Raw genomic sequence first — 72,089 nt, 5'->3', positions numbered from 1 at the left:
CCATGAACACAGGTGGCATCTCTCAACTCTAAGTTAAAGATTTATATTTTAATTCATTTGTTTGCGTGTCCCCACGACTCTGTGAAGCAGAGAGCATGCCAGTGCTCATTAGATAACAATATATTTAGAAATAAATCTTATACTATTAAATAGCCAGTGGGGTGGGAGTGTGTGAATGTGATACCACAATGAAATCCAGAAAATTCCAAGCAAATTTAATTTGGAGCTTTCCAAACCTTAAATTATATAAATGTAAATAAATGATCTGAATTATTTAGACTCCTAATTGAATTTGTTAACCTATTTTAAAAAGTCCTTTTCCAAAGTAGCCCTGATTTCAGATGCAACCTGGGGCTGATATTCCAATTTGAGTTTTTGGTTTTCTCTCTCCAATGGCCACAAATTTTTTGAAGCCCATTTTGTAGTAGTCAGATTTAACCATGGGACCTTTCTGTCCTGTGAAAGCATGATTTAATTTGAATAATGGCTGACATCACATCTACACTATTTCAATATAGTAAAATTGCAGTATAGATCAGACTGTACCAATAACAACCCTGATGGGCATTATGCATATCATGTCCAAAGAATAATGAACTGAACAAACCTAATTTCAGATACAAACATAATATAATTTAGAGATACCTTAAGAATGTTATCTGCAACCAAATCGCTTCTGAATATAACACTGAATGACTTTCCACAATTATTCTTTTTTGGCCAAATAGACACCATATTTAAAAAGTAAATTTTTTTGAGAATGACATGATTCAATTATCATTCATTTTCATCATTGTAGGAATGATGAAATTTGAGAGAATTTCTTCCTAGAAGTTTGATGAGAACAATGTATTGAAATATGTGAGGGAATGAACTTGTTACTTAGAACTGCTTTTGTTGTCTCCAATAAGCATAAGTATATTGCGTGTTTATTTTCATTCAGTTCTCCAAAGTCTTTAATTTCTTTCTTTATTTCTGTCTTAATCCATTTCATTCAGTGGAAACTTGCTCACTTTCCATGGGTTTGTAGGCTTTCTGTCATTGTTGATATCTAGCTTTAATCTGTGGTATTCTGATAGGATGCAGGGATGTATTTCAATTTATTGTATCTGTCAAGGCTTGCTTTGGGAAAGAGTAGATGGACAATTTTGGAGAAAGTTCTATAAGTTACAGAGATAAATGTATATTATTTTGTGTTTATGTAAAATGTTCTATAAATACCTTCTAGGTACATTTGGTTTATAGTTTTTAGCTTTAGCATTTCTCTGTCTAATTTTTATCTAGATGGCCTGTCTATTGGTGAGAGTAGGGTATTTTAGTATACCACAGTCAGTGTGTGGAGGTTAATATGTGATTTAAGCTGTAGTGATGTTTCTTTTGAAAACTTGAGTGCCATTGTTTTCGGGGGCATAGATGTTATATGTGGGTATTAGCCATTAAGTAAATGATAACCAAGCTACAATCCATCAACCCAGAGAGGTTAGATGTAGAAGGAGTACTAGGGTGGGAAACATGGGTATCCATTACACATGAAAATAGAATAGATTTTATGGGTGGATTTGGAGTGAGGGTGTGAACAGGAGGATAGGGTAGAGTGGGGAGGGATTATAGGGGAGACAGCTAGAACTGAGGGGCATTTGAGGGATGGTGGGATACCTAGTGCAGGAACAACTTCCTAAAATATATGGTGGCAATCATAACAAAGTCCTCAAATGATAGGGGAGAGAGAGTCCCAGCGGGCCATCTCTTGTCACTAAACGAAGCTTCCAGTACTGGAGCTGGATTGCATCCAATTGAGCTGTTGGCCAAAGGAGTCTCATGGAAATCTCTGAATAACCCAAATTGTTGCCAAGACAATAGGTTGCTCTCCATATACTGAAAGCAAGGCTCCATTAGTGAAGACAACACCCATACAACTCACTGAACATGGAGAGGTCAAGCTGGTGCTTACATAGAGCCTTCACTCCTGTGTTGTAGTGTCTTTGATGTCAAAAGGTACCAAAAACAGGCTACCAAAAGAGAAACATTTACACCAACTCAGCCACAAAACCTTTGATCTATGGTGCTGTCCTGCCTGCAAAATTGACTAAAGCAATGGAAACACAAACTAGTGGGAGTAAACAATCAATGTCTGATTTGACTAAAGGCCTGTTCTATGAGATGGAGCTCATGCCTGATGTGGCTTGGGTGACCAAGAACCAGAGACTAGATAGCCCAGAAACCTGGGGTAAACCCAAATACTACTCTATTTGTTTGTAAAGTAGTCATAAGGTGACTCCTAATGATAGTCTGCTATACTCATAGATCAGAGACGGAGGGTATAGAGGACACCAGTAGAACAAGGCCCTCTAAGTCAACCGAGCAAAGCTCATATGAACTCACAGAGACTAAAAGCAATAAGCACAGGGTCTTTGCGGGTCTGCACCAGGTCCTCCACACATATGTATTATGGCTTTCTATGGGAGTTTAGTGTTTCTATGGGACTCCTGAATGTGTGAAGGAATGGGTCTCTGATTCTTATGCCTTCTCTTGGGAGCTCTTTTCCTCCTGTTGGTTTGCCTGGTCCAGCCTCAATGTGATAGTTTCTATCTTATCTTATTATAGTTTGCTTTGTTATCATTTGTTGTTATCTCTTAGAACCTGTTTTATTCTCATGAGAGACAGACCTGGAGTAGGTCCAGATGGGAGAGCAGGGAGAGAAGAAACGGGAGGAGAAGAAGGAGAGGAAATTATAATAAGACATATTATATGAGAAAAGCATCGATTTTCAGTAAAAGATAAAATCAATAAAAAGGAAAAAAAGAAGTCAGGGAGCTTTGGGCTCTACACCATAAATTCCCAGAAGTTAATACTGTATATGTTTCAGAATGGTTAAAACTCATAATTAGTAAAAAAAATAAAAATAGTCTGACTACTCATAAAATTTGAAAAAAAAAGGTTACAAAACAGTAAGAGTTGAAGAGTTGTCATGGAAGGAATTTACATAATTGAGACACCAAAATTTTTGTGTCATTGAAGATGAACATTAACTTGTCTTTCTAAATCCTCTCTTGGTGTTCCTCAAAGGGAATGCACACACATTCGAGGTTCGGAATGAATCTAAGAATTTGTCTCCTATGGTGGATAACACTTAAGATGGTTAGAAATATGTAATAGGGTTCTTTTTACTGAAAGATGGAATTCTTGATACAGTATACTTTTCAATTAATAAAACCACTTGTGTTTAATTCCCACTCTTTTAGTTCTTTGTCTCCTGGAGTGCACTGTGGAAGAGCTCAGTAAAATACAAATATCTACTTGGGTAAAATCTTGAATTCTACTTCAAAGTATATTATAGCTTAGGAGTATTGTGAAAATAAAGTATTTACTTATATTAAAAAGAAAAAAGTGAAATATGTAGATGAAGAGAAGTGAATGAAGAAAAAATGTTACCAATGTCAAGAACATGCCTGGAGAAAACACCTCAAAAACTCTTAGCAATGTATGGATTCATGAAAGAAGACACAATTGTTACTGGCATTATGAAATGCCAGTGTTGCTGATATTTTTTTATAAAGATGACTTCTCATTTACATGAGAGAAATGAATTCCAGTCACCAGAGTTTAGTGACTTCTCTCTGGCCGCCTACCTTGTGAGTGGTGATCTTCTCTTTGTCTCTTCAACAATCATACTGTCCCAAGCCTCATCAAGCTATGTGGATATGAGCATGCAGAGCAGGTAAAATGAACCTTGTGGAATTGATGTCCCATAGGAAGCTTTTAAATGTTTATCTTTATATCAATCACTAAACAATTCTGTAATCTGTCCTTATTCATTATGTCAGGATGTGACAGAGTTCAAATGAAACAATAAATATAAAGGCCTGCATCTACAATGAATCTGCCATTGTTTTATTGGCTTCATTGTCTCTATGGATAGACAGAAATGTAATGTAGTATTGCCTATAGACACAGAGACAGATCATATGTTCCTATGGCAAAAGACCCTGAAAAATGTATCACATTTCTTTTATTTTGAAATCACAGAGATCCGCAGTAGAAAACTTCCTGCTTGGATATCAATGAGGACATTTCTCTGAGATTTTCTCATGGTAGCCTTTTCTGGAGTTTCCTGGGGTTTGGGTTATTCATTCTAAGCAGGCCACAGTGGGCACAATAGAGGAACCAAAAACCAGAGCAAGATTCAGAAGTTTCAGAACATTGGATACATCACAGATTTTATCCATGGGCTGTAGATGTAACCAACGGTCTTATAAAATAAGAAACACAGAGCCAATTCAGAGAAGAAAGCCAAGAGGTCAGAGCTAAGAGCCTCACCCTTCCTGATTCAGGGATCCTCTCCAGCCAAGAGAGCTCTCCGAAAGGGACCTACTTCCTGTGTGTCTGTCTTTAAAGTCTTCCTGTTCTGCCTTCTCATTGGTTGTAAACCCAAACATGTGACTGCCTCGTCACTGCCTGAATGTACCGCCCTCCAGGTCCTTAAAGGCGTGCGCCACCGCCGCCATGCACTTGCTATGACTCTAATAGCTCTGACCTCTTGGCTTTCTTCTCTGAATTGGCTCTGTGTTTCTTATTTTATAAGACCGTTGGTTACATCTACATTTGGCGCCCAACGTGGGGCAAGAGTTTCCACCTAAAAACTGAGAAAAAAGATTCTAAAACGGAGTTAAAAACAGCTTCCTAATTGTTTCTCTCAAATGAGTGGCAGCTGCCGGTTTGAGCTACTGGTGGGTTCCTAGCGTGCGTGCTCGACCTGCGGTATGGCGGGAATGAGGCCTCTGCAAGTGGCACATTAAGCTGTGTGGTGGATTTAGCCTTTGCTAGTACAAAACAAAACAAAACCAAAAAAAGAGGTTTCTGGGCTACACGCTGCTTGGATAAAAGCATAGACCCACGATAGCTCCCAGAGCTGGCAGTAAACATACAGTACCGCCGCCATGTTGGGAAGCTGAGGTGGGCGGAGCCAGCAGCCACAGCTGCTGCAGTTTAAGGTAATAGACAGATTCAGATGTAATAGTTTACAATGTGTGTAAAAGATACGTAGGCTTGAAAGAGACAAAAGTGATATATAGAGTTATAGAAACAAATACATAGTTTTAAAAAATAAAGTCTTTAAAGAGACAGTAAAATTAATATAAAAAATAAGCCACGTGAAGATGAATATTACACAGAGAATCTGGATTGTGTTGTCTTTGGGATTTTTAACTGCAGAAAAACATTTGATTACAAAAGCTGTTAAGTTATGCCAAAATGTATATTTTAAAGGTACCTTGACTTCAAAATTTGGATGTAAGGATATGTTGCTTTGGAAAGGAGGCTCTGCTTTTGTTTCCACAGAAAGCCAGAGGCTATGGATTTATTCCAGATTAAGATACATCAGGTTTGACCAGCCAAGACCCCCTGAAAGGTGACACCAAGGTCCAGATGATCCAACATCCACAACCGTTTCAAGTCAACTGGCTCAGATGATATAGCCTCACGGACTACTCCATGATCCTAAAATTTTCTTTGTTTCCCCATAAGATACATCGCCCCCCTCCAGCAGGAAGTAGTAAAAGAAACTACGCCCAAATTCCCAAATATACCAAGCTGACTTTGGAGATGTGTAAAGGTTAAAACCTTCCTTTTTAAGAAAAGAAAAGGGGAGGTGCTGTGGGATGGTCTGTATGTCAAATGTGTTGCTGATTGGTCAATGAATAAATCACTGATTGGTCAATGGCCAGGCAGGAAGTATAGGCGGGACTAACAGAGAGGAGAATTGAGAGAACAGGAAGCTGGGTGAGGGAGACACTGCCAGCCGCCATCAGGACAAGGAAGATGTAAAGTACCAGTAAGCCACAAGCCACGTGGCAAGGTATAGATTAATAGAAATGGATTGATTTAAGCTGTAAGAACAGTTAGCAAGAAGCCTGCCACGGCCATACAGTTTGAAACCAATATAAGTGTCTGTGTTTACTTGATCGGGTTTGAGCGGCTTGGGACTGGCGGGTGAGAGAGATTTGTCCTGACTGTGGGCCAGGCAGGAAAACTCTAGCTACAATGGGCTTCAAATTTAAGTTTAACTAATTTCTACATGAAGTTTGGTCAATTGCTTAAGCGATCTGTCAGTCAGGATTTAACTGGGATTCAGACAACACATGATTTTTAAGCCCAAATAATTTAATTCCAAATTATCACAGATTATGGGTAACTTAGGAGTCTACTAGTGGATAATCAGCAATGCTGGAAATAGTAAGAAGGAGTCACTCTTAGAATAGAGGGAACAGAAGGAGAGGCAGTAGCAGCACAGCTGAAAAGACCAGGTCACCTTCCAAAAGTGGGTGCTCGAGATTGTATTTTACTTAGTTGATGAGACCAAAGATAAGATTCAACCACTGCTGGAAAACAGGAGTAGAAACAAGAAGACAGGAATATCCTGGTCTCTCTTCCACTGGCCACTTGCTAGCCTCTTGTTAGTACCTTGCAAATAACCATGCCTAGCCAAGAGTCCACAATCACGCAAACTAAGAAAACAGGCCAAGGATTCAGCTGTTTCTCAGTATAAAGTTTGGCCCACTGCAGAAAACCTACTATATGGCTGAATTATTAAAACACCCACTGTCAACAGATAAAGTGCAATCAATGCCATGCTAATAATTTTTTAATAATTGATTCTCTAGGATAAAGGTCTTGATTGTAGCTAGTTTCTGCATGAATAATGTCTCCAGGACTAACTCTATAAGACTAACTCAAAGTCACTGAATGTAGCTAGCGAAGACATACATAAGTATGGCTAAACACTGAAATCAGGCATTTGAAGAGAATAATAAACAAGCATGTACAGTCTTAGGAAACTGAACATAAGTGCTAGCAAATACAAATTGCTGAAAAAGAGGGCTCTGTTTAAAGAGAAGCTTTGATTATTGGAATATACCCTGCCTTTTAACATATAAGGGTCTCATCACTTAGGGCAATGCTAGACATCTAACTGTTCTGAGGCAATCTGTGTTACACAGATGCTGAAGCACGATGTCCAATGTGTCCATTCTTCCATAAACATGAATATCAAACTGTCCTTTAGAGATAAATTGTCATCGCTCAGCCTCGTGATGCCCTATTGCTGTCAGTGGGCAGATATGAGTACTGAAAAGCTGAACGCTCTCCGTAGGAATTACTCTATGCAAATGGGATCTTGATGCTACTCATATGCTTCCTCTTCCCTGCCTTTCTGCAGGCTCCCCCTCCCTCTTCCCTTTGTCATCTTGTCATTGAAAATCCAAGAGCAACCTGGCAGGCTTCCTCGAGCCACTGATATGGAACATGCTTGGGGTTCTGACTTGCTGATTTCTGTGATTATACAAAAGCATTGTAGTCATCACTAGGCCATTCTTCTCGGGAGCTCTCCACAGCTTCTATAGTCACTATTGCTTTCAACAATCTAAGAGATAATCTCTTTAGCACATACTGATCCTCATGCTTGCTGTGGCACTGGCAAGTCCAAGGACAGGCCAGAGACTGTTTTTACATCTGTAGATTAAACCAATCCCAGAGTGTTCATATGTCTTTGTTGGCCACCATATCCTGACACCATACAGTATCACAAGTATTTAAATAGCATTTGGACATAATTTAAAGTGCACATGGGGAGGCACTCAGGTTAGATGCAAATATGCTATTTTTTTTTCTGTAAGGGACTTGAGCATCTTCAGATTTTGCTGTCTACTGGAAAGGCTCTAAATCATTCCTCAATGGATATCAAGGGACAGCTCTATAATATGGTAACCAAGAACACAAAAACTCTCATCATTGTCCTAATTTGAATGGATAACGTATCTCTGGCAAATGTTTTTCTATTTATTTTTTCCATCTGTTTACCTACTTGATAGAAAATTGCTAAGAGTTATTCACACTTTCTAAAATATTGAATCATTTACATGAACCTTACTTAGACCAAAGGCTAGGGAATATAATAGTGAAAGTAAATTTGTTATCATGATGCCTTTACAATGCCTGGAGTGTAATGAAATAGAAAATGATAAGAACTTACTATTGTCTTCAATGCTATCAGTATTAAAGAAAGTTAAGTTTGGGGTGCTCTAAAAGCAGTAAGGGAAGTTGGTTTGTGAAATTTCCCACAAAAGCAAATGACAACATAATAATTTTTTAAAATGTGCACAAAAGATTTCAATCAGACATAATAGTGTAGACAAAGCTAATCAAAAGTGAAAATACCTGGAAAAGAAAAGAATGAGGAAAAATTCACTTCTTGTCAGCTGCTGGGGTTACTTGACTGCCTGAAACAACGAAGCAAACATAGAAATGTGTACATGAGACCGTGGTTTTCAAATTGTTGTCCGTCAAGGGATGAAGAGGAATCACTCAGCATAACAGCTATTTATCTAGTATTTATGTTATTTCAGGTATGATTAGAAATGTAAAGATGGTTTGAAGTTCACAGAAGAATGTGCAGATGTTTTTAGATTATATGCAAATGCTATGTCATCTTATTTAAAGGTCTTGAGCAGGAATGGGTCTAAGTAACCACTAACAGGTGGATCAACGTCCTGGAATCGCAGTCCAGTGGCTACTGAATAATGACTGTGATGGTAGGATTAGTACCCTGTGCTCACCCAAGGACAGAACAGCCACCAACAAAAAAGTCCCATATTTCCTGAAGTATTAGAACACTGAGAAGAATATTTCTTCAATGGAGAGAAATATTTTACTCTGCAGTAAAGCTTTTTCTGGACCTACCCATTGAATTTTAAGAAGAAGATCTAGAATGGTAGAACTATGCCTCAGAAACTTACCTGAATCCCAAGAAAAGCTTACATGATTTTACAGGAAGCACGATAGTACTCAGCCTGAAGTAAGTCTAAATTCATACCATCTTTCACTCAGTCAAACATTAACTAAGAATCTCCAAGAAAAATGTAAATCAAATTGGTGAAAGTCAACAACAGCTGACACAGAGCAGTGCAAACACCTGTATGAACCTGTTCCTTTCCAAGTAATCTAAGATTTAAGATTAAACTATAGAGTATGTTTTAAGACTTTCACCCCGAGGTTACAGAAGCTAAAATAGACACATTAGAAGGTACACTGGGCAGGTGTAGTGGAAGTTGATTAGACCTGTAAATATACAACTCAAAGGGAGAGTAGTCAAAGGCTAAGTCACCATGGAACAGTTTGCGGAACTGTGGGACACCTATAAATAGGCAAAGTATATGGAACTGGAGTCTCTAAGACACACATCTGGGGAGAATAAAGGGATGTAAGAAAACAAGTTTTGAAAACTCAGACTTAGAGAAACTATTAGCCATCCTAACCAAAGGAAGTCAACAACTGGAAATGTGAGGGGAGGGGAAAAAAAGGACAAGTGTGCATGCACCAGAGACAAATGCCTCAGGAACAGTGACATAGGAAAAAATAAAGACAAAGATGGCAGCCAATGTCTCATCAAAAACAACAACAAAAGGATTGGGGCTGGAAAGGTGGTTCAGTGGTTTAGAGCACTGGCTGCTAGTCCAGAGGACTGAGATTTGAACCTAGGAACCACATAGTGGCTAGTGGATCACAACAGTAACTCCAGTTGCACTGGATCCAGTGCCTTCTTCTGGCCTCCATGGGTGCCAGGCACACATATGGTGCACATACATACATTCAGGCAAAACACGCAAACACATACGATAAAATTAAATTAAATTTAAAAAATAAAAAAGTAAAGTGACAATTAAAGTTACAAAGAAAATTACCTGCTAGCTCCAAATTTTATGCCCAATAAAATATTTTCCAAAATAAAGAATTATTCAAGTATGCAAAGCTGAAAGAATTTGACACCAGTAGGCTTGTAACCTGAGAAATTCTGAAGGGAGGCAGAGAATAAATAATGTCATAAGACATAAGAGACTATTTGAGTGCAAAGTACTGGAAATGTATAATGATTTTTTTAAATGTTTATAAGAAAATTGGCTGTTTAAATAAAAATGCATCGTCAGACTTCTTGTTTGTACGTACTTTCTAATAACGCCCAAGGCCAGGAAGGAAGAATTAAAAGTGTACTATTAAAGCTGCTTTAGTATAGATTAAGTAGTAAATATCATTTAAAGGCAGCTAATTATGCATTAAAGCTCTACACCACCTTAAAGCAATCACCGAGACGGCAGAGCTGAGCTAAAACAAGCGATGAACAGAAGAAATGCAACATAATCGTGAAGCCAGTCATTGAAAATAAAGCCAAAACAGAACAAAAACAGATGCCACAGAGGGAATGAAAAGAGTAAGATGATAAAACTAAAGGAATAAAAATAGCAGATTAATAAATAATAAATAATTAAAGGAATCTAGCAATCTTGACAGTCAATTTTTTGGATGGAGAAATACCTAGAAGAATAAGGAAGCAAAACTCTGGGTATTTCTTGAGAGAGTGGTTTAAAAGAGGATGGATTCAAGGGTAGGAACCTGCCCTGAGTGTGGACCACACCGTCCCGCAGGATGGGGCCCCACACAGAAGACAAGAGATAATGGAGGAAGCCAGCTCATTTCTCTCTGCTTCCTGGCTACCTTTAGGTGAACTGCCCCCAAACACCTTCTACCACAGTGATGGATGAAACTTCTGACACCGTGAACCATATGAAATGACTTCCCTTAAGTTATTAATCTCAGGTCGAGAAGAAGTGACTAATACAATATACATGAGCACTCCAATTAAAAATTGGGTTACTGGGATTTATTTTTTTAATGAATGAGCCCGTGTGTCCTAGTTTGCTTCACTGATGCTGTGATGAAACCAAGACGACAAGCAAGCTGAGGGAGGAAAGCCCGCATCCGACTTACACTTTCATGTCACCGCCCACCATTTAGGGAAGTCAGGGCAGGCAGGCACTCAAGAAAGTGTCAGAGACAGGAAGTGGAGTGGAGATCCTGGAGGAGCAGTTGGCTGGCCTGCTTCCAGGGTTGACTTCAGCTACAACCAAATCGCAAAAGGAATCAGTGGGACAATAAATGGAGCTCACACAGTATGCTGTCCATTTTCAAAAAAGAAACAAACAAACCATAAAACGTACTTCAATGCCAATCTTAAATTAGATTTAAAATCTAAATCAAAATAGATCACAGGCCTAAATGTGAAACCCAAAATGAGGGAAGGTAGAAGAAAGCCTTAGTGACTTTGGTTTACACAATGATTTCTTAAATAAGTCATTAAAGGCACAATTTATAGAACTGAAAAGAAAACACTGGTTTTATAAACTAAAGATCTGAGTCTTCACCCCCAAAAGCCGAGTTAAATCCTTTAACCCTGTGTTTGGAGACATAGCTCTAAGAAAGTCATTAAGGTATGAGTCTGGGATGGTGAGATTCTGACTCAATAAAACATGTGTCCTTGTAGGAGAAGACACTTAAGATCACTCTCCTTCTTTCTCCTCATCAAATGTATCTACCACAACTCACCAGCCCACCTTAACAAAGAGGAAGAGGACAGATGAAGACAGAGAGTCCTCACAAGATTCCTAACCCACTGAAAACTAGATCTCAAACTTCGAGTCTCCAGAACTCTGAGAAAATAAATCTTTGCAGACCATTCAATCTGTGTTTTTTGTTACAGCACTGGATGTCCACTAAGATAAGAGGTAAACCAAAGTTCATCAAAATTAACAGTTTCTATTCATAACAAACCAGTGCTGACAAAATTAATAAGCCAAAGAAGGAGGAAAATTATTTTCAATCACAGACAGTAGTATCTGAGAACATAAATAATTTCAGAGTAAATGAATTGTATCTAAAGCATATAAATAACCATGTTATTAAGAAATAATGTAACAAGAATAGAAAATTTGAAAAATTACTGACCAAAAAGTACTGACCGTTATCAGTGGCAAATAAGTACATGAAAATTTCCCAATATAATTAAACTTTAAAGAATTGCAAATGGAATCCACAGTGTGGTCTCAATACATTGCTATTAGGTGAGATAAAGGTTTAAAAAAATCTACCGTAGTAAATGTTAACTTGACAAGTATGTGGGGGACTGAAAATATCACTGTGGGTAGAAAGCAAAATAGCACAGTCACTTTGTGAAAGATTTTGGCAGTTTCTGGAAAATTGACCATATAAATTGAGGTTGTATTACTTAGGGAAGGGCTTCCAGTCTGCCACCACTAGCGCCCTTAGAGAATGACACAAACATGTATGTGGAAATATAATGTGAAAATTACAGCAAGGATAGCACTGATCCTTCTGGATTGATTGGCAGCAAACCACCAAAAGACAGAGATGGACTTGGGATGGATTGTCCTTACGGTCCTTAGAAGGAATCAATCATCCTGACATCTGATCTTCAGAATTATAGACCCTAGCAATACATTTACATTAAACAATGAAAAATATTACTGAGAATCTACAAGTATCTACCACTGACAAGTCTATTCAACCATAAGCAACTAAGAGATATGGGACCCTTGGTCTGAAGATTCATAATCAAATGTTCACAATAGTCATGATCGCTTCACCTATAGTACCAAAAAAAAAAAAAAAAACTGTAAGAAACCTAGGAAAAGAGTAAAATATCTTCAATAATAAGAGCAAGATCCAGGACAGGCACCAAAACTACACAGAGAGACCCTGTCTCAGGAAAAAAGAAATAGAGAAAGAAAGAAAAGAAAAAAATAAAAAATAAATAAAAGCAATTAGACCATAGATATAACTCAGTGGGGGAGTACTTATTTAGCATATCTAAAGCCTCAAGGTTTTGATCCATAGCACTAGAAGAAAATAATATTCATACCCCAACCATATAGACGAATTAAAAAATAATTTTGCTCATTGGAAAAAGCCAAGATGAAAAGCGGATGCTGTCATTTCTGTGAGACTCTAAAAATTGTAATCGTTCTATAGAAATAGGAGCAGATAGATAAGTGGCTACTCAGTGTGCAAAGGAAGTGTAGGTAGGAGAGGATAGCATAAAGCTCAAGAAAATGGCTGAGGATAACTTGTATGGTCACTTTTGTGGTGGTCTCACAGGGATATACTTAAGTGAAATTTTATCATACACTGATGTAAAGAGAAAGAGCTCCAAACAGGATACAAGCCCCATTTTTATCCTCCACCATGTGTATATTGTACATAGCGGTAAGAGTTAATGGGGATTGAGGCCAGGGAATGAAAATTCTGTCTAGACTATGGGAGAAGGGTGGGTACTTATCCATAAGCAATGTTTTTTTTAAAAAAATATGTTTATTTTAGGTCATGTCATGCTTGCCACTTCAGTGAAATTTTACATATTTCTTACCAATCCAGAGCAAACCAATCAATCAATCAATAAATAAATAAAGCAATAAACTATCTTAAAAAGAAATTACTTCTTGCACACAATGACCTAATGACTTGCTGGAGTCTTTCTTCTTCATTTTAGAATATCCTCAGGATGTCTGATCTCATTGCATACTGATGGAGAACAACAGGCTTGGGCTTGGTTTTGTTTTCAGATAATGAGGTGCACTTCTAGGGATAGTCATGGATAATGTCCTCCGACTAATTCTTTCTCTGAGAAGACAGCTAGTCAGTGGGATTTACCCCTTCTTGCTCATCTTCAGTTCCTCGTGGGAAAAACACCTTTCACTTTAAGAATTTTGCAGAGATCCTAAATCTTGAGCTTTGCGATCTTTGCATAATCTGGAACTGATCCAAACCCCCTTTTAAAATACAGCTTTTACATATGCAGAGTGGTTAATAACAGAGACCTTCCCGTGTGGTCATAGGATGTCAAGCTCTAGCATATATAAAGACCCCTGCAGAGATATGTGAGTGGAATAGAGGTTAGTTCTTTGCAACTGATTTTCATCTCTTTCTACCACCCCCTTCTCCCCAGAAGCTTTTCTACTAGATAATGAGATCAGAATAAGATATTTTATTCCTTAGGTACAAATTTAGATGCATGTAAATCCTCGATTCATTCATATAAAACATTATTTAAATTAAGGAAAAAAGTCTACAAGACCAAATCTGCTGTTATGAGAAACACAGATTTGAACTTGGCCTGGGGAGGAGTCCTGGCCTGGATTTTAATCAACATAACCAGTGTTCTTAAGTCAGGGCCAAATTCTTATGACACATGATGCAAAATTTATGAACTTACTGAAACTGATTTATAAACTGATAAAAAAAAGTTACTATAAGCATATAGAACCACTGCAGAATAAGCAGAGGATAAAATTGAAGCTTTATTAAAATGATCTCAGTCATTTTATCTCATACCTGTACGGGGTAAATAGTCACTTTTGCAGGTTCGGTAAGCACCAAGGAGCTCCCATCCCATCTTTCTAATGCATGGTGAACCTGAGATAGAAGAAAGTTGTTTCATAAAATGAGACACATCACAATAAATTCCACGAACATTTATTACGTGTCTCCTCCTTGTTAGGCTTGGATGTTTGGAATCAAAATGCCTTCCCTTAAAGAGATGTTTAGTACAAAGCAGAAGAAAATTATGTCAGCCCACAGAGAGTCTACGCAATGGGCAACTGGGAAAGTCAACAGAGAGGTGGAGAGGGAAAGAGTATAGGAAGAAAACTGGCTGAATCCTAATTCAATCATTAAATCACTTATTCATCCAGGAAATATTACAGTAATGCCAAACATCAGGGGAAAGAAGCCATTTCCCACAAAGATGTCTCATTATATGATTATATTCTTTCTCCCTGGCAAAACTAAGTTCTGAAAGAAAAAAACACTCCATTTTCTGAGCACTAAAATACTAACACTTCGTTGTTCAGCATTTACTACAGTGATAAAAAAAACATTTTATTTTAAATTTTATTACATTTATTTATTTAGTGTATCTATTTGGGTATATGTGGATGGATAGATGCAATATTGTTTGTGATGTGTGGTGTGTCAGGGGACAGTTTGCAGGAGTGGGTTCTCTCATACAAAAATCTGGATTCAAAGGATTGAACTCAGGCCATCAGGCTTGGCTGTAAGCATTTTTAAACACCAAGTCTCATCTTATCTTCCATCAGATCAATTCTTATTGAACAGACTTTATCAGAAGAATGGTGAAACATATTTTTGTCTTGTTTTGTTTTTGGCATTTTGCCCCAGTGGACCTTGAGCCTTTGTATCATTCTATGTAGCAAGGTAGATGAGGACATTGCTCATAAAGCCCTGCAATGGTTATGGCTCATGCATATCCTTAGCATCTTCAATACTTATATCCCCTAAACAAATGTATTTAGAGTCTACCATAGAAAATGCGTTGGTGAGGGAATCTAGAATTTTATTAGAAGTTAAAGACTGAAGAGCAAGATTCACCTGTATTTTGAATTCATAACTCTTAGATACTTGAAACTCTGCAAACCTAAGCACATCAGTATCTTTTAGTGCATTGCCCCATCTGACAAAATAAAAATCAGATGCTCTAAGAAGCAGATATTTTGTAGAATCCCTGCATAGGCAAGCTCTCCATGAGTAATATATATCAGCTTATACCATCACAGCAGTATAATGTGCATTTTTTTCATGATGCAGATTTGAAAATTAAGATAGACCAAGAGGAACTCAGCCAATGAGGAGACAGCTCAATTGGTGAAGTGGTTGACGTATTAGTACAGGTGCCTCCTGGATCCATGAGAAAAAGAAGGAAAAAAAAAAAAAAACAGGCACTGTGATGCTTAGTTTTAATTCCAGCAATGGGCAGCCAGAGACAGGAATGTCCTGAGGGATTGGCGAGCCAAACATCATAGATCACATGGGTAGCTTAAAGCAATGAGAAATTTGTCTCAAAGAGCAATGCGAAGGTGGTGAGATTGCTCAGCAGGTAAAGACATTTGTCTCAAATCTAATGGCCTGAGTTAATCCCTGAGATCTAAAGGTAGAAGAAACTGACTCACGTGCAATGTCCTCTGATGGCTACAAACACACCTTAACAAACATGTGCCCACACACATGCACACATGTGCACACACAAGTAAATGTAATGCATTCAAAACCAAAATGGACAACTCTTGAAGAATCATACCTAATGCTAACCTCTGCTACCCACATGCAGGTGTACACACATGAGTACATGAACATGCACCAACATGAATAGTACCCCCTCACACACAAGAACTCAGAAAATTGTTTAAATTACTGGTCAAATGTAGTTTATGTAAGTATCTATAAGTTTCTAGCACTCCATAAAGAGCTCAGAATGGCTGTCTAGTCCAGGACACTTTGTAATAGTGGATGGACCTCTATCTATCCAATCTCTGCTCAGACACCTTTTTATCTTGATCGTCACTTTCCAGAGAAAAGGAACCTTGCTGATCATAACTGGGTTACATTTTTCTTAGCATCTCAACATATGGGCACATATGTTTTACCCTTGGGATTATTTGTTATTTCTATCCATGTTATTATATACTTCTTTAATTTGTTTTATATTTTAAAAATACTATTCTCTCAATGTGGGGAGTGGAGGACACTCTGATTGAACGTGTAAGGAACAGATACAGTCCTGAGTGAACGTTTATTGTTGACATGAGAATAGCCATGTCAAGGAACAACATGGGCCAGACACATAGAAATGTCAAAACCTTCCCTGGGTGAGGCTCAGATGCAGGACAAAGCCTTCTTCTGGTCCAAGTACCAGGACTGCCCAGTGTTTGTAGAAACTGTCCACTACTGCTTCCTCCTCCCAGATGGTTATAACCCAAGACTGGTCCCTTAGAGAGAGACTACCTACAGAGATTAGGCAAACCTGCCTCCTTGTTCAGCCATATGTAATAAATTTTACCTGTTAACTTGTGCCAAATGAACCCTCTTTCTCTATTGATTTGCATAAAATATATTTTCTGCATTTCTGAGCTTGATGCTGCTGTTGACGATGTGTCTCAATCAAGCACACGGCCCACCTGATTTCCACTTTTCTGTAGGTGTGTCTGTAGTTTCATCGTGCCCTCCTCACCACAGTTAGGTTAGTACCTACGTCATGCAGGTCATGGCACACCAAAGCATGAACAGGATCACTAGTAAGCACTTGTACTAGGTTCACACCCAGTGTCTCCCAGTTACTAGCCAGTGATCTTCAGTAACTTATTTTGTTCGCCTCATTCTCCTCCTTTTAAAAGAAGTAATTTTAGCACTCAGCTAATAGGGTTGCCATAGAGATAGGTAAAAACACAGTAAATACAACAGTACCTTGAATGAGATAAGCATTCAAGAACTGCTGGCCACTGCAATAACACATTAGTGGAAATCCACTTGTACCTTCTGCACACTGAAGAAAGGTATGTAAGTCAATGCAGTGAACATAAGCCATTATTATTAAATTCTGCGCAGATAGTGCTGATCTTGAAGGCAACAGACTCCAAGCTCACTGCTTTGTTGTTAGAAGGAAATATTGGTCAGTTTCCAAGGTTAGTTAAATATTCCCATAAAACCGAGCCTTGCTCCTTGTTACAATCACAGGATTAGAGATGACCAAGAGGAAAGCAATTTCTGTGTACGATCTGATGGCATTTAATTTCTTAACCTAGGCAGACGCTAAAAGCTAAAGTGCTTGCAGTTGGATGCGAACTACACATCCAGAAATTCACATTGTAGAGTGTCAAGGCCCACAGGCAAGCAGGCTGTCTTAGTCTGGCTGGTATAACAAAATTAACCTGGGTGACAAAAATAACAGATACATATTCCTCACAATTCTGAACATGAGAACCCTAGTGCCGTGGGTTCTAGCACTATTATGAGCAGATTCTGGTAAGTCTCCTTTCCTTCTCTCTCTCCTTCTCTTTATTTAGCCTTGATGTATCCTCATATGGATATAAGCAAGCCAACTAGCTCTCTGATGTCTGCTTGTATTAGAACACTAACCCCATTCATGATCAATCCACCTTATAACCTAATTACCTCCCAAAGGCCCACCTCTCAACACCATATTCATATTTAGGGTTGATATTTTAACACATGAGGTTTGAAGGATCATAGACTGTGATATCTTGAAGACTATTTCTTTAGTCCAATTTTCACTCTTGAGATGACACAGTCACTGATACAAATCTATCCCAAGAGATACGGGTAAGTTGTCAGATATGTATGTCACAGCATACTCTGGAAGGTAGAGATGGGACTGTAGATAAATTTTTCCCATTCCACATCAGAGGAGTCTCTTACTAAAGGTGAAATAACATTGATTTTGGAGTAGGGGCTATCCTGTGTGACAAGAAAGATTCTTGTGAAGGGTCACAGTTAGCCAGAAAATTACTCTGCTCAAGAGCAACTCAGTCCATTGAAATATGCATGCAAGTGGAGTCTACAGTCCAATAAAGATATGATAATGAGTGTCAGGACTGCTAACACTTCCTGTCAGCAAATGTTTCATCTGGGAGAGCATGAGAGGAAGCCCTGGCTGGAATTGGAAAGGAGTCAGGCCAAGGTTGCCATCATATCTGGAATTAACAACTAACATGCCATGGATCCAAGAAGGATGGGGAAAAGGGTGTAAAGAACTCTTAGCCACTGACTATTGGAAAAGAGTATTATTCCCCCTCTTTCCTCTTTTAATTCATTCACTAAACACATACACACACACACACACACACACACACACACACACACACACACACACACACAGAGAGAGAGAGAGAGAGAGAGAGAGAGAGAGAGAGAGATACACACACCCACACACCCACACAGAGGGAGAGAGAGATACACACACACACACACACACACACACACACACACACACACACACACACACACACACACTGGAGGTAGTATTGAGTACTCATAGATATGTTTTGTGAGCCCCCTCAACCACACCAGACAGAAATGCTTGTCTCTCTAAGTCTTATGAGACATTAAGAGGCACTTGTACAGATAAATCCCCCCTCTTCTTAAAACAGTAGCCACACTCATAAGATAAAAGTGATAAACTGTAAATGCCATTCACACAGTGGAGAAGTCATTTCCAGCCATTGGACCTGAGCCTCTCAGCGTGAGAACATCCCAAAAATTAATTCTAGAAGAAGGAACAAAATAGACTGAATGTTTTGGGAGCCTAGGCATGCATAAAGTATAAAAGGCATATTCTAGACAAGACTGGCAGCCAGATAAAACTTCATTCGAGGGGTAGGGGACTGGAGTGATTGTTCAGCAGTTAAGAGTTCTTGCTATTCTTCCAGTGGACCTTAATTGGGTTCCCTGATCTCATGTTAGGTGGCTCACAACTGCTTGGATCACAATCTCTAGAAGACCTGAAGTCTTCCTCTGACCTCTGTGAACAACCATGCATAACACACACACACACACACACACACACACACACACACACACACACACACCTCAAAAAATCAAAATAAAAGCTAAAAAAGAAAGCAAAAAAATAATTCTAGCAGGGAACTCAACAAAATGAGGAAAGTCTGCTGGGAACAACTGAGGGACAGGCCTTGGGTGGCAAGCTAAGGAGTGTGAGGTACCAATGATAGTGTCTATCTTTTCCCAAATCCTGATGAGTAATTTCAGTCTGTAAGATATCAAAGAGTCTTTCAGGCAGCCTGTGACATATGTCATTGTGTTTGCCATTATCACCCTCTAGCATGATTGTTCAGCCTGTTCCCTAGACCCACTGGTTGTACCCTGCCATATATACAAATTTAGATATCCCATGGACATCTGATGGAGAAACAGAAACCAAATAAATCTGTGGGCTCTAGTGACTTGCCTGAGCAGACAGAGCTGTTTGTCCCTAAACTCTGAGCTGGGAGCTTAGTGAGATGAGCAGAGATAGTCCTTAGTGCATCTGAGAGTCCCTGTCAGCACCACATGTCTGAATGCCACCGCCCTGCTGCTACCGTGCATGACTCTTCCTCCTCTCTGTTTTTTTTACCCACCCAGCTATGATACACTCTGGGATGAGATGCCCCTCACCACATGACGCGATGGTGGCAGCAGCTGTGGTCCTCTCCATCAGTAAGGTAATGAGGATTCATTTCCGATTCATCACTTCTGTCACGTCTGCTGTTTTCCCTCTGCGTTATTTTATTATCAAGGCTGAAATTGATTTCCTTAAGCAAGCAGGCATCTAAATCCTCTCCCTTCATCCTCCCTCCCTACTAGCTCCCATGAGCCCTTGCCTCTCAACCTTGCCTCTCTCTTTTCACCATCCTTTCCGCGCCCCCATCCCCTCCTGCTTTGGTTCATTAACAGAAAAGAAAAACTCATTTGAAACAATTTAAGGGGTGAATCGGCAAGCTGTGTTCTCCTAACAGCCAAGGCAGGCTGGAGCCTGGGAGTAGCCTGTGGGTTGAGTTCTTGGGATGAGAGCCCTCTTGTTATTAGTGGCAACCCTACAGCTGTCTGTAGTCCTTCCTGTTGAGAGGCAGGGGGAGGTTCAGATGCAGGGTCTGCAAAGGAAAAGAATATGCCTGATGGGCAATCCCCAGGTGGTTTGGAAGAGCAGGCAGAGAAGAGGAGGCAAAGTGGAAGATATTGTTTGAGGCATCATCTTGTCATGTCCCTTTGTCTGGGAGTGTGCACTGGACAAATTGGTTTCTGGAGCTGCTGTATATTGTAAGACTTGGGATTCCCACTGAGCCTCGATGCCTGGTTTCTCTGAACTCAGTTTCTTACAATTTCCTGAGCATTGCCTTCAGCTACATGCTGTGAGGTGGAAAACATCAGGTGGGGATGGCTAGGAGGCATAACCCATCACATAGAAACATGAGCAGTTGTGTTTGAGTGCATGCTATTTGGAGGAGAGAAGGAAAATCAAAAGACAGGAAGGAGGTAAGGGATGGAGAGTTAGGCTTTGTGTCCACCACTAGTGATCAGTCCCCATGTAGGTGTTTAATGGTTGGTAGGTCAGATCTACTAAGACTAGGCTTCTCCATCCTTCTATTCAGCTGACAAACTGCTCCACTGAGGATTGCTGCAGAAGCAACTTCATCCCAACAAGTTTGTGCTGCAGAGATTCATATTTGTCTTTGTTCTCAGTATTACTAAGTCTGGGGTGTGCTACCTTAAAAAAATTCTAAAACAAGTTGAATTTCAAACATTATAATCTACATAGAAAAAAAGATGTTCTTCGTTTTCCAACCTTGGGGCTGGAGAGATGGACTAGCAGTTCTGAATGTGTGCTGCTCTGGCACAAAACCTGAGTTTAGCTCCCAGCATCTAAGTTTGACAGTTCACAGCTGCCTGGAACTCTAGTTCCAGGGGATTGGACACTCTCCTCTGATCTCCACAGGCACCTATGTTTATGTGAACATACACAGAGACACAGACACAGACTCTCTCTCTCTCTCTCTCTCTCTCTCTCTCTCTCTCTCTCTCTCTCTCTCTCTCTCTCAAGCACACACAGAATTAAAAATAAAATAAATCTTTAAAACAAAAATATAAGCACATAATCATTTCTGCCATGATAAGATATGTGAGAGTTGAGTATAACTTTTTTAATCTCTGTCTTGCCATTCCCCCAAAATGTATAGTACATTTTTTTTTTGTTGAGTTTTCAAATGAAAGCTTTCCACAGTGGACAATGTTCAAGTTCTGGTCATGTTCACAGGCATGGCTTTTCACTACAACATACCTTTCAATACAGCATCAACCTGTATTGCCTGTTGGTGTTCATCATATGGAATAAAATAGATTCTATGAAACTCTGGAGTTTGGGTTTGGACCCTATGGGATGTGAATCTGTCTGTGACATACCAGTGAGTTTACACTTTCTCAGATCACACCTGTCTGCAGAGCCACAAATACCTGATACCATGCTCCTTCACCTCCTCTTTTCCACCCAAGCTCTTTCAGGCAATCTCAATGTCTTCACCTATGATATCTGATGTTTGTGTGTGCCAAGCACTATGTGGGTCTCTCTTTTTTCTTTTTTATTCTTCTCTCATATATTACATCCTGACCTCAGTTTTCCAATTTCTCCTCCCTCCCCTCTCTCTACTGTCTCCCCTCCACACATCTCCCCTCTACCCCATATCCACTCCTCCTCTTCCTCTCAGAAAAGAGTAGGCTTTCCAGAGTGTGGGTCTTGAATCAAGAAGGTTTGTACTCTCCTTTAGACTCTATTCCTCTTTCTACTTTTGGGCATCAAGTCCCAGGGCATCGTCTTTCTCCTTCCCTGGACACTGTATCCTGACTGTATCCTCCTTGGTCACCAGGAATGCTTCTGAATCTGCCTAGTGTCATGGACTATTCTCCTCTTTCCCTCTTCCTTCAGCCTTAGCTGGCACTTCTATCTGTCTTATGATATTAGCCCAGATCAGCTATATGGAATTTCTGGGCTTGCTGTGGAATGGAGACTGGCTGCTGTTGGTTCTCCTTTACCAAGCTTCCAAAATAAATATCTGTTGAGTGAATAAGTGCATGATTGATTGAATGCCCCTTCCCCTGATGACTGCCTTACCTGTGCTTGTGGCCAATGCCAGATGTGACTACAGAGCCCGAGAAACTTGCCTTTGAGAGTGAGCTGGACTCTGGATGACTACAGAGTACTTCCACATGTACTGAGAACTTTGAAACTTTACTCATCTCTGTTTCCTGGAGCTATTCCAATTGCAGCCACAGAGAAATGAGAAACCACTTTATTTTATTTTATTTTATTTTATTTTATTTTTTGCTTGGCAGAGAAAAGGTCTCTCTTCTCCCTGAACCCCAAAAGAGGAAAGATTTAATGTTTCTTGATTCCTTAAATCTGAACTCATTGAATCGCCAAAACTTGATTCAGATGTATTTTGTGAAACTACTAATGTCTGTTGCTTGGCTCCTAAGCAATGTGGACAGAAATCCCTGGGACTACCTCTACAGGGCCAAGTTCATGGAGGAAGACAGAAGGTAAGTCTGTGGAAAGAGTGTGGGGAGGTAGCTGGTGAGTTAGAAGAAGCTCCAGGAATCCTAGTTGCCTGGTTTCAAATCTGGTTCTACCACATTTAGCTCTGAATGATAGAGAGTAAGCTACTAAATCTTTATACACATTTGCTTTCTCATCCCAATATGGTCATCATGTTTCCAATGTCAGTGAGTAAAAATTAAATGGCTTGAAAGAAATGGGGAAGATTCTACAATAACGTTTGGCCTCAAGGCCAGTTTATACTTTTCTGACACCTCCCTGAGCTGTTGTCCAAAGCTAGACTCACTTGAAAACATACTCCAGACACAAACTCCAGATTGTTGCATTTTCTTTCCCTAAATTCCTGAAAAGCTACCTAAGAATTGTAGAGACCAGTTTCTTTCATAATTTCTGTTTATCGCCACCATCAGCATCCTTTGCCATTTTGCATGCTATAAAACTCCAGTGAAGAAAGTTTTCCTTCTCTCTCTCTCTCTCTCTCTCTCTCTCTCTCTCTCTCTCTCTCTCTCTCTCTCTCTCTCTCTCTCTCCATCACACACACACACACACACACACACACACACACACACACACACACACATATACACACACACACACACACACACACACACACACACACACACACATATCTAATGTCTCAAAAAAGTTCAAGTTTGTTTCTCAGAAAGCTCCAAATACTTGTCATGAAACAAGAGTGAATTTATACTTCAAGCTAAGCTAGACCCTTGCATCTGAAACAGCCTGGTCCCAAACTTCATACATTTGAATACGTAATGATACCACATATCAAAAGCCGGGTTCCAGTTTCTACTGCCAAATTCCCTGCCACACTGTAAGTTTTCACAATTTCTCCATTCCCAGGGAAGATTTCAGTTACCAAAGAGCTCAGAGCTGGGCAGAAGGACACAGAATTAGATGTCACATCAGAGTTCTGCTGAGATGTGAAGTCAAATAACTCAAGACTGACATTTCAAGGTCACAGAAGGAAGGGAGGATGGTCTTCCTGTGCTGGAACTACCTGTCAGAACCACCTGCCTGGCTGCTTCTCCATTGTGTTTTTGTGGGAGGCCATTGTGGCTGTCCTTCTCTCTGCACATAGTGTGGTTCTTGACCTTCCTAATGTTGTGGTAACACCCAACCATAAAATTATTTTTGTTGCTACTTCATAATTTTAATTTTGCTACTGTTGTTAATTGTAATGTAAATATCATGATATGCAGGAAAAATATGTGAACCCCAAAGGGGTCATGACTCACATCTTGAGAACCTCTGGTATACAGCCTCCTCTGGACTCTACAGTCTTTTGCTCCAATTAAAGTCACTTCTCTTGGGACTAATGTCACATTTTTTTTGCCCTCTTAGGATTTTTACTTAATCCTATATTCTTTTCACTTTATCTTAACTTGTGTATTTCTTGATATTTTTCTCTAAATACCTACTTTTTTCAATTATTTTCTTCTCTAAGTTGCCTTCCTAATTCCCCAAAGTCAATTTCAGAGTTCTTGTGGCTCTCCTTCACAGCCCATGCTAGCAAAGACACTTTATAATTTAGGGGTTTCCATGTTTCCATCTTCAACGGCCTGGGATGTGTTTTTCCAATGCTAATTGCATGGCGGGACACATAAGGTGAATGAATGGATAAATGTTGACATTGCCTAGTGCTCTTGTTTTAAATTTGTTCCCTGCTTAATGTCTGGAAATGTAGAAAATTTTGATAAACTCAATGTGGCTCACACTGGGCTGGATCACACACGTTAGTCACTAAGGCAGAGGGCTTAATAAGGAATAGATTTCTGGGCTCCACCCACAGAGTTTCTGATTTAGTAGGGCTGAGTAGATCTGTAGCCCTTCTTCCTACAACACTCTCAGGAGTATGACAATGCATCAGAAATTTACCAAGGTGTGGGAAAAGTTACTCTTGTCTGTAGTATCAGAAAACAGATGAAAATATTAACAGCTAATATACAGTCCATTTAAATAGCTATAAGGCCAATTATGGAGAGAGGCTAAAGTATTTTTACCCATTTCTTCCAGGTACTGTTTTTAATATCAAACAGGAAAACTAAAGTCACACCTCTACCATGCTATCAACCTCTACACATGGGCATTAATATCTCATTATTTTTTCTTTTAATTATTTAGTTAGTTTTAGGTTAGCAAACAATAATCAATTGCATTATGACATTTTAACAGATATGCTTCATTGTATGTTGGTCTCACTACCCTCCTCTAGTGCCTTTCTCAGTGTCCACCCCCAACCCTGTCCTCTTGCCTGGGTACCTTCCCAGATAATCCCTTTCTTCTTCCATGCCTTTCATATCCTACCAACCTACTCCTACTACTTAAAATATTTTCTACTCTTCTCATGATCCCTTTTCTCGTATCAGGACCTTTGCACGTGCTTGCATGTGCATGCACACACACACACACACACACACACACACACACACACACACACATACATTTTAATTTTAATCTAGCTTTTGCATGTGAGAACAAACATGGAGTCTTTATCTTTCTGACTCTGGCTTATTTCACTTAACATAGTAATTTTCAATACTATCCAATTTCCTGCAAACATCATGGATTCAATTTTCTTTTTGGATACTTAAAATTCCATTGATTATCTATTTTCTTTGCACGTCTATCTGTTGATTGGCATTTATATTGTCTCTATTACCTGGCTATTGTAAATAGTGTAGCAATAACTATGAATGTACAAGTATCTCTGATGGGATATACAGTCCTTTTAGAATACATACAAGAGTAAGGTAGTTGGCTCATATTGTATAATTCTATTAGTTTGTTGACGAATCTCCATACTGTTTTCAACACTGACTGTGTAAGTTCATGCTCCCACTAGCAGTGAATAAAAGTGATTCTTTTCCCATGTCTTTTCTATGATTAGTAGTTATTGTTTTCTTGACAATAGCCATTCTTACTGGGTTGAGATGGAAACTCAAAGCAGTTTAACTGCATTTTGACTGCATTCTCCTAATGGTTAAGGTTGTTAAATAGTTTTTCAAGTATATATTGGCTATTTGTATTTTGTCTTTGAGAATGATATATTTAGCTCATTAGCCCATTTATTGGTTGTGTTATTTGTCTATTTCTATAATGCCCTAGCTATTTGGTTTGAAATACAATTAATTCAACAAGTGCATACTTCCTTGAATGTGTCAAAGGTAAACAGGGAGGCAGGAGTGGAGGACTTAGAGCTGTATCTTATCACCAGATCAGATGCAGGCGTCTTCAAATGGCCCAGTCTTACCCTCACTAAGGAGAAAGTTGATAAGATTTTGTTGTCTTTTTAGGTGGCATACTTACATGATACCCCCTTGTATTATTTATTATATAGATCTTTAGGGTGTCCCTGGATTGACCAAAAAAAAAAAAAAGGATGACAATAATAACCATGACATCAATGATAATGATGATGATGATGAAGAAGAGGAGGAAGACAAGCAAGGAGAAGAAGAAGGAGGAAATAAGTGCAAATGGTTAATTGAAAATTTCAAAATCTAAACCTAGTCTCTTCAATGGAGGACAGGTCACAAGAGCCACGATGAAGCACAGGCAATGATTCTCTATCAACATGAAGATAAATGTTAGGAACAAGGTGGAATCAAATAATTATTTTAACAAAATAAAATATAAGATAAATTAAAACAAACAAACAAACAAACAGCTTGTCAAAGTTGCATAAGGTAACCCAGCAGAAGGAAGAAAGCACCAAGAGGAGGCACGAGAATCCGTGACCCATTCGTTCACACACTCAGGACTCTCATTAAAACAAATAATATAATAAGCTGTAAGCTATAAAATATATGCATAGGACTTGGTGAAGACCCATGTAGGTCCTGTGTTTGCTGATTCAGTCCCTATGAGTTCATATGAGCTTTGCTCTGATTTAGAGGGCCTTGTTCTCCTAGTATCCTCCACACACTCTGACTCCTACACTCTTCCCTTCTGCTCCTCTTCAGCAGGACTCCCTGAGCTCTGAAGAGAGGGATTAGATGGAGATAACCTGTTTAGAGCTGTGTGTTCCAAGGTCTCTCTCTTTCTACTTGTGATATCCAGCTGTAGAATTTGTTCCCATCTCTTACATGAGGAAGCTGGTCTAATGATGACTGAGTAAGGCACTGATGTATGAGTCTAGCAGAATATCATTAGGAGTCATTTGGTTTTACCCTAGGTCTCTGAGATTTCTAGGCTCTGGTATTTGGTCAAGCAAATAGTGTCAGGTATGCATTCCCTCTCATGGAATGGGCCGTAAGTCAAACCAGAATTTGGTTGGTTACTCTCACAAGCTTTGTGCATCCCTAGCATATTTTTCAGGCAGGACAGCATTGTAGATCAAAGGATTTGTGGCTGGGTTGGTGTTTGTGTTTCTCCTTTGGTAGCCTACAGAGTCCCTTCCCATACCAAACACACTAGACCATAGGGGTGAAGGTTCTATGCTGCCACCAGCTTGACCTCTCCGTGTTCAATGAGTTGTGTGGGTGTTATCTTCAGCAATGGGCCCTCACTGTTAGTTTGTGGAGAGCAACACATTATTTGGTAACAGCTGGAGTTGTTTGGAGATTTCCATGGGACCCCTTTGGTCAACAACTCATTTAGGTATAACCCAATCCTAGCACTGGAAGCTTCGTTTGGTGACAAGAGATGACCAGTAGGGGTTCTGTCTCCATCATTATTTGAGAACTTCATTAGGATCACTTTCATAAATTCTAGGGAGTTTCCACTGTACTAGGTTTCCATAACAACTATCAAATTCCCCTCAATTCTAGCTGTCTCTCCTTGTATTGCGTCCTACCTCAACACCATCTTCCCTCCTTCTCCCCACCTGATCCTCTTTCTTGTTCCTGTCCCCCTAACCCCAATCCACTCATAAAATCTATTCTATTTCCCCCTGCCAGGGAGATCCATGTGTACCTCTGAGTCCCTTCTTCTATACCTAACCTCTTTGCGTCTATGAACTACAGTTTAATTTTCATTTATATAATGGCTAATATCCACATATAAGAGAATATATGCCATATTTATTGTGCTGTGTCTGGCATACCTCACTCAAGATGATTTTTTTTCTAGTTCTATTCATTTGCCTGCAAATTTCATGATGCCATTTTTTAAACAACTGAGTATTACTCCATTGTGTAAATGTACCATATTTTTTTTATCCACTCTTCAGTCAACAGCCATCTATGTTTTTTCCAACTTTTGGCTATTATGAATAGAGCAATATTGAGCATAGTTGAGGATGTGTCTTTGTAATAGGATGAAATGTCCTTTAGGTATATGCCCAAGAGTGGTATAGTTGGGCCTTGATGTACATTGATCTTCATCTTCCTGAGGAAGAGCCAATACTGATTTCCATAGTGTTTGTGCAAGTTTGCAGTCCCACCAGCAATGGATGAGTGGTCCCTTCATTCTAAATTGTTGCCACCACGAGCTGCCATTGTCTGATTGATCTTAAGCATTCTGACAGGGGTAAGGTGGAATCTTCACAAACTGCTAGAAATCTAATAATTTTTATTAAAAGAAGTTAAGAGTAAGTTGAACTTGATGCTTTCATTGTTGTTTTGGAAGTAGTATTTGGTACTTTCAAAATAAAAAATGTGTGTTGTTCTGATTGGTTGATAAATAAAATGTTGATTGGCGAGTAGGCAGGCAGGAAGTGTGGGTGGGATAAGTAGACAAAGAGAATTCTGGGAAGAGGAAGACTAAGTCAGGAGTTGCCATCCAGACACAGAGGAAACAAGATGACAAGGCAGAACTGAAAAAAGGTACCAAGCCATATGGTTAAACATAAATAAGAATTATGGGTTAATTTAAGTGTAAGAGCTAGTCAGTAATAAGCCTGAGCTAATGGCCAAGCAGTTATAATTAATATAAGCCTCTGTGTGTTTACTTGCGGGATGCGAGTGGGAGAGATTTGTCCCGACTGCCAGCAGGCCGGGACACAGAAAAACTTCCAACTGCAAACAAATTCTATGGAGATAAATATCTGCAGTGAAATATAAAATTACAGCAAGTCTTTAGATGGTAAGGGAAAATTTATATGTAATTAAACTGACAGAATATGTCAAGGAACCATAAGGTATAAAATTAACACAGTAGAAAATTAAAGCAGTAATGTAGATGACAAACTAAACTTCTAAAAATGGAGAAAGAAATAAAATCTAAGAAGATGTAAGATAACAGAAATGAATAGGAGACTGAGCAAAATAATTTACTTAATTTATTCATTTTCCCTGATGCATGAACTCTAAATTCAAGAGACTTGTTTATGTGTGGTTCATTGTTGTTACATCTGACAACCACTCATGCCATAGCTAACACCTATTTGTCAGACATTGTTTTTAAGAGAATGTTGAAGGTTCAATAAAATGAGAGCTTTTATATTAAGAAATGTCACTTTCAAAAAGGATACATAAAAATAAACCAAAAATAATCATAAAAAAATACAACATGGACCTACAAGATGGTTCAGTAGGTAAACGCACTTGTGATCAACGCTGATGACCAAAGCTCAATTCTTGAGACCACATGGTGGAAGGAGAGAACCAATTCCTATCTATATTGGGCACCATGGCATGTATATGCAAACACACAGGATTACCCTAATCCTAGGCCCGAGAAAGGTCAATCTTCCCACAGGAGTGAAGGGCCCACTGCTTCTCCAGCTTTGCCTATATTCTCTCTGATTTAGTCCTGGTACACTTTCTGGGGAATAATGAATTCTGAGTCCCCCCCACCTAGTTCCCCTTCTCAAATCTCATTCAACAAATTTAACTTAAAATCTTTTTTAAAAAGTATACACAGTCACATAATACCAAGATATTACTATTGAGTTTTCCAAAGCACGTTAAACTCCTATGAGCATTTGTTCAGAAAGGAGGCTACCACTCAGGGTCTTAGTCTGCCCTGATTACTTCCATAATGTTCTGGCTTCTCTGTCACATCGAAGTCCATAAAGAAAGCATCTTGCTAATATCAACTCACCGTGCTGCCTGCTGTAAACACCAAGGGCCTTGAAAACTGAATCTGGCAAGGCCATTACTCACTTGAGAGATGAGATACACTTGTGTTTACAAAATATTAGAAGTAAAAGGAGAGACCTTATATACATAAGAAGAACCTGGGTTTTATATTCCATCAAGATTTCTTCTTTCACATATAGGCTGCTATGGCTTCAATATGAAATGCATTCTCAAATGCCAAAGACTGGACACTTGAAGGATGTTGGATTCTGAGGGCTCTGACTTAATCAAGTAATTAATCCACTATGGATTAATTATGGATTAAAAGTTGGAGTTGGGACATAATCAGAGGACATAGGTTACTGGAGATAAGATATGGAAAGATGTATATGGTCCCTTGCCCCTCTACTACTTTTTTATTCCCTGGCTACCATCTGTCATGAAGGAAACAATTCTGCTTTCTCTCTCTCATATATATATATATATATATATATATATATATATATATATATATATGTGTGTGTGTGTGTGTGTGTGTGTGTGTGTGTGTGTGTGTGTGTGTATGTATATATACACACTTATATATACACATATATGTGTGTGTATGTATATATGACATGTATGTGTATGTGTGGGTGCATGCACATGCTGAGGAATAATGAATTCCAAGTTTCTCCTCTATCATCTGCCCTTCTTCTCAAATCTCATTCAACAAAAATTTACCTGATATATATTTGTGGCAATTGCAAAAGTATTGGAACATGAACTGAGTCCATGAACTGAGACCTTTTAAGCTATGAACCAAAATAAATTGTTCCTCCTTCAAATTGTCTATCTCAGATTCTTGTCATTAAAGTTACTAATAAAAAGATACAAACAAAATGCCTTACACTCAGAATATGGAAAGTGATTTTGTAGTAGTACAATATTAAACAAAAGCATTAGTTTAGAAGTTTGAATGCTTCCTCTTTTGTGGACTAGGTGATAGTGGCCATTTATTATGTCTGTTAAGAGGTTATTTTCTTCATTCTTACAAATGTAAAACACAGCTGTGAAATGTAGAAATGGATACATATAATGTGGCACCATAACCAATGAATATCAGATGCTCAATGGTAGTAACTCATATCGGGCAACATGAAAGTAAAGTCACTGAGGTGCCAAACAATGGCTGTAGGAGGCCTTTGATTCTACTCTCTGTCTTCTAGAACTTGCATCTGTATTTGTGCCTAAAACTACAAACTTTTTATATAAAATTGCATAAATTAAAAGCATGCAGAGAAATCCAAGTTTGCATACTCATTCTCAATATTTGGCCAAGTAAATATCTCTATTTGGGAGTATAGGCTATCAGGCCTGACTTCCTATCAATACCAGGTGCCTGGTTCTCTTCCCATTCCAGCTTGTAACTGTAGTGTATATGAGAGGATAGTGTGGAAGCATAAGCCAGCTGTGGCCAGTTACAGACTTCTATTTCCCTGGCATTTGTGCTCACACAGATGGGCTCATTTGCCAGTCTAAAATTTGCAAAGTTAATGGGAGACTATGCTGAAGTTTGGGGATTGTTGTGATAAGGCAATACCTGCATCAATCTTGCTACTATAAAATGAGGACAAGATTTTGGAGCTGGTAGATCTTTGGGGAAATAGAGAATAATAATGAGAGGTCTATAGATCCCTGGAGAAAGGGTATCACAGGGGGCTATATAACTCTGATTGCATCCTCTTTCTGTTTCCTCATTCTGTTTCTGTCTCAATAAGTAAGCCACCCTCCAGACATTACCTCAACCATACATTTCCTGCCATGCAGCCTAAGTGATTAAACTACCTGATCTTGGATCGAAAACACAGCCCAAATAAACCCTTTCTACAGGTTAATTGGGCCATGCATTGTATTACAGTAACACAGACCTGATGGATACACCTATCTGGAGTTGGGTTCTTACCACCTTCAAGTGAAATATCCTTGACAGGTAAGGTGAATAGCCTTTATGTTACATAACAGCTATGCTGTTTAGATGTTCTTTGTAAGAAAATAATACCGGATAAGAAAAGGAAACAATAATTACTAAGGAAAAATAGTTATTAAGAATTTCATGTGAATAACATCGTTGTAAAGATTTCACAAATATAAAGAAATTTAAAAAGTAGTTTCATACACATTCAGATCGTTTAAAAGGCTGTTTGTCTGTAAATCTGTCGTCACATGATAATTATTTCAGTGCCCTTTAAAAATAATAGAGCAGGATTTTAGCATCCTCTGTTGCCTAAGCAAAATTTACTTTATGCTAATTTTTTGGTAGACCAAACTATGTTTTTCTTAAGTTTACAAACAAGTATCAGTAAGTACATTATTTTTCTACTATAGATCTATTGTTAACCCTGAGAAGTCTCGTGTGAAGATATGTTCACTGTAAGATACAAACTGTAAGTTTCTGTGTGTTTCAAGGAATCCTGTGTAAAATACTCATCAAATATCTTTTGAGTTGCTGCTACTCCCATCCCCCCAATAGTTGCCGATGTCCCAATTATAGTGATGTAGCTGGAATTTTATGTCATCTTTGTCAGTGGCAATATTTTATATCATATTAATAAGAAGATTATTTCCAATATGTTTGGAGAATTAACTTATCCTTATGAACTTATTACACAATCCAAGGAATTATTTTAGATGGGTTTATAAATATGTAAGACAAAGTTTCAAGAGCAGAGAAATTTGTATTTGAAATATGTGTTTTATCTTGAACGGTGTGGAAAAGAATCTAATTGCAATTAGAGTTTCACATTTCTTGTAATTGGGAGAATTTTCCTCAGTCTACCTTCTGGCTTGGTATACAACAAACTCCCTTCCTTCCTGTTCTCAATGTATTTTGTTTGGTATTGAGCATGCTGTGGTCAGATTGCTGTTATCCTTGGACTTTTCACTTCCTCCCACATAGTAAGTCAGCAACAGGTTGAACAGGAAGGGGGATGCTAGATCCCATTCTCAATCTAACCTTTCCTGAATCCCCAAACTGCTCACAACCTATCCAGTATGATCAAACATGAAGAAATATGTGAGGACAGGGCATCATAGTGGAAACAATGACATGGTTAAATGATTATAGTTAGAGCTGCTTATTTTTGCAAATTTCATAAAATTTCTTACCCAAGATGAAGCATCACAAGCCATACTCAGGATTTTAGAAAGAGTTCACATAAGCAGAGGACCTGGAATCTTACACTTAATCAACTTTAATAAACATTTACCTCTGTGGGTAGCATATGTGACTTGGGAGTGCTTAACAATTATAGCACCTCTAATTGGAGTTCATGGACACTATTGACATACCAGCAATCAGAAACATACTGTTTTTAACTCTCTCATTGGAAGAACTCAAGGGAAATCCTGAACTATGACATTGTCACACAAGGCACAGCTGATATGTTTGGTGTCCCAGCGGCCTCCTGACAGCTTAGCATCAACACAATGAGTACTGACACTTGCGGGGCCACAGTGGGTGAGATGCCATCTCAGGTCACATCAACAAGTGTGCGATGCTCTGGCTTTGGAAACAGACATGAGGAATTATTTTTGGCAAAGCCAGTCTTTTCCTCTTCGTCAGCATCGCAAGATTAGGCTCCCTTGTCTAAATATTTTATATATCCCCTTATTTTCTTTCTAGATGCTGGACTGTGGTCTTAGGGACTGAGTGACTTACATCTGTCACCTTGAAAATTAACAAAGGGCCTTGGATCATAGAAGATAAATGCTAATAATAGGGGATTTGAAGGAGCTTTGTCCTAGGTCATTGGAGGTCACATCCCAAGAAAGATTTATGCTGATCTACCAGTGAAGAGCAATTGAGGATTAGATTTTTCAATTTAAGAACTCAAATGGAGCCAGGGGATTTAATCAGATAGTCTCCGTGTGCTTCACTGGTTACCAGCAATCTCTAGATCTGTCAGTTATGTGGCTATATGAAGAGTGATTCTTGGTAATTCTCAATTCATCTAGTCAGATTATCTCCTGTCTGAATTCAAACTGACAGGAGGAAAACAGACCAGAAACTTGAATGCTTTATTTGGAATGCCATGTTTTCCCATGATTTTGTCCTCCAAATAGGTCTTCGGAGAAGTTTATGAGCATATAATTGAAGGGCTGGAAGCATGGAGTTTATGAGAATATAATTGAAGTCCCAACATGAATGAAGGCTTGACATCTGCTTTGGCACAGGGTTTGTCGAAAGGGCTTTTTCAGTAGCATCACTTAATAGTAGAGATGTGCACATCACTGTTCACCCAAGTTTAGTTTACTGGGGGGACACTAAGCAATGTCAGTTTTGGAGTTCTACAGGCACCTTACTAGACTCAAGCACAAATCTCCTTTCAGAAAAACTAAAGGGGGCATGGAGCTGATGATCCCTGAGCCCGTAAACACAATACCTTGTCCAGATAATTCTAACAGTTTACCTCATTAGCCTTGAACATACATGTTATGGTCATTAGCGTAAACTTTGGCATCAGATCGATACAGGTTCAAGTTTTCCAGAGGGGACACTTTAGGCCTTAATCACTTTCAGATTAATTTCCTCATTAAATTCTGCTCTTTATTTCGTATTCCAGAGATTAATTGTAGCAAAGTGGATTACAATGTCCTTGGCTGGGATGAACATAGAGTAGCATTCAGAAAATGTTTGCTCTGGGAGTCAAGTTGTGCACCTTGTTTGGAATTAGGATGATAGTGGTCTCACTCAATGAGCTTGTTAGTAACAGACACCCTGTAATCAACAGTACCTCTGCTCACAGCCAAATAGCTTCTACTCATAAAGAATAGGAAGAGAATCTTGGTAAAACTGGATTCACTCTTTCATTCCAAGTGGAATCTATGAAAATTGAGATGAGGCTAAGAGACATTAGAAAGGATGCCACATTGATGGCACCTGTAGGACTCAGATCAATTACAAAGGCAGATAGATGTAACTAGAGAGGGAATCCATACTATGTTGCTTAGTCAACTAATTTTATTAATTTTTTAATTTAATTAATTAATTTAATTAATCAACTAATTTATTAATTATGCATTCATATTCCTGGAAATTATTTGTTATGAGATATTAGTAGAAAAATCAGGCGCCAGTTATTCAGAACTAGTGGAAAGAGCTGTAAGTTCTATATAAAGAAGCATCTCTCCCACGATAACCCCAAATAACAAGGTGTTTAATTAGAAAATTCATATCAATGAGATGGCGCAGTACTGGCAACTAAAAGCGATGTTTGAATTCCATCCCTGGAACCCAGGTGGCAGAAAGAGAATGTGTTCCCGAAAGCTGTCCTCTGACCTCCGTATACATGGGGTGACATGCGTGTGCTCAAGTTAATATATATTGTATATTATATATTAATAATATATAAGAAAGAAAGAGAGAGAAAGGAAAAAAGAAAGGAAGGAAGGAGAAATAAATTAAGAAAGAAACAAAAAAGAAAGAAAGAAAGAAAGAAAGAAAGAAAGAAAGAAAGAAAGAAAGAAAGAAAGAAAGAAAGAAAGAAAGAAAGGTCTTAATTTGGAACAAAAATATATCCCCCGAAGGGGATTAAATCTAGTCATTGATTTATTTCTTTTTCTCAGTGACTATGGTTGATACCTTTTTTTTTTTTTTTTGAGACAGGGTTTCTCTGTGTAGCTTTGCGCCTTTCCTGGATCTCACTCTGTAGACCAGGCTGGCCTTGAACTCACAAAGATCCGCCTGCCTCTGCCTCCCAAGTGCTGGGATTAAAGGCGTGCACCACCACCACCCGGCTATGGTTGATATCTTAAGAAACATTTACTAACATAAGTTAGGATGCTCTCATACAAACCTCATACATTTGCTGTTTCTGCTCAAATTTAATTCAAGCCTATGTGTTACCTATGTGTGCTTTTTTCTAAGCTCACACCATATTTTAAGCACTTTTCTAAAAAATAATGCTACAATGATATGAGGTTTGTCATTAATTTGTGGAGATACCTACTTTATTTCCAGTTAGTGGCAGATAGAAGTAGCTACAACCACATGAGGTAAGTAGTTGGACTGTTTTTAAATAATGTACTGGGATCATTTTTTAAATGGTGGTGTTCAATGCTTCTCTATAGCAGAGTCAGGTAATGTCATGCCTTCTGTTTATTTTGTAATAGATGCTGTTCTGCTATGGGAGCTATCAGCAGAGGTCTGCTCATTGGTAAGACATTTTAACAAAGGTGAAGAGTTTGCATGCATTTGCATGTTGGATACAGGCAGTGCAGAGATGACAGAAATAAGCCTGGGTGATGTGGTAGGAGAAAGGGGAGAGAATTGCTTGTACAGAGAGTAGGGTACCAGTTTGGGGTAACTTTAGAGCATAGCTCAGGTCACAAGATGGGCATTTTTAATCATCTCTTTTTTTGCTGTTATCAAAATCAAAATTGCACCTCTGATATAATAATAAAACCTAGGTGTTTGAATTTTATTATTAATTAATTAATTAAAATTTCCAAGCCAGGGGTAACTCACTGCTGGTCCCCTGTTCCCTCTCCTCTCTCCTTCCTCCCAGTTCCTTTCCCCATCCTCCCCTCTTTTCTCCAATCCACTCATGATTTCTATTCAGAAAAGTGAAGGCCTTCCTTGTGTATCAGCCAACCATGGCATCCTAGTCTCAATCTGAATTCTTACTCCATCGGATAAAATACTAAAATGTGTAAAGCTTAGATATGAATGCAGATAGCAAAGCTGTCCCCATGGTTTACTAGGGGACATTAAAGAAAGTAGGAGAGACAGACTGAGTTGTACCTTCACTGCCACATCAAACTAGTCACGTTAAAGCCACTCTTAAGCTCAAGATGGCAGGGAGAGACATTGTCACAGTTCCACAGGTGGGCCCCAGGGAGGTCTGTGAAATTTCGTGTGTTTTTAGTTCTCTGAAGAAATGGATCCTCTGATTTATTATATGCTCCAAATTCTGCCACTCAGAGAAAGGATATGTCCTACTCTCATGGAGATCAAAAAATGAACAGTGAGGGATTACAGCATTATTGAAGTAGGAGGAGAATTAGGAAAGCTACAGGGACAGAGAGATGAATCATAAATGTAGCTGCAATGTGACACATGAGGTCTTAAAAATCACTGTTCTGTCAGAAGCAGAAATCTGGCCACTCTGATCTTCATTCCTTGTTAGGAATATGTCATGCTACATGGGTAATGGTATTTTGAAGATGTAATTAAGGTTATTAATCAATTTATTTTTACAGTCTTTGTTTTGTTCATGGCTAGGGTTTTAATCTGGGTCCCTGGTAGTTGCCTGGGAAGTGCTCTAACTCTGAGCTAAATTCCCAACCTCAACTTTAAATTTTTAAATGAAGAGAAGACCCTGGATTTTTTTCTTGGTGGGACCACTGTACTCACCTAGCTCTTATAGCAGAGACTTTTCATGATGACAATAAAAGAAGTCATGGAGGTACACATGCACTGGAGGATGGAGAAATTTAAAAAATAATGAGGTTTTCCTTCTGCTGTGGCTTCATTCATAGATGGTGGAGGAAACACCGAACCAAGACATGGAGATGGCCTCCAACAGTTCAGAAGCCCTAGTTGGCAATCACTTCAACATCACAATAACACAAAACAGATTTTTCTTCAATAACCAAAATGATCCTTAGGTATATTCTACCCTAAGCACTCCTCATAAGAGTACAACCTGACGAACAGGAGCTTGATTACACCATGAGACACTAAGTGGATGCTCTGCTTGAATTCTATTGTGTATGGGTATTTGAATCCAGAATCTGAAAGGTAGCATTATATTACTTCAAGAAGCATATTCAAAGTTGTCAAATCACCAAAGAAAGCAATATAGTACAATATTCAAAATTTGTACTATGAAAATTAAGGAAAATAAAACCCAGGCCATTCTAAATCCTGTGACAAAATATAAACAAAATAGGGGCCACAGTTAGACTGTGGACATTATTGACAGAATGATTGCATCTCAAACAAATAATAAAGTAGCAGGAGAGTGATCTGAAATTAGAACGTATGTGGATAAGTAAGACTATAACATGTGAGGTGAGATCACAGGTACATGTGTAAGGTATGTGTGGTGTATGTGTGTGTGTGTGTGTGTGTGTGTGTGTGTGTGTGTGTGTGTGTAGTGGTGATTTATTCTTATGTGTCTCAGTATAGTCCTCCTGCATTCACCTGGTGTGAATGTGAACAAAATCACGAAGAAGCCAATGTAAAATTTCCAAACTATGCACTTTATCCAAGCTGCTAATATATCAATTGCATTGGAACAAATTAACTGCTATTAACTGTAATAGCAATGCTGACTTGATGTAAAAATAATGACAATTGAAAACCTGACACAACTGGCTATGTGGCAGCCAGTGTTAAATTCTTATCAATCATTCTGACAACTAGACCAGCTATATTGTTGTACTTTGGGGAGATACTGCAGCTCTGAAGAAGACCTCATGTAAGCACAGGTAATTCAGTAGGTCAGCTTTACCAGTTGGCTTCAGTTCTTCAGTCAGTATACCTTCATTCATACAAAGGCAGATGATACAAATCCAAGTCACCTCTGAGAGCCATACTTTGATTTTTCAGTGTCCTGACTGGTGTAAAATCTCTCTATAAATCTTTTAAACAGAATTTCACTCTGGTATGGTTCTAGCCCTCAAACAATTAGTTCTTCTCATTGATTGCTTTTCTACATGATTGCCTCTGCAGAGTTTAAAGGAAGTAGTCTTTAGGAGGACAATTCCAGATACTGTTTCCTGGCCAGGGGCAACCATAAAGGAGAAAAAAACCCAAGAATTTAGTTTAAAGAGAAAGATATACACTATAAACATAAATTACAAAACTCAGCTTTATTTTATGACTTCAACAACTTGGAAATGTGCCTGCAATTTCAGTTCACCTGCTTCATAGCTTTACTTGAAGCTCTGCGTGTAGGGAGCAGCTTGTCCAACTCAAGATAGTTTGAGGTAAGAACATAGGTTCTCTAGCATCATTTATTGTGAAATGACTATATATATAGTACGTAAATCTCAGGAAACTTCCAGACTTTGCACATGAGTAGCCTGTTTTTGTTTTCATGATCATGTTTTATAATAGCCTTTGCTATTTTTCAGTCATCATTACTTACTTGTCTATGACCAAGAGACTAGACACACCCTAACAATGGCTGGTAAAAAAAAGGCGGGGGGAGACAGAACAGACAATGAACAAGATACACACTTAGTCTACTTATAACCTCATTATCTCCTAATCCAAATAAAGTCTTCCCTGAAAACCCACATGCTCTGCAATATTCTCTTTCTTTCTACCACTCCTGTGTTTCCAAGTACTGGGCTCCTACGTCATAAATATCATCGAGTCACTCATTATTTTTGAAAAGATGAACCTCAAGGTGTTGTTCAAAAGGAGTGCAAGAGGCTGCCCCATTTTTCCTGTGTGGGAAAATTCAAAGCTAGCCCTATGTCTGTTTCTGGCTCAAAAAGAATCAAGTGTCCTCAGGCTTTCGAGTTCATTCCAGATGATATGTCATCATCTTCCATCATCAAAAAAGCTAAGTGGTTTCCATAGCAACTGCCTCCTCAAACCCATCAATTTTTTCTGGTAGTATCACTTCATTCTGTTTCATGGATCACATTATGGATTTTAAAAAATAATACTAAAACTCTGACAAAATAAATTTAGGGAAATATCAACAGGCAAAAACTAAAATAAAACCACATAATAATACCCACTATATGCTGAGCATAGTAAGTTTCAAGAGAGAACTTTCCAACGTAATTTGGATTTAGAGTGTTAATGAAGATTTGACATAAAGAATGGTATTTTAAGACCATAGGCTTGAATCAAGGAAGAGCCAGTCACACAGAACAGAGATTGCACCATGGTCTGGGGACAGCCAACTTCCTCTTGCATCCCTCTTCTTCTCTGATAAGCATACGGTCGCTGGCACTGAAACAGAGTTAAGCTAAAGTTATAAATTAGGTTTCCAGTAGGAAAAGCTGTCTCTCACAGAGTTCAGAGCTGAGCTGGGAGCAGGGCCAAGTGCTCATGAAGCAATTCTGGAAGGTTCAGCCAGAAAGGCATGAATTTCTGTCCTTCCATTACTCACAGCCCTGCACAACTGGCATATCATTGAATCGGGATCCTCTGGTACATGGCGGCATTTGAAGTGGCTTGGCCAGTATCCATCTGTCTCATTCCTCTCAGCTACATTTCTATTACCATTGTAACTTTAGTTGGTATGAATTTAATGAGTGTCCACTTCCTCGTAGTCCTGGTGCTCTCATTTTCTGAATCCCAATGCTACTTTACCATGTCTTCTCTAATATAGTTTTCTCATATTTGTGATTGTCAACCTCACTAGGTTATGAATGCTTTGGAGGCAAGGAAGACATATTTCATTTCTCCTATAGTATATACTTGTCTTAGTTGAGATCACTGTTGCTGTGAGGAAACACCATGACCAAAGCAATTTGGAGAGGTAAGAGGTATTGCAGCTTGTGCTTCCACCTCACAGTTCATCATTAAAGAAAGTCAGAACAGAAGCTAAAACAAGAGAAAAACCTGGAGGCAGGAGCTGATGCAGAGGCCATGAATAAGTACTGCTTACTGGCTTACTCCTCATGGCTTACTCAGACTGCTTTCTTATAGAACCTAGGACCACCACCAGCCCAGGGGTGACCCAAGCAAAACTGACTGGACCTTTCCCACCCATCACTAATTAAGAGAATGCCAGACAGCCAGATCTTATGGAAGCAGTTTCTCAGTCAAGGCTCCCTCTTCTCGGATGAAGCCAAGTTGACATAAATCTATCTAGAACAAAGCTACAATGGGTATTTCTCTAGATTCCTAAGGACTGTATCTGTGTGAGCTCTGTGCATAGGGAGGACAGAATAATGTTTAGGTGAGGCTCCCACCTGTCTTAAATAGATGCAGAGCCAGGGACCAGGAAGATTATCATGGTAACATGGAGACACGTGGTGCACCATCATATAGAAACTGGTTCCTTTGTCGTGAGCCCAGGAAACTGTCAAGGAAGGTCAATTTCCTGGGAAAGATTTTCTTGCTGTGCCATGTCTGTGACGAAGAAACAAAAAGTTTTCATGTCCAAAGAAAGGATCCCTTGGAGAAATAAGAGGGCTGCTCTGCCAAAGAGTTACAAAAGAAAGAGAAACCTATGTGAAAATAAATGTAAATACAAATGAAACATGTGCTGAGAGTTTGAAAAAAAATCTTCCTAGGGTAGAACCAATCAGCATAGGTTAGATTATGATGTAGTAACAAACAATTCCAAAATATGTTGGCTTAAAGTAACAAATGTTGCCTAGTGAGATGGCTCAGGGGACAAACGCACTTGCCTGATTACCTGAATTTGATTCCTAAGACCCACACGGTAGAAAGTGATAACTAACTACCATTAAGGTCATCTGACCTCCACATGTGCACCATGGCATGTTTGTGTCTACGTAACACACCATGCTTGTGCACATATGCACATACATACCAGAAAAAAATAAATATTAAAAAAATAACTGTTTGGGGTCATGGAATCCCATACCTATAATAATCTTGGTATCCAGAAGGCCGAGGCAGGAGGATATTCATAAGTTTAAGGAAATTCTGAGCTTTGGAGTAAGTTCAAAGCAGGACTACATAGTGAGATCCCATCTCAAAAAATAGATGAAGTTAATAAATGAAAGTACTTTCAAAATTTTCTGCCATGCAAGTAGTGTTCATGGGTTGGATTGGGGCTTTGCTTGCATTACAACTCACAATCACTGACAGCAAAGCCACTCTGGAAGGCTGTGCTGCCTCTGATAGACAACACACAAACTCTAATGGTCTTCACACCACAAAAGAAATGTCCCTTCCCTTCTACACACAGCCTTTTGGTTAGACCTAATCTCTGATTCCATGAGTGCAATGAGAGTTTTATTTTTATGTCCCTTCAGGTAAATGATAACAAATTTTACTGAGATATGTAATAATGGCAATCAGGAGAGGAAAAAAGTCAAAGACATTTAAAATTATTCTACCTTTATACATGTGTATATATTGTGTTTCTGTATTTATATGCTGTGTCTGTCTGCGTGTGTGTGTGTGTGTGGTGTGTGTGTGTGTGTGTGTGTGTGTGTGTGTGTGTGTGTGTGTGGTGTGTGTGTGGGGTGTGTGTGTGTGTGTGTGTGTGGTGTGTGTGTGTGTGTGTGTGTGTGTGTGTGTGTGTGTGTGTGTGTGTTTTGTGGGAACTGAACTCAGGTTCTATGAAAAAACAGCAAGTGCTCTCACCCGCTGCGCCATCTTTCTAGCTCCCAAAGGTATTTAACTTCTGATATGTTATTCAAAATTAGATGTAAAAACAAACAAGATGGGTAAAACAACATTAATTATAACTACCTCTATCTGTCCAATTCCCCAAAACCATTTTCCTATCCTTGAAGCACGAAAGAAAGTATAGGTTTCATCACTCATTTATCGGTTCTTAAATAAATATTTACTAACTTCTGTATCAAGTCCTGTACAAGACAGGTGCTAAAAACATATAAAGAAACTTACCTCTTTGTGTTCCTTCTTGATCTATGATTACCTCATTATCACTTTCTGCCCTGTGTTTCCAAGTAAAAGCAATTAGATGTCAACTCTGGCCTGGATTGATAGAATTCTTAACCGAAATTCCAGAGATACGATGATTTGAGCTGATAAATCCTCTTGAAAAGGTCCACTCTCTTTATTCTGCCTCATTTCTCCTACTTTCCTCTGAGCCTATTCTTATTTCCTCACTGCAGGGTATGATCTATATCTAACTAAGTCAATTTACAGCGTATTTCATTGGCCGTCTCACATTATTTCCTGATGTAGTTTATCAATCATAGCCAGAATGGACCATTTTTGCCTCTTGATAATTTATGATCTTTTATAATGGTCTATCCTCTGAATTCTTCCAAGTTAGATGTAGAAATAGATCTTAAATCCTGATTTATCTGATATGTCAATCATTCAGAAATCATAATTGTGACAGCTACTTCTGCCTTAGAATTGCATGTTAGTGCCAGAAAAATGCTAAGAACTAAAGTGTTTAGTTGTTAAACCTCTGACTTCTGGGTAAGATGAAGGACTGGAAGCTGTGTCTCTGTAACATACTGAAAGGAAAAAGTAGACTCTGTTTGAAAGAAGGAGAAAGAGGGGGAATGTTGGAAATCCAAAATAGGAGTTACAGGACAGCTAAAAAGTGTGGAGAATCAGAAGGATGAGCTGCTGAAAAGAGAAAAGCCAAACATAGCTCCAGCCATGAAGCTCCCCAGCAGTAGAATGGGAAGCTTCATCCTAAATGTAAGTCAGATGGCTCTGGTGCAAAGAGATCAGTAGTTCAATTGACAGGACAAGCCCCAAGCTCTCCCAAACCTCAAATCCAATTGCAGTCTTGCTGAGACAGTTACTTCTCCAGCAAATGGTCAACAGGGGAGAGGACTAAGTCCAGCTTAATTAGCTCTGTCTGGGTACAATATTGACATGGGAACTACTGTTAAAATCAAGATACCCAGGATGCTTGAGAACAGGGAACATTCATATGTCATTGGGGCTGAATTCAACCTACTGCAGACATGTAATGAGAGACATCTGTGGGAGACAGTGGAGGAGAGTGAGAAGGGTCAAATAGGAGTAAATTAAAAACTACAAGCAACAGAAAGCTCAGCCTAGGCAGTGAAGTATGTAGTGAAAGGAAGATTCATCCTCACTGGCTGGGAGTAGAGTTCACTAGCTGAGAATAACTCGAGTTCGATAACCCTGAGTTACTGGGCCTGTTAACCTCTGAAGCTCTTGTCTTGTGTGAAATCTGGGAACTCCAGGGATCTGCTTGTAATTACTTCCCCAATGCTGGCACTACACACATGTACTGCTATAACTAATATTTTACCTGGGTTCTGGAGAGCTGAACCCAGGTCCTCATATTTATAAGACCAACACTTTACCTATTGATTCATCCTCCTTGACCCTACCCTAAACAATTTTCAATGCCATAGCATACTTGACAGTAATTTTGCTCATTTTTTTATGGTAGTTAGTGAAATGTTAGTAGACATTACTTTACCTTAAATAGATTAGGTTTGTTGTTGCTGATGTAGTTGTTTTCTTCTCTCTGGTTGGTAATGGAAATTGAGAGCTCAAAATTAGGGTGTGTCTTAGTTACTATTCTAATACTATGATGAAACACCATGACCAAGTCCAATTACAGAAGAAAGTATTTGACTGGTGTCTTGATTAGAGTGTTAGTCTATGAACATGCTGGCGGGGAGCATGGTGGCAGGCAGGCAGGCATGACACTGGAGAAGTAGCTGAGAGCTCACATTTGATCTGCAAATTGCAGGCTGGGAGAGTGAGACTGGCCTGAGGTGGGATCTTGAAACCCTGGAAATCACCCCCAGTGGCACACCTCTTCCAACAAAGCCACACCTCCTAATCCTCTTCAAACAGTTCCACTAATCGGTAACCATTTATTCAAATATTTGAGCCTATGGACAGTCATTGTTATTCAAACTGCCACAGGCTACTCATTAGGAAGATGCTCAAATAAAACTTAAAACAGCATCCCAAACACTATATGCATTTATTGTAACACAAGAAACATGGCAAAGCAAAATATCATAACTCCTCCCAAAAATTTTTATTTCATCAACTGCTGGATTCAGAAATGTTGAAATGAGTTGAACACCAGATGAAGATCTAAAACTCTCCTATTAAAAATGATCAATAGCCTCAAAGATAATTCAAACAAGCAGATGAATAAGTACAAAAATTACCATTTAATCTGAAGAGGGAAGCCAATAACATGGGAGGGGATGCACAGAAAGTCATCAAAATAGAAGAGAAATTCAACAAGGAATTTGAAAAAAGAAGTTATAAATTAAAATTTCTTTTCCTTTTTTTCGATTCTTTTTTGTTTATTTGTTTGTTTTTTTGTTTTTTTCGAGACAGGGTTTCCCTATGTAGCTTTGCGCCTTTCCTGGAACTCACTTTGTAGACCAGGCTAGCCTCAAACTCACAGAGATCCGCCTTCCTCTGCCTCCTGAGTGCTGGGATTAAAGGTGTGCGCCACTACCGCCTGGCATTTTTTCTTTTCTTTTTCTTCTTTTTTTTTTTTCAAGACAGGGTTTCCCTCAATAAACCAAGTAAAACCATGGTAGTCACCATAGCTAACAGACCTGACAGAGCAGAGTAAGTATTATCAAAGATAGAAGACAAGGATGAAGAAATACTGTGTTCAAGCATAAGTAATGACAAAATAAAACACACGACAATGGTCGCAACATCCAAGCACTCTGGGATATGATCAGAAAACCTAAAAATCTTCATATCAAAAGGTGTTAAAAATTAATAGCATCCTTTTCAATGAAATTATAGCTGAAAAGCCCCCAAATCTAGAGGAAGAGTTAGGCATTCAAATATGAGGAACATTTAAAACTCCAACTAGACATGACCAGAGAAGAACCTTTCAAAAAGTCAAACTGTCAAAAATACAAAGCAAGATCTCTATTTTGAAAGTTGAATGGAGAAAATTCTATCTTTCCTACAAAGGCAAAACACACAAAAATAAAATTCAGATCTCTCATCAACTACCATAAAAGCCCAGAAAGCATGGAACAACATATTGCAAGCATTGAAAATAAATAACTGCCAACCAAGATTGTTATATTCTGCAAAGCTATCTTTTAAAATTGACAGAGAAATCAGACATTTCAAGGCAAGTGTACACTAAGGCAGTTCATGACCTTCAATTCTATGCTGCAGAAGATAGTTCAAGAGTACTGTACACAAAGGAGGAAGAAAAACTGTCTCAATCATTAGAGCACAGGAAAGAATAACTTGCAGGTCTGAAATAGGTAACTGGGAAGGAAGGGGTCTTGTGGATGGAACCCACTGTACATCTAAAGCAAAAATACTTTATAATAATGGTGAAGAAAGTAAGTCACAAATAATGATCCAAACAACCAAAAACAAATAAACAAAACAATGCTACCAAAAGTTAGAAGAATCTTTCAATAATACCTAGAATCAAATATTAATAAAATATTTGATTGTTCAAAATATTCAAATATTGTGGATCAAATATATTGATCAAATATTTCTAGAAACAAATAAAAATAAAATAACATCAGAAGTGTTAGATGCAGGTAAGGCAGTTTTAAGAGGCAACATTATGAGTGATTTAACACTAAAAATATCAAATAGATAACCAAATGATGCACTTCAAGGATGTAGAGAAGCAGAATCAAGCCAAACCAAATGGAGTCAATAGCAAGAAAAACAATGACCAGGACAAAAAATTAACAAAATAGAGACAGAAAGAACAGCATATACAATCAATCAAGTGGAATGTTGATTCTTGGGGAAAAAAATTAAAAGAACTGACCAGCCACTAACTAATCTAAGCAAAATAAGACAAAAGTTAACAAAATAAGATACAGAAAAGGGGATGTTACACAGATTCAAGTAAAATGTCTATAAATTCTTAAACCTATGGAACTCACCAAAGTTAAATCAAGAGGATAGAGACAATTCCAACAGACCCATTGCAAGCAACAAGATGAGGGTTACAACATTCTTCCTTCAACACCAGCAAATCTCAAGAACAGGTGGATTTATTGCTGAGTTATACCAAACCTTAAATATTCCTCAAACTGTTCCATAAAATACAAAGGGGAGGGAAACAATTAAGTTCTTCCTGTGAAGCCACCATTACCTCGCTATCCAAATATAATGTGTAATATAAATCCATACATATTTGTGTCTGAAAATATCATGAGATCTATTTCTTTGTAATCTAATAAAAATAAAAATAAAATGCTACATGTTAAAGTTGATGTACATAGATTGACATTTATTTAAAGATTACCCATTCTGTCTTCTTGATGAGGTGAGCTTCTACAGAAATGAAAGAACAATTTTGGTCATGGGTGTAAAAAGTGAATTTTGAATAATTCAGTTGACTTTGAGCCATAAATCTATCCATTTACAGGTTTTGGGGAGTAAAATTAAGGTGCAGTTTTTTAAGCCAACATTATACAGACTTCAAGCTGTTTCATGGAAACCTGTTTTCCTATCCACCCAAACAAACAAGCAAATGAACAAACTTAATGAACACCAAACCGGAGTGGCGTGAAGGTCCACATTTCCCGACCATTTACATAAGGTATGGTATAACTCTGTAACTAATTTCTGGCTCTTAACATTTCTTAGATGTTTTTGATCCTATATGTTTTAATATCCATAAATCTGCCCCTAGGTGCCCAAAATCTTTTCTCAGCACAGTGGAAGACCACTGCCTCCTTGTGGCACACTGTGTCAAAGAGCAAATAATAGCCCTCAACCCACAGCTGCCTGGAACCTGCATGCAAGCACTCCAGCTTGTTCCTCTTGATGGAATAATCTAGTTTTGAGTTTTGTAACATTTTCAAAAATTCATTTGCTAACTATAACATTTGTCCACTTTTATTGCTGACTTACTTACTAGTCCAAAAGCACTGAGACAGAGACAGAAGACAAAGACACGGAGAGAGACAGAGACAGGGATAGAGACAAAGAGACAGAGACAGAGACACAGACCCAGAGATTGAAATAATCACTCAAGTCTGAAGGACTGGTCCACACAGAGTCAGAACTCACCTGTTTGTAAGGACTTAGTCCAGGTTGTTCTTGAACTTAAAACAATCTTTTAGCCTCAGCATCACCAGTGTTGAGATTATAGAAATCCAACACCACATCCTCGTGTATCAAAATATATACAAATATTCCAAGAATTCCATCTCTGGGGCAGAGTGCAACAGCCTTCTCTACAGACCCAGCTCACCTGATTTCCCTACCTGGGCCAGATTCATTGAATTTCTTGCAGGCACAAGGAGAAGAATTCTGTCCACCTCCCTGGGGTGTTCCTCCATTCTGCTCCATCCTTAGATTTTTTGGGTTGTGTGTTGATCTCTACTCATGCCTAGGCATGAAAATGAGCTAATATCAGAAAGAAAAATCATCACTCACATGTAACTGTTTTTCTTCATGCATCTTCAGTACTGTGTCTGTTTCTACATTGTTGGGTTCCTCGGATCAGCCTCATGGGATGGAGCCGTGACTTGCATTTGTACTAAAAGCCAATTGTAAGAAATAACTAATGAGCTTGCTGTTGTGTTAGAGCCTGAGATCTCTGGGTGGTGTCAAAGGAGAAGCCGAGCCTTTGTGAATATCTTTTGCATCTGGAAAGAGAATTGCTGCTTCTACACTGTCATTTTAGTCTTTCAGCATAAGGCTCACACAAAGGATGATGACTAAGAGAAAGTCTGGACTGCTTCTCTAAGTGAACTCTGAAATCTCACCATAGTATCTGTCCTATCTCTTCACCACAAGTCCTGGGCACTCACTGAGGAGGAAAAAAAAAGGTATCTATGAGACATGGTAGTGGAAATGATGGTGCCTGTTCCAGCCCACCATGGCGACCAGATGTTGCCAATCCCAGTCCTAGAAAAAAGAGGACTTTAGAGAATAACTGGCCTTCTTCTCACTTGTATGTGAGGCTTTCTGGTGCTTCTCCTCCAATGAATTCAAATTTGTTTTATAGAAGTATTACAAAACTAACAAAGGAAAGGGAAATTAGTTGTAAAAACAGTGAAGTATTACTATGCACCTTACCCATGTGAAGATCTACCCTAGTTACTCTACATGTTATCTCACCATATGTATTCCACAATCAAAGAAGGATGTGTTAATGTCCCCACTTCACAGTCCATTTTAAGTACACAGCTACCAAATGTGAAAATTATCATTTAAACCAAGGTTCAAACAATCTACACAACCTCACCAGTATCTAGACTTTGCACTTGACGATATCTTCACTAGGTATTCAAGCTTGGGGGATGTTCCTGTTTCTAGTAGGCTGACATAGCTCCCATGTCTGGTAAATTAACCCCACGGAATACTTCCTAGCTATCATGAGACAGCAAATTCAGAAAAAAAAAAGCTGTAAACAATTACATTATCTTTTCTCATGGAGATAATCAAACAAGGAGAGGTGAATTTTTTTGAGGTCAAGAATGAGCAGAATACCAAAGTCCTGGAGGAAAATGTCAAGGACTCAATATTAACTCCTCACTTGGCTTCTAGGCTACAAAGTCGAAGAAACATCTGCTTCAATATTCACCTTTATTTCTTATCTTGCAAGCTTTTTAAATTTCCCCGGTCCCAGTTTTATCTCTGTTGCAGTCACCAGACAACCTGATGAAAAGCAACTTAGGCAACAAGGGGTTTCTTTTAGCTCACACATCTAACCACAGTCCATCATGAAGGGGATATCAAGGCAAGGAGTTGAGGCAGGTAGTCACATCACTGTCAAGAGCAGAAAGTCATGAATGTGTGCATGCTTGCTTGTGCTTAGCACACTTTCTGCACTTCCATAGTTTAAGGCCCCAACCCTGGGAATGATACCACCCTTCTTTAGGCAGGCCTGCCCACATCAGTTGGCATAATCAAGACATGCTCACAGGTCCATCTGATCTAGACAATTCCTCAATTAGACTCTGATTCTGAGGTGTCAAGTGAACACCTGAAACTAGCTGTCACATCTATTAACCAGCTTTGATGTCATGAATATGAAATGCTCATGTGTTTGAAGATTTAGTCTTCAGTCAGTATTGCTGGGTTGGAAGGCTGTGGAACATTTAAGAAGTAGAACCTCACTGAAGGAAGTAAATAACTGACTGGTAGCGTCTTTGAAGTGTGTACCACTTTCCACTTCCTGTTCACTGTCTGCTTCCTGATTGCAGATGTGGCATTACCAGCCTTCTGCTCTTTCCATCATGATGGACTGCACATCTTAACATTCTAAGCCAAACTAAACTCTCTCCCTTCCATAGTAACCACAATACTAGCTTAAACTATAGAATATGTCTCTCTCCTCCTGCTTCAATCTGACTTCTGTGGGATCTCAACTGATCATGCCCTGTCTTAACTTTGTCTCTATGGTTTATCTGCCAATGCCAAATATGAGTACAAGACCACTGAAGTATATGACAGTTCTGTAATCCTGGCAGTCAATGTGGAATATGCAGGGGGGTAATATTCCCAAAGAAAAGTGTGTATTTTTTAGTCATGTGAAGATTTTAAAGTCTAGTTAATAGATAGTTATAAATAGTTAAGGCTATTTAACTTTAAACTATTTGATAATGCTCTAGTCTGTGGTAGGTCAAATAGATTTTTAGGACCCTTTTATTTAAAAGAAACAAATAATTAGAATAGGAATATGCCAAATAAAGGGAGTTTGTGAAATAGATGAGGTAATGTCTGTGGGTGAGTTTTAAAACTTTCAAAGAATGATGCAATACAGTAATATTTCTGGAACAAATGCGAATGGGCAACCTGGCTGGTAGCAAGCCCAGGAGCCTGGAATGGAAAACCCTTCCATTTACAGTAGTGTGGAAGCCAAGTATAGGCTTATTAGATAGTGCTAAACACAAGCTAAAGGAGCATTTCTAAATGACAGCCATGCAATGAGGACCCAACTCTTCACTCATGGCTATATGACCCACAAATACTAAAGGCCAGGGATGAAGAATTTCTTGCTATGATGGTTGATGTTTATTGATTTCTTGATTGGATTTGGAATCACAGCCAGCTTGACTCAGAGGGCACTTCCAGAGAGGTGTAACCAAGAATGAAAGACCCACTCTGAATGTAGGTAACAGTGACCCATGGTCAGGACTCCCAGGCTGAATAAAATGCTAAAAAAAAAGTAATGCCAGCATCCATCTCTTACTACTTCCTGCCTGGCTGTGACCAGTGAATGTGAACAGCTGCCTCACATTTCCACAACTGTGACTTTTCTATCACTACGACTATGCCCCACCTTGACAGATTGCATCTCTCAAAGTATGATAATTCCTCCCAAAAGAATTCCTCCTGCCTTAAGTTGTTTCATATTAGGTCAACATGCAATTATAAAAGTAGACAATCGACTTGCCGGGTAATTGCAGACAAAAAGCAGGACACCATAAAGAGATGAAATAGAATTTAGTAGCAGAGCACTTACCTAGCACTTATCTAGTTCGAATCTCACCTGAGGAAGAGAGAAGACGAGGTTAATTTGGATTCTTGTGTTTTCAGTGACTCATTAGAAGCAGATGTCTGATTGTCTACTTCGTAGGAGTTAGATCCACATACAGATTATGTCTATGTTGTCATACAAAACTAAACTTTAACTATGGGTTAATATACAAAGTTACCTGAAAAATAGGAGCAAGAAAATAACAAACTTAAGTAGGAAACACAGGCCAGAGTCAGTATAAATCCAGAGACTGTCAACAACATGCTCTTTCGGGCAACTTAAAATTGATGAGAGCAATGTGACAAGTATACAAATAGCTTTTGTATGGAACAAGGGAAAACAAAAGACTCAAAGAGCTCCAGGATGTGGGGTTGAGAAATTCATTTTATTGGGTTGAAGAGTGATCCACAAGTGTTTACAAATGAAAACACATATCTTAGAGTCAGACATGTGTGGCTGAGATGAGAAGTGGCCCTTCAAGGAAGAAAAAAGCTACTTGAAAAAGAAAAAACAAAACAAAAAAACATCAAAATTCAAATCTAAGGAGAGGAAGCAGCTTGTCCAGTCTGGAGACATATAAAGACAGGTCCTAGAAAGACTTTTTTAAGAAGAAACCTTGAAAACCAGGTTCTGAACGTGGCCTGGAGTTTGCCAGATGTTTGTCCTTAAATGTCAAGGAGCAAACATATCATAAGATCACTTCTTCTCTAAATAATGTATGCTGTTAGCTTTCTGTTGTTTCTACTGCAATTACAACCATAAGCCCTATAACAAAATCTCAGTCAATAATGTACCAGTTACCCAATGGGGGTCTTGAAATATAGTAGATCTGAGAAATTCCTATTGCCTAGTGTTTTTACTGTACTCTTTCTGTTTAGATGCATTTGAACACACAATTACTTAGCATTGTCTTACAACTGCCTGCAGTATCCATAGTAACATAATGTGCAAGTCTGTAGCCTAGGTGTGTAGGAGGCTATTCCACTTGAGTTTACAGGAGTACATTCTATGTTTCTATAAAAATTTTCAAGAAAGCATTTCTTAGAACGTATCTTCATTGCTAAGAAATGTTCTTGTTAGTCATTTCTTAGGGTAGCTGTGTTGGCTAGTATGAGAATGGCCCCAATATTTGAATATTTGGTCCCTAGGACTACCAGATGTGGCTTTGTTTAAAGAGGGGCATAACAGGGGGCACACTTTGAGGTTTCAAAAGACTCATGCTATTCCCAATTAGCTACCTCTGCCTTCTATTTACAGATCAAGATATAAACTTTCAGCTACTGCTCCAGTGTCATTCCTGCCTCCCTCCCTGCTAGATTCTTTCAACTTTATTTATTTTTTAACTTTTTATTCATTTTACATACCAACCACAATTCACCCTCCCATCATTCCTCCACCTCCCTTTGCCGCCTCCCCACTTTCCCCACTCTCCATCCACTCCTCCTCCAAAAGGGTAAGGACTCCAATAGGGAGTCAACAAAGCCTGGTACATTCATTTGAGGCAAGACCAAGCCCCTCTCCGCTGCATTAAGTCTGAGCAAGGCATCCTACTATAGGGAATGGGCTCCAAAAGCCAGCTCATGCACCAGAGTTATATCCTGATCCCACTGCCATGGGCCCCTCAAACAGACGAAGCTTCTCAACTGTCTCCTACATGCAGAGGGCCTAGTTTAGTCCCATTCAGGCTCTACAGCTGTTGGTCTAGAGTTCCTGAGTTCCCAGGAGCTTGGTTCAGTTGTCTCTGTAGATTTCCCCATCATGATCTTGACCCTCCCCCCCCCGCTTGCTCATATAATCCCTCCTCCCTCTCTTGGACTGAACTCCTGGAGCTCAGTCTGGTGCTTGACTGTGAATGTCTGCATCTGCTTCTATCAGTTACTGGATGAAGGCTCTATGATGACAGTTAGGGTATTCACCAATTTGATTACAGGGGAAGGCCAGTTCAGTCATCCTCTCTACTATTGCTAGTAGTCTTGGCTGGGGTCATCCTTGTAGATTCCTGGGAATTTCTCTAGCACCAGGTTTCTCCCTAACCCCATAATGGTTTTCTCTATTGAGTTATCTCTTTCATTGTTCTCCCACTTGGTCCCTCCCCCAGCTCAAGTATCCTGTTCCTATTTTCTGGTTTCCAGCATTGCTGCATTTCTATCTATTTACAACCCTAAAATATTTTCTCTTTCCACCCTATACACTTTCTGTCACCTTCAAATTATTCATTGATTAAATGAAATTTCTTTTTAGATACTGTTCCTTTTAGCTAAACAATGATAAGTGTCCTTTGAATGACCCCTTGTTACAAGTACAACACCAGAGTGTTTTGTCTGCATGTTATTTTTCTTCCTAAGTTGTTTTAGGCTAGAACACTGTGATTTTCCTGACTACTCATAGATATTTCATACTCAGCACAATTCCTGGTGTGTGTGTGTGTGTGTGTGTGTGTATGTGTGTGTGTGTGTGTGTGTGTGTGTGTTGCATGTACAAGTGTATTCTCTCCAAACAGATGATATATGAGAGATAGATGATAGATAGATAGATAATAAGTTACAGATAAAAGGTGATAGATAATACACTTAGAATATGAATATCTGGATGACAGATGACATATATGTAAGTTAAGCAATTGTGATGGGCAAAAGCTGGATTGAGTGTCCTCTTGTGCAGTCTTTCCATCTGTGCTTGGGAAAATATCTCGGCCTTTCTGAGTAATAATCCAAAAACAAATACAGTGAACCCATGGCTAGATTAAGGTCTTGTGGTGGACTGAAAGAAAATGGCCCCCAAAGGGAGTGGCACTATTAGGAGGTGTGGCTTTGTTGGAGTTGGTGCGGTATTATTGGAGGAAATATGCAAATTTCCTGTTGCTTGTGAGTCAAGATGTAAGAACTCTCTGTTCCTTCTCTAGAACCATGTGTGCCTCCATGTTGCCTTGCTTCCAACCATGACAATAATGGACTAAATCCCTGAACTATAGATGAGTCATCACAATTAAATGTTTTTCCTTTATTAGAGTTGCTGTGGTTGGCTAGGCAGTGGTGGCACATGCCTTTAATCGCAGCACTCAGGAGGCAGAAGCAGGCGGATCTTTGTGCATTCATGGCCGGTCTGATCTACACAGAGAAACCCTGTATTGAAAAACTAAAATATAAATAAATAAAAATAAAGAGTTGTCATGGTCATGGTATCTCTTCACAGCAATATAAACCCTAACTAAGACACATTTAGATCATAGTTATATGGACAAAAACAATATCAAGGGGAAATTTTCTGACTACTCAATTATTAAAGGACCATTGAGCAACAAGAACTTGATCACACGGAAACTACTGATTTCAGCCAGCTTTCTTTTGTGATTTTAAAGAGGTAAGGGTTTCCTATGGATAGACCTCGGGATGGACTTTTCATAAATTCTGTGATGGTATGTGTTGGTCTGTGGTTGTTCATGAGTCTTGCAGAATTTAATCACAAACTCAGTTGCTTTTCTTTGGGGCTCCCAGCAGACTGTACAAGTATTTTTACACGATCCTTAGTTGTGCTGAAGTTTATATAGCTACAAAGAAAAGCTTGTAATGGATTTTCTTCCCCATCTTTTAGTTTTATGTGCCCTTAAGTATCAAAATAGGGGTGGTATTTTAAGGTGATTTATTCAAACTGAGGAGCTTCTGTCCACGTGCTGGTCATTTGACATTTACACGGAAAAGGCTTTGTGTAGTCAGTTGGTGGCAAATACGTTCAAGTCTCATTTGTATCCATTACTTCTTTCACCTGATCCAGTACTGAGGCAACTTCTGATTGCTTGCATGTCTCCCTCATTGCAATGTGTGCAATGGAGAAAAAGAGAGACAAGATCTATATCTCAGAGCCAAACTCAGTCTTGAATTATGCTAATCAGGGAAAACACACATTGTCAGGCTAGAGCTTTGAAAGAGAAAACAATGAATACTTCTTTGTGCCTCTCCACTTTTTGCTTCAACTAATTGGTCCATTTCTCTGTTACAATCTCTCAGAAGATGGATATTTTTTTCTCCTCCCTTTGTAAAATAATCCAAAATCTATTTTTTGTGTCCATTAGAACCAGCCTTCACTAATTGTGCCAATAAATGAGTAGTTAAAACATTTTGTTAAGAAGGAAGTTTGCTTTTTTTCTTTCTCACAGCATTTTGTGGAAGACTTATTTGTTCTCTGTTTCCTCTTAAGAAATGAAGCAATGTTTAGAGCCTTGCACATTTCCAGTCAAAGCTTGCAAAATGAAAGAAAAACCATTTTAAAGCTAGCATTTAAGGTCCATATGGTCTCTATTCATAGTGAACAATTAATGCAGAGCTGGCAACCATGCCATAGAAACAGACGTGCCCAGCTCCTGCGAGTGCTGATAGATTTCTGACGACAGGACTAACATTGCAGCTTGGATGTATCACAGCTAGAAAGATGATGTATAATGGAAAGACGAGCTGAGTGCTGAAGATATTCAGGTAGTCTCAGTCATTTATAAAGATGTGTATGAAAATCTCAAAAGAATAAATAAAAATATATATGTTCCAAAGATGGGTATCCATGAATCACAGAGTGAAGCAAGTAATGTGTAAACCATGAGAAAAATTTACATACACCCATTCAATCATCACTCTAATCCTGTGGTTGTTTTGCATTTTGTTTTCTGTTTTTTGTTTGTTAGCAATTTTCAACACAACAGGTTAGATTTTTCACCAACCATAATGATTTTTCACTCTACCTCTAGACTAATCTATTCAGTTAAAAAACATTACATGACCAAAACTCACCCTAATCTCTACAATGCTGGAAATTCAAACAGATCTAACATGGCCTGGAATGTTTTCCACATGAGACCTGGGCAATCCCATAGTCAAGATTACACCCTAAAGGAAGAAAAATAAGAGCTGAATAATCTTTACTGTAAAACAATGACTGGGCTTTACTATGTATCAGCAACTGCTGAAGAGACTGAGAATGACTACTAGTCAATTATTTTGCCTGGCTGTGTTGAGTTAAATAAAACATGCAGAAACATTGAGTTACTCTATAGTGCATTACAGTATGTGAAGCAGAGAAGTGTGAGGCTGAAGGTTATTATGCTCTCTTACTAGGCTTAGGTAGTTTTGACCCAACAGAGCACTGAAAGGCAGCATATGCAGATATATCAATAGTAGGGAGAAGGATCTTCACAAGATGTTTATCTCTTTTGTCATCCCAGATCTAACAGTAATGAGTACAGCTCATCTTTCATTCAAAAAGGAATTCATCAGAGACATCAGCTGACATCTTTACTTCCTGTAGGTATCTGGCATCTTATACACGGTCCTTAAAACCAAGAAAAAAAATGAAGACTCATTTCTTCTCTGCTGTACACTATAGGGAAAAGCAGCTATGTAGGGTAAAGCAGTCCAAGAAATAGTCAGACAAGGCATATATTAATGGACCATCTTCAAGGGTCTTCTGTGAACTTCGATTTGCCTATAGTGATGGAGACAGGGGAGTCTCCAATATGTTGCTCCTTAGAAAGTCACCCCTGCATTTTAGCCATTTCCTATTGAATATAAACTTAGATAGACCCTTCAAGTTATGTATTCATTGCTGTATCCCCCCAACAGACTACCTGCATAATTGGTACTCTACTATCACACATCCCACCTAGACCAGTGACACAAACTCCTGTGTTATCTTTCTATGACTGCTCTAAATGACTGAAAATTTAACAGATAAAACAATATTCATGGGGCTTGAGAGAGCGATCAGCCGTTAAGAGCAGTTCTTATTCCAGAGGACCCAAGTTCTGTGCCTAGCACCAAAGCTAGGCAGCTTGCAACCACCTGTAGCCCCTGATCCAGGAGATCCGGTCCCCTCTTCTGGTTTCTGCAGGGACATGCCCACACTGGGCTCCCAGAAACACATATGAATAAAAATAATAACCATTTTAAAAAACCATACTCACCTATTATCATGACTCTAGAATTGGGGTAGAAGTAAAAGAGAGGTCTTACCAGACAAGTTTCATTATAGCTGTTTTCCTCAATGGAGACTCTGATGAAAAGTCTACCAACAAATTCATGCAGGTCCTTGGCAAAATCTGATTCTCTGTCATGGCAGAACTAAGGTCTCTCCTTACTCGGTACCCTTGGCTTGGGTTCTTTCCCAACTCTCAGAATTTGCCTGATTTCTTGGCCTATGTTCCCCTCCATCTAAACCACAATGGCTGGGCAGATTTTTCTCCTCCCCCTTTCTAGCCTGTTTTTCCTGCCCACATTGCTTCTTCACTCTCCCTGAGAAGCCAAGGCTATGTCTCTGCACTTAAGGTCAATGTAAGTAGATTGAACTCACCCATATAAACCAGAATAATCTCCCCATGTAATGATCTGGAAGCTGAATTTTACCTTCAGACAACTCAGATAGCTTGTTTAGTTACCTGTCTACAAAACTAAGGGGTTGGGATATAGAAATCCCTACCTTGGTCTCTTTTTGGAAGTCTAAGAGTGGACACATCCAAGATCCTAAATCTTGCTAGAATTACTAAAAAGGGAGGCCCATAACATGTACAATCTTCCTCTGGGACTATTTCAAGTCTGCAACAGGCTTTGGCAAACTTTAGTAAAGACAAGCAAGATATGCTTGAAAAACATCTAGCCTGGAAGCGGGCACAGAGTCAGTTTCAAGACTGTATTTCTTGAATTTCTTTCCCTTATTCTTACACTTGGCATTCCCAGAGAGAGCATGATGGTGTGACTTTGAAGTTATCAAATTGATCCCACAAACTGTGCTCACAACTCAGCTTCAAGAATGTGATAGTTTGAGTCTCACGAAAGTCTATAACAGATTTAAGTACAGCACTGAGGTACTATAAGTCCTATCAACTATTGAATCAGAAATAGCTCCCCACCAAGATCTAACAGTGTGTGTGTGTGTGTGTATGTGTGTGTGTGTGTGTGTGTGTGTGTGTGTGTGTGTGTGTGTGTGTAAATGACAACGGGATGAAGTATTTGGCTTAATAGACTTAGGGGTCAAATAAGGACCAAGGGTCACTGGCTTCTTGCCAAATAATGTACCATCACCCTCATGTTCCCTAGAAATCAAATATACCAAATGGGTATCTGAAATGCTTGAGATATTACATTTCTACAGATTTTATAGGTAGAATATTTATTTTTGTATCTTTATTATTTTACACACAAGTAAAAAGGATTGCTTGAGGATTAGACTCAAACCTAAACATGAGATGAATTCATATTTATTATATTTTGATACATGTGGACTGAATATAATCTCATGCAGCATTTGCACTGTAGTTATGCTTGGATTCTGACTGTTATCTGAAATCTCTTGTGAGATTTTCCACTAAGATCACTATATTAGTGTGCAAACAATTTTCAGATTTTGGCAGTTTTAAGATTTCTGATTTTCATATTGTAGTGCTTTTAAATTTTTTTCTTCATCCTAAGTATATTTTAAAGTAATTTTGGAGTGTCACTTTTTGGATTTGACCTAACAAAATTTGACCTGATTCTTGGCCTATAATTTAGAGAAATGCAACCACACACATACATGAAGCCTTTTAAGTAATCAAATCCATAATTATCACATTTTCCATGCAAAATCTTCATCTGTAAATAATACTGAACTTAGTTCACATGTCCACACCAAATTATGGGCTCTGCTCCAAACTTTTTCTCTCAGTCTCCATCATCTACCCAAGATATCAGCACACACACAGTACACACTCAGTGTCTGTTAGGTAGATAAATGAGATAGTATAGATTATGCTGCAATTGTATGTATGCATGCTTTTAGCCCCTTAAAAGCATTATAAATTTATAATCATTATGGATAATTTATTTCTACTATGGTGTATTCCTTAAACAGCATAGAGAAAATTAAGATCAGGAATTCTTTCAGTAGCAGACCTCATTCATGCTATGCAGTGCAGCTACACAAGGTACAGAATGGATCTGGATTCGCAGTACAGCCTTGCTGCAGACATCCAATCAAGCATTAGCAAATGAAACGAAGCCTATTTAAAGTTTAACCAAACATTACTACTGTTCTGGGATCTTGGAACAGAAAGAATGATCAGAAGAGATGAAGAAATCCCAATCAAGCTAACAATTTTTCATGAAAAAAAATAAATGAGCAATTCTAGTGGAAGATGTTAGTAGCAAAGAAATGGGTGTGACTATATGGAAATAGCTTTCGATCCTCACAATTGCTTTCTGTGCCTACAGCAGCTCTAAATTAATTAGCATATTTAAAAAATTAAAAGTAAATATTATAAATATTGATCTAGAAGCCTTATTTTATTATTGTATTATCAAGACTACGAAATAAAATCAAGTTGAAGTTTTTTCTGACTATTTTCACTTTGGTAATTGTCTAGGAGCAGTTTTTGAACCTTTTTCTCTAAACCTTTAGGACAGCTGGCTATGATGGCATCTTCATGTAATCTCAGCAGTTTGGAGGCCAAGCAAGAAAGGACTCCTAAAAGGTCTGTACCAACTTCAGTTACACAGATGTTTCTAGGCCAGCATAGGAGATAGAATGAGGCCCTCCATAAAAAGAAGGGCAAGAGACATAAGCATATTTGAAAATCCACTTTTCTGAGAACATTAAAATGTATTCATGATCAAAACAGATTTGATTAGGCAGCAATTAAAGTCAGAAGTTAGCACCAGAGTTGTTTCCATTTATTCATGCCTTCCTGTATTTGCATGGCATGCTATGTGTGAGTTGATAACTAGTCAATGACTAGTACTGCAGTGGAGAAAGTGGAGACCGCCTCACACTCATTCAGTTATACAGTGCCAAGTTATACTAAGGCAAGCATTATATTCCTGAAAAACGTCTATTGCTGGCAAACCTTGCTCTTTAATTCTTCCAAAGCTAATTGAACTCTAGATATACAGAAAATAAACTCATACTACTGGTTTTAAAGTATTAAAACTATCAACATCCCTTTTTAAAGGAACTAAACATGCAACATAAATCTTTATTAGACTAGTAACCAAAGCCCAAATTGTAGAACCTGGATCTTCCAACAACAGAAAGAAGGCATCACTTCATCATAAACCACACTACAGACAGATGCTTCTGTCTTTCATTACACAGTCAACATCTTTGTCTGAACATCGAGACGCTATACTAAGTCCCTTGAAAGGCCCATGGAGATAAATTGCACACAGGCCATGGAAGGCATCTTCACAGGCAGGTGTTATGAAGTTTGGATGGATGATGTCCAAAACTTTGAGAAAAGTCTGTTCTTACATTAGTCATGGTCTGACTAGGAATGTCTGAAATCTCATGAGGAAAGTGGCTCTCCTCAGCTTCTGATGTGCTCAGCATTTGGATGGTTCACAAAAGATCTGATAAGCATCTAGCCATCTGGGTTCAGGTCCCAGCCAGACTTCTGAAGCTCCTGAGGTGCATCCATCCATGCTCATTATATTGTAAACAAGTGCAGATGAAAGATACATATAAACTCTTGTAAGAGAATGTCTTGGCACCTATTATCAATTGCAAATTAATGGGGGAGCTTCTTTCTCTGGACAAATGTGGACTGTGCTTTTGGTCCAACTATCATGCTTCAGCCAAGAATCTAAAGTGATTCCCATTCTTCTCATTCAGAAAGGAGAATCGAGCCAAGAAACACAGAGCAGGCACCTATCCTTGATTGTCCGTGTTTTACTGGCAGCCAGATTTGAAATCAATTTTCTCTCCTTTACAGTGAATAGACAAGAAAGGGCATGCATGGAAGTGAACTTGAGTTCACCTTCTCTCTCAGTCATGGGAGACTATTATTTTGCCTCATTAGTGCTATTAAATTGTAGCCACAAATTCTGTCCCCAAGGCTCTGAAATTATCTATTTACATCCGGGGAGATAATCATAGTCTCTTGTCAGGAGTCATAACAGAACACTAGGCACAGATTTGGGACTCCCCTGGGAAAATATTATAGAAAGAGATATGTTGGTCTTTAGCCCACAAACACATGGACAGATAGCTCCATATAGGACCAGAGTCACTCACTAATGTATCTAAGGGTGATTGTCATTGTCATCCAGGAAAAAAAAAGTTATTTTCTTCTTGTTTTCTTTAGACATGATACACATTTGATGTCTGTGATCTCCTATGTTTTAATTTTTATAAGCTACTTGGTGCTAGCAGAAATGTTAATCCTTTCAAAAGACATCCCCGGCCTGCTTGTTTTCCCCACTGGCCCAAGTGAATAGCAATAAAACATCTGAACAGAACAGCTCCTGTGTTTTGCTCCACAGACCCCTCATTCCCATTCACTCTTGATTTTGACCTCCCAAGTCACAATGCCACATCCCATGGAGGAAAAGGAAAGAGCTGGGTCTGAGAATGGCAGAGAGGTAGAGAGATCAATGTTGTTTCCACGGTGAAGCAACAAAAGCAAAGTTGATGAGAAAAGAAGCCTAAGCTAGAATCACATCTATTTCAGCATCTCTGCAAAGCTCCTTAATGTAGGAATTCAGTCTAGAGAAATAAAAAACATGCAAACAAGTAATCTCCACCTGCTAGCCATCCTTGCTGGTTCACCCAAGTAGGACAGCTAACAGAAACACAAATACTGTTTCTGAATGGCCTCATTGAAAATGACTGTCAAGAAGATGTCCTTTGTGGCTACTTGGAGAGGAAGTTGGAAGGAAAGCATAGCTTGATGCCCAGATGCAGCTGAAGGTTGAGTAAGGTCATCCACTGGGAAATGAGACAGTGTCTTAGCTTGTGATATTAGACATGTGCCTCTGCTTCTCCACAAGTCACTGATCTGGACTAGAAACTGACATTCCTACACACAGCATTTCTCAGAATTATCTGGAATGTTTGTTTAATATAATGATTCCTGGAACCTATTTAACTGGAATGGGGATCTGGGGATACTTATTATTTTTTAATTATCTCATGATATTCTCATAGGCATGAAAATTTGAGAATGACTGCCTACAGTACCGTGTGTTTTGATTGTCTGAATGCAGAAATGCATATCTTATTTGGGAAAAAGTTTTGAATCTACCATTAAAGATTTAATTTGATTGGTTTGCAAGCTTCTTGAAGGAATACATTTAACTTCAGCTGGCATGGGAGGAATGAGTACGCCTGGGACATCTCGAGGTACTCAGTGTTGCCGGCAGAATCTCAAAGGGAATCATAGTCACAGCACTTCTGCAGTGTGCTAAAGCAGAGGAGCATCATAACACAAGGTGAGCAAAGAGAAAGGACAGATTCAATAGACAAGACGATTCAAAGCATTATCATCTGATGACAAAAGATTTTCCAAACTAACATCCTCATACTTCTTGCTTCTTTTTGCATGTCCCAGTAGCCCAAAGGCCAGGCATTAGCATTCCCATTTTACATCTGTAGATATAAGAGTTGGACATTTTAGAGGGCTGGGGGTGTACCCTGCTGCTGGACCACTTGCCTAGCATATGGAGGTACTAGGCTTGATCTCCAATAGCAAATACAAAAAAAAGAGAGAAAGAGAGAAAGAAAGAGAAAGAAAGGAAAAAAGAAAGACAAGAGACATTTTCAATAATTTACCTGTGTCAGCTGCAGCCCCAAGGAAATATATCGCTACAATATCAGAATGCAGTTAAAATTCCAGATTTCATTTTCCCTTCCAAATCCTGTCAGTTCTTTGTAATATCAATGACCAATTTTCATCAGCCAATTTTCACTTCTTTTATGTTTTATTCCCCTCCAAGAACTAGCACTAACATCTCAGTTTGAGGCTGTTTAGTCTTTGCATATTTCCATCATAATGATAATGCTAATTATGATGATCATAACAATAATAGCTGCCATTTATTGAGTGATTAAATTGCTAGGCCCAGAATAAAATGTTTTAAAATAAACTATCTAATTTAATTCTCACAACAACTCTTGTTAATGTTTAGTATTATGTGTATCTTAAGGATAAAGGAAAAGAAACAGAACAACCAAACTTACTTAGGATTACAATTCTTTTAAGAAGTACTCTTGTTATTGGAGAGTTGGTCTGCATGACTTAAAAGCCTGTGCTCATGACCACAGTGATAGCTCATTGTTGTGGGTAATTTTATGTCAACTTGACATAAGCTAGAGTTATCTGAAAGAGGAAGCCTCAATTGAGAAAATGCCTCCATAAGTTCCAGGGGTAAGACTGGGGGTGGAGGTACATACCTTTAATCCTAGCACTCTAGGCAGATGCAGGCAAATCTCTTGAGTCCAAAGTCAGTCTGGTCTACAGAATGAGTTCCAGGACAATCAGGACTACCAAGAGAAACTCTGTCTCAAAAAGCAGTGCAAAACAAACACAACAATAACAACAACAACAAAATATTCAGCTCTAAGACATTTTCTTAATTAGTGATTGATGGGGCAGCACCCAGGCAATGGTGGTTGGTGCCATCCCTGGGCTGATGGTCCTGGGTCCTCTAAGTAAGCAGGCTGAACAAGACATGAGGTACAACCCAATAAGCAGCATTTCTCCATGGCCGCTGCATCAGCTACTGCCTCCAGGTTCCTGACCTGATTGAAATCCTGAGATTTCAAGTCCTTACGTCTTTCGATGATGAACTGTCATGTGGAATTATAAGTTGAATACTCTTTCCTCCTCAAGTTGCTTTGGTCATGGTGTTCCATTGAAGCAATAGTAGCCCTAACTAGGACACTCACCTTTCTTTGTGTTAGATTTTCTTCAGGAATATCATGTAATTGACTCAGTTACATACAGGTGTAGCTGAAGTTTTCCTGGTCCTGCACAGCTCCTGAAGCCCTGAGGCTGCATGGACCCAAGTAAACACACAGAGGTTTATATCAATTAAAAATGTTCAACCATTAGCTCAGGCTAACTATTGACTAGCTCTTACACTTAAATTAGCCCATAATTCTTATTTGTGTTTAGCCATGTGGCTTGGTACCTTTTTTCAGTTTTGCTTTTACATCTTGCTTCCTCTGTGTCTGACTCATGACTCCTGACTCTTCCCAGAATTCTCTTCTCTGCTTGTCCTGCCTATACTTCCTCCTGGCTACTGGCCAGTCAGTATTTTATTTATTAATCAATCAGAGCAACACATTCACAGCATAGAGAGCAATATCCACAGCATACAGGGAAAGATATTTTTTCCCTAATTTGGGCCATAATATATACCTATGGATTCTGCTGGTATTAATGATGTAATATTAATGATAAAGGAATATTGAACAATAAGAAGTGGGAATAAATTACAATCTGGTGGCTACCTGTTTTCATTTAAGAAGTGAAGATCTGTATCCTACCAATGCATGCATTTTCTGAAGGTGAAGGATACAGGATGAAGAAAACCAGGTCATTGGCTAGCAACTGATATATGGAAAAAGCAGAGTAGTGAACCACTCCCTGAGTCTGTAAAACTTTTCCTCTTCCCCTGTTCACATGGACAGCTCTGATTTTTGTTGATTAGACCCTGAATATGGGTCATGGAAGGAGTGGCAGCAATACCAACTAGCTATGGACAAAGCCCTTGCTCCTGATTTCTGGGTAGATGTGATGTGAAGATTAATGACGGCAAAAACAAGAACTGTTCTTTATGTGTTTTGTCCCTTCTGCATGTATCAGGACAGAGATTAAGTGTACCTGTCAACTGAGGTGTGTAAGAGATGGGTACTAGGCTAAGTGAGAAATGGAGCCAGATAATCAGTGCATCACAAAGAGACCAAATGAGTTCTCTCCCTGGGAATTTGGATCTGTTATTTCTCCAGTCTTGCTTTTGGACCACAGCACATCTTTGCAGAATGCTGGACAATTTCTGAGTTACCTGTTTTAACAGTCCCCTTTAAATCTGAGTAGCATTCTTATGCTTTTGAATCATAGCTAATAAGAAATTATCAAAAAATAGTTTTAATGACAGAATTTATCTTAAAGACAGGTAACTTCTATCTTAAAAAGAAATCCCCAACTTTCTTATTCTTTCAAACTATTAAGTGAATAATAATAAAACATTTGAACCCAGGTTCTCTTCTATGTTGTTCTGCAGACATCAAGAGAGGTACTTTCAGATTTCAGCCATTCTGATCACCTTCTATCTATCTTCCTCTCTCTTTCTCCTTTCTTTCACTCCTCCCTAGCCCCTCTCATTGGAAATGTTACAACCAGTTCTTAGATATCAGTCTACTAGCAACTGAATGACTATTCATTACAAACCTCCAGCTTCATGTTCCCTGATACTCCATGACACTCAGCTCACTATACCTCCTGCTGCTGCTAAAACATATTTTTAAGGAAAGAACTACTGACTCATGAGTATAGGGCTCATGTTGATGACAGTCATGATAGATGTCATTGTCGATGACTAAAAGAATAGTGAAACAATCATTTTAACTACAACTAAGGATGAGTGGGAACTTGGCTGGAGGTCTGATAGCAGTTATTCAGCAGTCAGAGGCATTCCAGCCTGAGCTGCTTATTTTACAACTAATGTTAATACGCTCAGGGAATATGCTGTTGCCTGGAAACAGAATCCCTTCACTGAATTCATTAATATTCATCTGGCATGCTTTTATGAGCTATATTATATGAATTTTCTCCTCTGATCCTAATTAACAGGTAAATATCATCAAATGAAACATTTTCAAGAGTTTATGGAGCTGAGTTTGAATTTTCAGGTTTTTTTCCCTTGTATAACTTCTTTATAACTGGATTTCTTTTCTATGCTTGTTTCTTATGCTCATTCAACGAATAAATTTAATTTTAAAACTTAACACAAAAAGAGAAAGAAAGACACTATGATAAGATATGTTCCTGCAGAAAAAGGAGAGGATCAGGGTAATAGACCTTAGTATGGAGTGATCATAGAGGATAAAATCTACAAATCTGTGATCATTTTAGCTCTATAGGAGCAAACCTAACATTCTAACCAGAGATGAAGTGGGATTATGACCACATGCATTAGCAGTGTGCATGTGTTTTTTGCTAAAATTGTTAAAGCACAGTATACTTCAGGTCAGGTAGGTAAGAGCAACCAAGTAGAAGATGTTGATAATTCTTAGGCAACTGCATTTGACAGTTATCCTTTATTATCTTTTACTTCAAAGTCATTCTTCAGAGGGCATTCTAGGCTGAACCATGCTGTGATTAGAACCTAAGCTCTGGGATCTAAACTCTGTGAATGTAAGATTATTTGGAAATGAAAACTTTGTGGGAGGGAATCCATTTTAATTGAAGTTGTTAGAGTAGAACTTTATCCAGTATGATGGTTCTCCTAAGAACAGAAGAGTTGCAGACAGGCATGAAGAGACAGGAGCTTTACTTTAGTAGAAATTCAGTCCAAGGAATCCAATCAATGGGCAGTCTCAAAAGTTAAGGGAGAGGCATACATCAGATTCTCCCCTGGAGACATCACTGTTTTTATTTCTCTCTCTCTCTCTCTCTCTCTCTCTCTCTCTCTCTCTCTCTCTCTCTCTCTCTCTCTCTCTCTCTCTCTCTTTTTCTCTGTGTGTGTGTATGTGTGTGCACATGCACATATGACATGTAGGTGTGGGTGCCCAAAGTGGTTTAAAAAGAATGTTCAGATCTCCTTGAGCTGAGCTGACAGACTGGGAGCTGAAGTCAGGTTCTCCAGAAGAACAGAAGGAACTCAATAGCTGAGCATCTCTCCTGCCCATCTCCTAGACTCTAGGGCCCAGAGACTGCAGAGAGAGTGTGGCCCAAATGATCATTTGATTTCAGTATTTTAAGTACCACAGCTGTGAAAGAGTGTATTTTTGGATTTTTTTTTCTATGCTGACTTTAAAAATGTGTTGTGACATCCATAAAAACTAATACAGGTAGAAAATCACATTTTGAAGGGCTTAAATATTTACTTTATTGAGACTGAAATAATTATATTCTAAAGAAGCTTCTTCTTAACAGCAGGATCTAGGACTAAGATTTCTGATTCAAGAAGAGAAAAATAGAGGTTCCGTCTAATTTTAATACTTTTCTGATGAATTTAATCAACAGAAGATATACTAAATCTCGATTCTGAAAGATACATTTCAGAGGATTTAGTCTTTATAAATATAATCCTCAAGCAATAAAATCAATAAGAAAGTTGTAAACAAAACTGTATTGGCTAAGAAATGTTCTTCATTTTATTTCTTGTTTTTCAGTAAGATTTTGGCTTTGGGGATGTTATTTATGTATTAATTTGCTCATTCATTTTAAGATTCATTCATAAATCCTCTTTATGAATCACATATGATGTCTAATGGATGCTCCATTCTCCTCTCTCTTTACTTGTGGTTTCACAAACAGTTAACAAATTTGACGGAACCCAGAACATCAAGATAGTCATGCACTAGAGACTTAGACAAATTTTGTCCTTTAACAGGACAAATTTTTAAGGAAAAATATCTTATCCAACTATTATATTTTTATTATGCATGCATTAGTGAAATGCTATTATTTCAAAAGAATAAACTCTGGATGAAATTAGCAAGGCCTCAAAATTTATGGTGTGTTATTGAATCAACTTGAAATTTGTGACTTCAATATTCTCCTATCAATTCTCCATGAACTTCTACTCTGATTGACTTTGAAAATGTAACATCAGATATCATAAAAGCTAGAGATTTTGAATTTACCTATGCAGAAACCTCATACTCATGGCACTACAATACATTCAGCTAATCATTCAATGCTAAATAATTGTATAAAGTTTTAAAAATAACTTTGGAAAAATTATTACACAAATGTCACATATGAGGTAGTTAAAGCAAGATAGTGCTGTAACAATCCAAGTCAATAATAAAAATGTAAGTACAAGTTATGTCATTAATAAATTCTCTGTGAAGAGATAATCATATATATTCAATTCTTCTTAAATTATTTTCAAAATAGAAGGACAATGAAGTAATTAATTTTGCCAGGCTTTGAGGACATAATCTACAGCAATCATCACAAATACAGAATTTCTTTCAAATCTTATTAACTTTGTTATTAATGAAAAGACATTCAATTGAATAATGCATCAGTTTTATTATAAAAGTAACTGTAATTTATAACTATAGAGCAAAAATTATTGAGTAGGATGGGTGAAGTAGAGTTGCTAATATTATGCATTTCTGGATATTGTTCCTTTTGTGAGTCGTGAGAGAGTCTAATAGTCAAGCATTGCATAGCAGCATTTCAGTCATTGAAGGATCTCTAATATTATAGTGGTCCCACAGGATTAGAATAGAGCTGAAATATTTCTACCATCTAGTGATGCTGTAGCCATGGTAACAGTGAACACAGTACTTTACTTGTGTATTTGTGGTGATGCTGTGTGAACAAATACTGCATTGTAGATATGTCATTGTACAGCACATGGTTTATGTACACTATCTAATACTCAATAAACAACCTGTTGCTAGATTATATATTTGCTATACTCTACTTTTTATTGTTATTTTAGAGTACATACCTTCTGCTTATTTATTTAAAAATTTATTCTCCTGTGTTTTCATGTATGATACAAGCAGAAGCCTCTTATATCCTATTTACTGTATCTCTTGATAGTATCTCATGAAGACATATGGTTTGATTGACCATTTAAGCTTACAAAATGACAAAATCACTGGGGAGTGTATTCCTTGGAACTTACAACTATTGTTAAGGATGAATGAGTGACTATTTAGCTTCCTAATTCCCTGTAGTATTCAGAGCCATTAGACTATTGCTTTAGGAAATGTGTTTAGCATCACTATGGGTGAAATAATGAAAATCCAATAGTAAATCTCCACCTATTTCTACTTTCATAATGGTGACTGTGGAAACATGGCATCCACCTATGAAGCTAAACCATCAAAAAAGATGGGAGAATTGTTTCTAATAAGGATTTTGATGGATAGGTCTGGATAGTGTTGATTTTGGAGTACTTAAGAAATTAATCATGTCATAATACCATGGCTTGTTATTCTAAGCTAAGCCCAAGCTAACTTGCCTAACCAAATAGGCCATGTTCCTGCCTTAGCTTCAAGTCTCCTGATCTACAGAACTATTTGTAGATAAAATATATAAAAAGAGTTAGATTTGAATTTCCTCAAGGCATTCCAAATATAAACATAAATTTTTGGAAAGAATTATAGGGTTTACTGGGCCGTGGTGGGCAGAGAGTGACTTCATTCTTTTAGCACTGAGCATACAACCAAAACTACACTGTAGAGGACTGATGTGATCAACTGTTAACTTGGGGAGGTTTATATGATGTTTGAGTATCTAAGTTCAATAACTGAAGCAAGGAAAATCTGAGTTCAAGAAAACTTTAAAAGGTAATCCTAGACAAAACTGGCAGATTCAAAGAAAAAAAGAAAAGAAAAGAATTCCACTTTCGACAGACAGTATTAAAAATAATTGATGATATAACTAAGATAAAAAAGGGTGACAAGAAAATGACTTCCAAGTTTCCAATGTAAATAACAAGGAATGCTGATCTCAGTAAAAATATGGGATTTAAATCAAAAACAAAGTTTGCACAGAGATGATTGTCTGGTAGTAAGTGCTTGCTAAGTTGAGGCCTCCCTTGCTCTTACCTATATAGAGTCAAGCCTTTCCCATTACCGTCTTAACAGAAAAGAAAAAGGGAAGTAGAAAGCTAAACAGAGACCTTGGATACCCAGAATGTGGCAGTGATGTCTTTCTGCTCACATCTCACTTAACCACACAGTCCTTATCAACTGCACAATGTATGGGAGACTGAAATGGAATTGATTCCCAATCAGCTAAGCTATGCATTGGTAGCCATCTTTTTGTCTCATTCTACTCTTTGTTGCTGCTGAAATGCACCACTGATTAATGCATTTTACAAGATAATTCTTCATGTCACATTAAGATATTGAAAACAAAGGGGGTTGTATAGCTGGTTCATTCTTGCTTATAAGTTTGAAAAAACCTAAGCAAACTGAAATTTCTAGAACAAACAAAATAAGATGTTGTGGTAGTGTGTAGTGGAAGTCTTTTCTTTAGAGTTGGTTGGGCAATATTTTCTCAGTGATCCATGATTTTCCTACTCAAGCTAAATATCTGTTTGATTTGGCCTTAATTTTCAATGATTTACTAACATCACGGTCTCAGGTCCCTCATAATAAAAATACTCCAAGGCTCCTTTGAAGCAGGCAGTTTGCTGCATGATTTCTTATGTGGCTTCATCTCTTTTGTTTAGCATCTTCTCTTCTGTATTTATTCCCATGGAATCATGACCCTCCATTCTCTGAGTTTTGATCATATCATACATCAACTTAGAGCAAACAGGTTGATGCTTTTAACCCCTGGATAGACTGTCTATATCCCTACTCAGCAGCAAAGACGTTAACTGAAAATAGATGATTAAGAATCATCATAACTTAAAGATAAAGAATCAAAGTCTCAAAGGGGAAATTGAGGCATATGGTAAGGGAAAGGAATGTCTCACTCAGGGGTCTGATTGAAGCCTCATGCCAGCCAAGAATGAAGACACCATGTGTAGTTAACATTGCGGTGAAGGTTATTACAATACTGACAGTATTCCTTTATATAGAGGCAATTCAAATATGAATATTAAAATGCCCATTAATCATACATGAGGCCTGAATGTAGAGAGCTGTCCCCTTCCCATGGTATTTCCTTGGACTACCACAGACAAGACTGTAAACTTTTTTTTTTTTTTAACAGTAAAAACATCTTGTTTTCCCCTGTAACCTTGAGAGCTGAGATTTTACTTCCTTAGTGGTAATCTTACCCAGGACACATCAGGAGCCACCTTGTGACCTCATTTACCAAAACAAAAGCATTCCTTAGCAACCCTTTAGGTTGTAACTTCAGGACCATCACAACCCCAAAGTATGAAGACACTTAAGCCTGACTTTATCTTGAGAAGCCCACATCCTGACATAGGTGCATCTTATTCTTCCTGGAGAACCTCTTTCTATTAAGTCCTATGCTTAAATCTATATTAAAGTATGTTTCACACTGAAATAAGAAATAGCTACACTTGGTTGCCTGAATATCTGAATTCGTTTGGCAAGTGCTGACATTCCATTTCACTAGGTCTGGGCAAATTTCACTAAAGCCAACTCACATATCTAAATCTTCACCCTTGTAAGGGAGTAGCTTCAATCTTGCAAGCCATTCTGACTGAAGAAACTCATGGTAACCTCTTTGTATAAGGCAGATTTAGTGATTGTTGGCACACACAAAGCCACGTTGATTATTCTGCAAGTGGAGTTACAGCTAAAGAATGAGGTTAGATTAGATAGTTACTGAGTCAGGTATTTGCCTGTTCAGATACATGTCATTCCTTAAGTATGATGTTAGGGATGGGAATTGATAGGCATGTCTTTTCGGGTTTCTAGCTTATTTGCCTGTCTACTGGGAGATCACAAGACAAGTATTTGCTTGCATCTTATGTATCTCTGAAGACCCACATGGTTAACTCTTAGCCATCAGCTAATAGTAATGCTAGGAGGGGGTTTAAACTTTGGGACTCAGAGTCTATTAGAAGCCAGTTAGGTCATTGGGGGGGGGGGTGCCATTGAAGGGATTATTGGACCCTGACCCTTCTGGCCACTATGAGATAAGTAGCTAGGCTCTATCACAAGTTCATTTTCATGATGTCGTGTTTCACCACAAGTCCAAAGACACTGGGTCAAGTGGCCAAGGACTAAGGCCTCTAAAATTCTATGTTACAATAAATAGTCCCCTCTTATATCATGCTTCTCTGAACATTCTTGTCACAGTGGTGGAAAACTGTTGAGCACATCAGCAGCCAGTAAGGTTCTTCCTGTGTCTGGATGTAGCAGTATGGAAATTGTGGTAGATGGTATCAGGGATGCAGAGATGATTTTCTACTCCAGCAGCCAGGAAGGACCTGCTTCTTTTTGCATGTTCTGGTCTTTATCAAGGTGACATTGCTTCTATGCAAGTAGCCGTAGATGTACAGCTGGTAGCACATTAGTAGTACAAGCAACTACATTCTTCTGGTCTACCCAGAGCAATGAGAGATGCTTATTTTTGAAAGTATCATTCGCTACTTTTCTTCTATAGCCACTATCTATTTGAGGTACCTACAGTGGTTGGAAGGCCTGTGACTGCCAGATTAGGGAGGATTATAAGTCATAGTCCTAAAAGTCTATGGGGACCTAGGGTTACTTCAGGTAGAGCCACAGGATGACAAAGGGAGAATCAGACCCCCAGGGACCAGACCCTGCTGGAAGACAAAGAGC

The 72,089-nt window shown here is 38.5% G+C and overlaps 1 long non-coding RNA gene across 1 annotated transcript; it reads left to right on the top strand.

The window, feature by feature from the left end:
* The first annotated feature begins 35,926 nt into the window (after nucleotides 1-35,926).
* LOC128125382 (uncharacterized) lies at nucleotides 35,927-62,104 on the top strand. The gene is made up of 3 exons (XR_008223153.1): nucleotides 35,927-35,996; nucleotides 59,304-59,376; nucleotides 61,955-62,104. It is a non-coding gene; the product is annotated as an uncharacterized LOC128125382 (long non-coding RNA).
* The last annotated feature ends 9,985 nt before the right edge of the window (nucleotides 62,105-72,089 follow it).

The sequence above is a fragment of the Peromyscus californicus genome, unplaced genomic scaffold (genome assembly GCF_007827085.1).
Source record: "Peromyscus californicus insignis strain IS unplaced genomic scaffold, ASM782708v3 Scaffold_4__1_contigs__length_199733344, whole genome shotgun sequence".
Classification (NCBI taxonomy): Eukaryota; Metazoa; Chordata; class Mammalia; order Rodentia; family Cricetidae; genus Peromyscus; species Peromyscus californicus.
Note: the sequence above shows the minus strand (reverse complement) of the source record. Positions and strands in the feature narration are given on the sequence as shown.